This window comes from Camellia sinensis, chromosome 11 (assembly GCF_055761805.1).
Source record: "Camellia sinensis isolate YWXY chromosome 11, ASM5576180v1, whole genome shotgun sequence".
NCBI lineage: Eukaryota > Viridiplantae > Streptophyta > Magnoliopsida > Ericales > Theaceae > Camellia > Camellia sinensis.
In genome coordinates this window covers 104,670,511-104,742,599 of record NC_138971.1, presented here as the reverse complement: position 1 = coordinate 104,742,599, position 72,089 = coordinate 104,670,511, and the positions used below count along the sequence as shown (strand labels likewise).

The following is a 72,089-nucleotide window of genomic DNA, read 5'->3' as shown; positions in this document are numbered from 1 at the left end:
TTATGAAGAAAAGCTGGAACGCTAAGTTTAACAACACAGCAGGTGTCGACCCTTCCCCAGGCTGGTGTCGACACCAAAAAACAGCAAGCAACTTCTGGACAAAGGTCAACCCTTCCTAGATTGGTGTCGACCTTGGTGGCCAACAACAAAAGGAAGGTGTCGATACCTCCAAGACTGGTGTCGACCCCAAAATGCAGTGAACAATTTCATAACAAGGGTCAACCCTTCCCAGATTGGTGTCGACCCTTGTGACCAACTAAAAGAGAAGGTGTCAACACCACCAAGACCGGTGTCGATCTCAAAACATGATTTTCAAGCTTCCAAACAACTTTTCAACCCGAACAAGCGTGAACGAGCAATCCCAACAAGTTTAAATCAATTTGTACACCTCCAAAATCAAGATACAACAATACCAAAGATTTCCAAAACAAAATAAAAGATTCAAATACACTTCCCAAAAATTTTAAAAAGGGTACAAGTGCTACATTGCTTGAGATGACTGCATGCTATAGCATCATTTTGCATGTAATTTTAGTGTGTATAGCTCTGTCACACTCTCACTTCTATCACTCTTTCTTTTCTTTTAAGAGTTATGCTTTGAGCCTTGTTTGTAGCCTAACACATGAGCATGTTTTTCTTGCCTTTTATGCTTCTATCCCAGCATGTTTTAGCCACTGTTTTGGCATGTTGCAGCTCTGTTTTGAGCTGGTTTTGTCAGTTGAGCTTGATATTGCATGCCTCTAGTGTAGTGCTCTTCACTAACTTTGATGTTTTTGGCTTTTAACATGTTGTGCATGTGTTGCTTGCATGATTTAGTGTCTTGAGCATGCCATTTCAGCACTAAAAAGTCTGTAACCTCCCTCATTTCTTCATTTTTTCATTTGTTTTGAGGGTTGGTTAACCTTATGATTGTGTTTAAGCTTGAGATGGAGCTTGTGCTCAATGGCTTTAACTCTCTTTTGAGGGTTCCTCCTAACCAAAGGCATGATTTCTCTCATGTCTTAAACCATCCTTTGGTTGACCCCTCTCTCATTAGAGGACACTCACCTTGGACAAATTGACTAAAGAATGGCTTGGTAATATAAAATGAGTAAACAAAATTGAACAAGTAAAACATGACCAAGATAATCATGTTGTGTTTGCATTACATGTGTTCAATCGGACGTTATATTGAACACAAGGTAGATTGGAGCATTTCATACTTAAAGTGATGAAATGAGCCAATCTCCTTTGTCTCCATTGCCTTTGATCATCTATGATAAGGTAGTGGTCTAGAGTCTTGTTTTGTACATTTATTGAAATTGTGCATCTTTGGCCATCATGCATTGAAAATGCTTGATTGGTGGTTTTGAATCCAAGAGTGCCACTCCTTTGATGTTTTGAGATGATAAGGAGGGGCATAGTACAAATATGTCCTTGGAAAACCCTCCATTTTCCTCTATTTGTGCTCTATTGCAGTATGGTGATTCAATACACTAGTGGCTGACAGTGGCTCACTGATGGCAGCAGTGCCTCCTTTTGGTCGGCAGATGGCCGGCAGAAAGCATCCATGGTCGGCAGGCCACTGGTGCAATCCTCAGCATTGGTTTGGTAAGGTGGAATAAAAAGTTCTTAGAGTAATTTTGCAAATAGAGCCTCTCAAGAGCAAACCAGTGGGCTTTTCGAGCGAAAACCGAGTGCATGCATCCTCTACTTCCCAAAGCAGAGCTGAGGCAGTGTAGTTAGAATTTTACATGTTTAGTTAGCATGAGTTCGTAATTTAATTAACTAGTTGTTAATTAGTTAAGTGTTGTAATAATTAAGTAGCTTAGCTTAGCTTAGCTATTTCTTTATTTTGATGTGTAATAATTAGTCTAATTAGCTTAATTAGATTAGTTAGCTTAGCTTAGATTAGCTTGGCTTATTTATTCGGACCCTCCTTCGAGAGGGCACAATGTTGTAATAAGTGTGTGTGCTTGTGTGCATGTCTTCCAACCCCATGTCTTTCTCTCTTTTATTTACCTACTCTTGATGGTTAGATTAGGGACATTTTGCAATTAGCATACCTTATGCTTGTATGTTTGCATCGTTCATTTGTCTTGCATGCACCGGGCTCGGCGCATCATTCATACTGCATTGTATTTCAATACACTTATTTGAATACGTGTTTCAAAGCATGTTATCAAATTGTTGCATTCATATGCCATCTTAGATAGCCGAGCCTATTAATTGCATATTGCTTGTGTTGCATTAGGCATCTTGTATAGTTAGGATCATGCATATTTCTAACTAGCTTTTATTTTAGCTTGGAGTACACTGTAAGTTTTATGCTTTAGCATACTTCCATGAGGGTGAGTGTTGCCATGATAGCATGCTTGCCATAAGGTTATTTGCTCAAGTGATAAACTGCATGAATGCCTATAGATGAAGGCTTTGTTGCTTGAATTGGAACAATTCGATGATTGTATGTTTTAAGCCCACTTTGCGAAATGGAAAATCATGTTTTAAGCCCACTTGAGGTGGCAAATCTGCATTTCTAAGCCCACTTGAGGGTGGAAACTTCAAACCATTTTCGAAAACAAACATGAGTTGTTTTGTTCCAATTCTTGCGATTTAGTCTATACTTGTGCGCGCGTCACATAGTAAAGTTAGCTAATAACCGGAGTCAGAACACGTGTTTATAAAACAAAATATCATGCTTAGTAGAGGCTGATCCTTTGATCGGGTGAGTGGGGGTGCTCATTTCGGGACCTTCCCCTCTCGTATCCAAGTTCTCGAGCCAAGGCAACTTTGGTGATGATGAACACGTGGCCTTTGGCACGAGTCAGGGTTTCCTAAATTTTCTAAAAATAAAATATTTAGGTGGCGACTCTGTAATCTGGCAAAGCAGCCTAGTTTTGGCATTATTTGATTCAAAATCTGATTTTTCAAAATGACTTGCCGAATTGGACTCTTTGGTGTTTATCAGTCTCACATTGCACTTTGTGAGATTAGATTCAGAACCGTGACAGGAGTCCGAACTGTAGGACTAATTTGAGCTCTCCGAAGAGGCGAAGAAAGTCGAGTCTACAGGCAGTAATGAGTAAATGATTATACACATTGAGATTGTATTTATTTTAATGATAATGGGAAGGTTCATATCTGTACGTAATGGATTAGATCATTTTATAATTGTACAATGTTAACATTCACATTTTTTTTAATCACAATGCACAAGTTGCTTGTGTAGAGAGGGGACTCAAAGTCTAGAAAGGTGTATTTTGATGACATCATATGCATCATTAAGGAAGAATTAATACACAACAACGTATGATACTCGTAAATTTATACATAACATACATACACACATACACACTATATAGACACTAGAAATAATGTACAGCCACCCGTCTATTTGTGCAGGTGATAGATGCATATGGCAAAATATTACTCGAACTACAAGAGCTGGTCAACCCAACTTTAGAGGATTCGACATTCATCTTCACAAGCACATGTTTGGTAACAACTAGACTATTGGTTTGTTTATGCACAACGTTGATGTGAATGTTCACATGAACAGTATTTGAATTGCATGTTAAATACATGTGAATGCTCACCTCAACATTGTGTGATTATATTATTGACTTACATGCTAGACAGATGTGAAGGTTAACATTAATATTATATAAATGATTGAGAAGTTAACAAATGTGAACATTCATAACCATAATACATTATATGACTGATTAACAAATTAAAGATACGAACATTGATATAAATACTTTGTACATAATTGTATGTCCATTGTGTGCACAAAGTCATGCAAGAGTACCCCCTTCACAAGAGAAATAAATTGATTGATGTACATATCAATAACTATCAAGGTCAGAGATATTTCATCTTTCCAATATACCATGCCTTCCACTGGACGATCATTGTCTACGATGTCAAAGACAATCTAAGGAGGCATTATAATTCATTATGACCAAGACTTGTCATACATGACCCATTTATTGACCAAGCACAAATAGTCATAAGTGGATGACACATATAATAACTGTCATGATGTGTAATATTGGAACTTGGATGTATGCATTATGTTGTTTTGTGCCTAATAAGAATTTTCATTCTTTCCCCCATGACAGAGGGACTATATCGAGGTAGTGGTGCGCACTATTGGACCATCATCACCACTGTGGTCTAAGTTATCAGGCCACCCATCACAACCAATCATATCAGTAAACGTCTGTCCTCAGCACGCATATGAATCGTTAGCCTGACATCAATTTGTACATATCTTCCACAACCATTATACACACCTAAATTTCAAATTCTAACAATAATAACTTTGCATTTTCAGAGTGGATTGCGAGCCCGCAATGTGTTACATCATCAGGGCGCATTCATACCATGAGAAAATTATTGATAGCCTTAATCGCTTTGAATAGTGTCAAATAAGAGACTTATTAGTACACCTTTTCCTGAATCACACCAAGACAGTGCAAAATGAAAACCTATAGGTAGGAAGGGGGGGTATCCACTATAACTGTTATCCATATTTAAGACAATTTAGTATTAATTGTTTTGACATATTAGAGCAGACTAACTTAAGCGTAAATCAATTCTATATCATTGCTTGTACTCCAATTTTTCATTCAACATATATATATATATATATATATATATATATATGTGCATTTTGAGGCCTATTTCCTGTTGATCATTCACATAAAGATTGTATTTATTTTTTGTCAAACATGACATGATATGAATTTCCACAACATGAAGGGATCAAACACATTCTTATATTTAAAGCCTCACTCCATGGACGTGAATATTGCTTAAAGGATTATTGTAACACAATGTGACATGTGTGTATATCATATTTCTTAATACATAAATGAATATTCGCAGCTAATAATTTGATAATGTGAATGGTTACAGATGATGTGAATATTCACATCAATTAGCATATTACAAACCTTTAGATCATCACATCGCTTATTCCATGAATAGATATAATCACTCAAAATCCAAACCAAAGAAACCTTCGTCTTTTGGTCAAAATAAGCCTAAATAGGGTTTTGAAAGAAGAAAAATCTTATGAATATTCACATTAATTAGCATATTACAGATGCTGTGAATATTCACATCATATGTTTTCATGTTGTAAATGGAAACATGCATGTCAATATTCACACCGCACCCATGCATGCATCATAATATACCCAACATCCCGGTTTGCTAGCAAAAAACACTCACAAATGACAATTCGTAATACAAATCTATTATTCACATCAAATGATTTGGTAATGTGAATCGTTACAGTGATATAAATATTCGCGTTAACTACTTTGATGCTATCAGTGGTAACAAGAATGTGAATATTCACATCAAATAGCATATTATAGATAATGTGAATATTTACATCATATGTTTTCATGTTGTAAATGGTAATAGGCATGTCAATATTCATACTGCGCCCATGCATGCATCATAATATACATAACAATATCCCGTTTTGCTAGCAAAAAAACTCACAATGACAATTCGTAATACAAATTTGAATATTCACATCAAATGATTTGGTAATGTGAATTGTTACAGTGATATAAATATTCATGTTAACTACTTTGATGCTATCAGTGGTAATAAAAATGTGAATATTCACACCACACACATACATGCATCACAATATACACAACAAAATCTCATGTTGCTAAACAATACCACTCATAATGCTACTATTTTAGGTACAACAAACCAAAAAGATAAACAAATCAATACTACGGAAATTAGAAAAAACACAGTATTATGTTTGGCAAATACACGAACTTGATTCCAGCACACTTTATGCCCGTTGTCACACAAAATGTAATCTTATTCCAAACAAGAATAACCCCCCCCCCCCACCCCCACATACAATGTTGAAATGAACTTTGCACATCCTATATCGGTTCCTTGCATGATTTCCGATTGTGACTTCCTAACTTATCATATCCCCCATACCTTATTTGCTTCAATTTCTTCCCCTTGATAGAATCTTATTCTTCTTCAACTTGCCGAGTGGTCTTTTCATAGTTGGTGGGTATATGGTGAAGTCTGTGGGATCGAATGGCGGCTTCTCTACCAATGGTATAAGGAATATGGCACCCGTATGCTGCACAATACGTCTCGACATGAAAATAATGTTCAACACAATCGTTGAGATTGTGCCGACTCTTCTGAATTGCAATAACAGCATGGTCACATTAGAACCCGTTGATCTGCCATTCAAAACAAAAACAAGTACGCCTCGCAATATCAACCATGGAAGATGGTATTGAATGAACTTCGTATGCATCCTCATTGGCCTTGCTAACCTGCCAAGACCTGCTATCATTGAACGACTCAAGAAGCATGGTTTCAAATGTAGGACAAATAGCCTCATTCCACTTGTTTGCTTGGTCCTACCACGCCGACATTTGTCGCATTAACTAAGTATGAATAGTGTCCACCGTCCGAGTGATAGGAAGATTACGTGCTTTTTTTATCCAATTATTAAACGACTCAGCCGCAATGGATGTCATCTCCCCATAACGCATACCCCTACAAAATATAACAACATTACACAATAATTAAAAATTAATTTTATCGACTTGAATATGAAATTTCACGTCAGATATACATTAAGCTTATAAACCTACCTGAAATATGAATTCACCCAGTGCTCAGGTGCCAACTCTTTGAAGAAATTATGTGCTTGTTGCTTACTCCTCCTTTAATTTCTCAAGTTTTTTTTATGAAAACCCACCATAGTTGGCTTATACACATAATCACTCAAATTGCTAACCAAGTGGTCCCTAAATTGATTATCGATACCCTTCGTCTGGTCCCTTAAATTGTTCTTCAAGTGCTGTAAGCAATAACCGTGGTGAGATGATGGGAATACCTTCGGCATCGCTTCTAGCAGCCCAATATTACGATCAGAAATGAACATAATTTGTCGCTTAGTATCAACAACCTTTCCAAGCTCGTGCAAGAACCATGACCAACTGGTCGTGGTCTTTGAATCAATAATCGCAAATGCTACAGGAAATAAACCTACGACAAATACAACATATTGAACATATGAGCACAATATTCCAATGTGAATATTAACAATAAAGTGTAAAATTAAAAACATGAATCAAACAGGTGCTGTGAAAATTTATATCATGTCAATATTCTACTACTCTGTTTTGCTTACATGTGAATTCTTGCAAGCATGTTGTAAATAATAACATTTTATTATTTCACTTGTTATTGAGTGACATCAGAATGTGAATATTCACATTCTGACATGAATGTCATGTAATGTAAATATTTACATCAGTTGAAAACCAATAAATGCTAACCATTGTTCCTATCTTTCACCGTTATGGTAAGTAGTTGACCTTTATACCTTCCTTCCAAAAACGTCCTATCAATGAATAACAACGGTCGACAAAAATTGAACCTCGAAATACACGTAACAAATGATACAAAAAAAAAGGCTAAACTTTTGAGTGCTCGAGTCGTAGTCAATATTAACATAACTTCCCGGATTGTAACGCATAATGGCATCTGAATACCATCATAACTCGTCAAAAGATAATGAGTGATCCCCATGATTGACTCCCCTTGCTTTCTCCACGCCGAACCACACAACATGGTAACTTACATCCAACCCATAGTCCTACTTCAAAATACCTACCACTTCACACGGGCGAGTTAATGGCTTATCCCTAACTATTTCAGAGATAATAGTTGATACCAAATCAGAACTGACTCTTGGATTTTTCAACGTCTGGACATCCATACCACAACTATGTACGTTACTCAACTTCTTAATATAGAAAAATCTATTTGCTGGTTGTGCTCTACAATGTATAGCCCACAGGCAATCCCTATCCTCACGCATCACACATACCACAGTAATTCTCGCTCTCTCATTCTTGACATACATGAATTAGAATTCACATTGGATTGCATGCTTGCATAAAACATCACGAAATTCTTTAGCACATCCTACAAATCGTTGTCCTACGTATGTAATACCATCGGCCCAAGGGGCTAACAACAATTTTTTCTCCTTATGGTGGCAAAATCTCTAGAGTGCATCCATTTCATCCCCACCCCACACGCAGCGAACCAGAGCTACTAGACTGACCAACTTCACTTTTCAACTCAACGACAACCTCTATATGTTGAACCCCCATTGATTTGGCAAGTAATAACATACTTTGAAACTCATCATCATTGTACAAATTACACCTATTAATCCCAGGTAGCCGATAGAACAATGAAACACAATCGACAGATAATTCACTCCATTTTTTACACAAACACTCCACAAAACGTGTATAAGACAGTGCTCTCACCACATTTATTACAGTAGTATTGCATGCATATGAGCACACCAACAACATAAAGGTATTCGTCTGTTGCAAAGACATAAAAACAAAGAAGTGAACAACCACATTATGAACACACAAACACTACAAAAAGGTTGTATATGAACATTGACATCATGCAAAATTATCGCTAAGTCTATAATTTGCACAGCTAATCCCAAAACCGAACACTTTATGAACATTCACATTGTTCATGTGATGTGAATATTCATCACATTAAAAAAAACAGAGACATAACTCAAACACATGATCAGGCAAAACCCATATCCCTATACAACCAACAAAAATCTAATCTAGATAATGATGTTGAAAGCAAGAAACAGATCATACAATCATTCATATACATTCACATTCTTAATGCGATGTGAATATTCACCATATTCAAAAAACAGAGCCATAACTCAACCACATAACCAGCCAAAACCCATAACCCCATACAACCAAATAAAACTTGCATGTCCATCAATTCTAGAAAATGAAGTTGGAAGAAAAAGACAAAGCATACAACCCTTCATATAACCCAATCACAAATGACATGCATCTGTTACATACTAACCTTAAGACAATGTGATCAAATAGAGCACAATATTTGTCTTCTTCAAACAGAGCACTACCCGTTCTCTCCTCTGATCAATGTTTGACTTCACAACAATGTAAATAAACAGAGCACACTGTTCGTCTTCTTCAAACATAAGAAAAACCCTAACACAACCAAGAATCACACAGCACATCAATTCACAACGACATTGAAACTACATGATAACCAATGTGGGTGTCACGACCCAAACCCGCCCCTATAGGTTTAGCGCCGTAACCGGCCAGTAATCATTGGATTACCAAAGGCCTTTGAACAGAATAACGTTTAATTAGGGGCTGAGGAAGCAAATATATAAAGTATACGTGGTCCACTGAATTGTGCTGACATACATGGAACAAAAATTTAAAACTTAAATATATTTACATATATACAAAAGTTTTACGTCACATTCATTACAATATAAACATGAACAGATATTCAAACAGTCGAACAGATAGAATGCAAATTAACATACATACTCAGTCAATTCAGTCTCAAATTTCAATCAGTCAGTTCAGTATTTTTAATCGGTTCATTTATCAGTTATAATCAGTTCAGTTTAACGGTAATCAGTAGTTTGTCGGTAAACAGTAGCGAGGGTTGTTACAGTCTCCCCTTCTTAAAAAGAGTTTAGTCCTCTAAACTCGAGTTACCTTCATTTTGGAAGAAAACAGGGTTCAGTGGGAACAGTTCAGGATATCTTTTAGCCATGTCATTTTCCCTTTCCCAAGTGGCATACACGTCGCCATGGTTCTGCCAGTCGACTTTCACTAACGGGATCTCTTTGTTCCTCAACTTCTTGATCTGTCTGTTTACAATCTGAATGGGCCGTTCCTCGTAAGTGTAGTCGTCACTCAGCACTACACGAGTCGGCTCTATTACATGGAAAGGATCCCGGAGGTAGTCCTTCAACATAGAAATGTAGAAGACGTTATGCATATGCTCCATTTCAGGAGGAAGCGCAACTTGATACGCCACCGGATTGATTTTCTCGATAATCTCATATGGTCCGACATATCTCGGTGCTAACTTGCCTTTGACTCCAAAACGAGTCTGGCCTTTCATCGGTGTCACTTTCACAAACACGTGATCACCCACTTCGTATTCTCTATCCCGTCTTCTGACATCAGCATAACTTTTCTATCTGCTCTGTGCGGTTTTCAGTCTCTGTTATATCAGTTTTATTTTCTCAGTCGTTTCGCATACAATCTCGGGCCCAAGCAAAGGCCCATCTCCAACTTTTGCCCAGCAAATCGGAGATCTACATTTTCTGCCATACAATGCCTCGAAAGGCGCCATACCAATACTTGAATGATAGCTGTTGTTGTAGGCGAATTCAGCCAATGGCAAATGGCTTTCCCAGTTTCCCTGAAAATTAAGGACACACATTCTTAGTAAATCCTCCAGAGTCTGGATGGTCTTTTCTGACTGGCCATCGGTCTGAGGATGATAAGCACTACTCAGTCTCAATTCGGTACCCAATGTAGTCTGTAAGCTTTGCTAAAATCTCGATGTGAACTTTGAATCCTTGTCAGAAACAATGGACACAAGCACTCCATGCAGTCTAACAATTTCATCAATAGAGTATAGCCAATTTGTCCGCATTATAAATTGTCTTAACAGGTAAGAAGTAAGCAGATTTAGTCAGTCTATCAACAATAACCCAAATTGAGTCCATACCTTTACTAGAGCAAGGCAATCCCACAATAAAATCCATGGTAATATGTTCCCATTTCCACTCCGGTATAGGTAAGGGTTGTAATAAGCCTACGGGTCGTTGATGTTCGGCTTTGACTTGTTGGCAATGAAGACATTTCGATATAAAATCAGCAATTTCTTTCTTCATTCCCGGCCACCAGAAATTCAGTTTCAGGTCTTGGTACATTTTCGTATTCCCTGGATGGATAAAAAATTTTGAGTTGTGGCCCTCTTGCAGAACTCTTCTTTTCAATTCAGAATCATTTGGTACACACAGTCTTTCTTGAAATTTCAGTACATTACTTTCAAATCTAAAACCTGGTCTGGGTTTAGTTTCCCTTTCTTCGATGATCTTCTTTAAGAAGTCATCCAGTTGCTGTTTCTCTGTAATTTCTTCGATCAATGCTGGTTGGGCAGAAATAGCAGCTAAGGTTCCGCCTTGTTCTCGCAAAACAATTTCAATTCCAGATTTTTCAAGGTCACAAAGCAACTCTTTCTATCCGGTAAGCAAACAGGCTAAGTTTCCAATCGATTTCCGGCTCAATGCATCGGCAACGATATTGGCTTTTCCCGGATGGTACAATATCTGTAGGTCATAGTCTTTAATCAGTTCTAGCCATCTCCACTGTCTCATGTTCAGTTCTTTCTGTGTGAAGAAATATTTCAGACTCTTGTGGTCGGTATATGCTTCACATATTGCCCCATAAAGGTAGTGATGCCAGATTTTCAGTGCAAATACTACTGCAGCAAGTTCCAGATCATGGGTCGGGTAGTTCTTTTCATGCGGTCTCAGTTGTCGAGAAGCATAAGCAATTACTCTCCCATTCTGCATTAAAACACATCCCAAACCCTTATGAGAAGCATCACTAAATATCGTATAACCATCCATACCTGAAGGTAGGGTAAGAACCGGTGCAGTCACAAGTCGAGTTTTCAACTCCTGGAAAGCAGATTCCCTTTGGTCAGTCCAGTCAAATGATATCCCCTTCTGTGTCAGTTGGGTCAACGGTAAGGCAATTTTGGAGAAATCTCTGACAAATCTTCTATAATATCCAGCCAAACCCAAAAAGCTTCGGACTTCTGTCACGTTTGTTGGTCTAGGCCAGTTCACTACAGCTTCAATTTTCTGTGGATCAACAGAAATTCCATCTTTGCTAACAACATGCCCCAAAAACATAACATGATCAAGCCAAAATTCACATTTAGACAGTTTAGCATACAGTTTCTGTTCTCTTAGGGTCTGTAGGGCAAGTCTCAGATGATGTTCATGTTCTTCTATACTCTTGGAGTAAATCAATATGTCATCAATGAATACAACAATAAAGTCATCAAGGTACGGTTTAAAGATTCTGTTCATTAGGTCCATAACTGCAGCAGGTGCATTGGTAACTCCGAAAGGCATAACTAAAAATTCATAATGTCCATACCTCGTTCGAAAAGCAGTTTTATCGATGTCTTCTGGTTTAACTTTCAACTGATGGTATCCGGATCTGAGATCGATCTTAGAAAACACTTGAGCACCCTGTAACTGATCAAATAAGTCATCAGTACGTGGCAATGGGTATTTATTTTTCACAGTTACCTTATTCAGTTCACGGTAGTCTATACACAATCTCAATGAGCCGTCTTTTTTCTTTACAAACAAAATAGGAGAGCCCCATGGCGAAGTGCTAGGCCTGATAAACTTCTTATCCAGCAGTTCTTGCAGTTGCACTTTCAATTCTTTCAGTTCAGTTGGAGCCATTCAGTAAGGAGCTTTAGGTACTGGCTGCGTTCCGGGAATCACATCGACGGTGAATTCAATCTCCTTGTCAATCAAATCCCCAGGAATTCGCTAACTATGGGGATACTGTTCACATTAGCAATGCCATCAGTAGCTACAGTCAATACAGAACACAGATATCCTTTACATCATTTTCTAATCAATTTAACAGCTTTCACAGATGAAATTAGATATGGAGGAGGTACTACTCCAATCCCATTAAACACAAATTCAGGCAAACCCGGTGGACGGAAAACTACTTGTTTCGTTAGACAGTCTATGGTGGCATGATATTTCGTTAACCAGTCCATTCCCAATATTACATCAAAATGATCAATGTTCAGTGGCAGTAAGTCAATAAACAAATGTGCATCTCTAACAATAATTTCACAAGCAGGATACATATATGCACAGGTCATGGATTCCCCAATGGGTGATGATACAGCTAACAGATAATTCATGGGTTCTAATGGTCTATTCAGTTTTCGCGAAAAAGCATGCGACACCTATGAATGCGTAGACCCCGAATCAATCAGTACATAAGCATTTTGGGTGCAAATAGAGAGAATACCTGACACAACGGTCCCGGTATTCTGCACGTCTCTCGGTACTAGGGCAAACACTTGGCCCTACCTCATGGGCTCTTTTTCGGTAGCTTTAGGGTTCGGTTTTGGTACAACAGTTGATACTGCTACGCTTGGTGTAGCTTTACTACTAGCTTGTGGAGCAGAGGGACAGTCTTTAACTATGTGGCCCACTTTGCCACACCTATAACAGGCTCCTGATATCTTGTAACAAACTCCCTTGTGATTTTTACCACATTCAGAACAGGGCGGTATTGAACGATTCGCTTGACTGGAAGTAGTCGTTGACCCTGTGTTTTGTTTCTTATTCAATGGGTTATGCTTGCCTTTCTTAACAAACCCTGTCTTTTACCCCGCCATTCAGATGCTGGTGTTTCAGTTTTCAGTGCTTCGATATTCGATTCAGCCATCAAGGCTCGGTCAAGAACATTTATATAGTTCGGTAGCTTCAAAACATTTATTCTATCGAGGATTGCAACATTAAGGCCGCCTTCGAACTTTCTGGCCTTCTTGTAATCAGTGTCCACCGTGCGTGGTGCATATCGGGCAAGTTCAGTAAATTTTGTCTCATATTCAGCAACAGACATCGTGCCTTGTTTCAGTTGTTCAAATTCAGTCACCTTTCTATCCCTAACACACTGAGGGAAATACTTCTCGAAGAAGGCTCCTTTGAATTGAGCCCAATTCATTACAGTATTTTCATTATGGATAAGCATCCACCACCTTCTAGCTTCTTCTTGCAGAGTAAAGGTGGCCAATAGCACTTTATGTGCTTCAGAGCACGGAAAAACCTCAAATAATTTCTCTGTCTCAAGAACTCATGCTTCAGCCTTTAACGGTTCAAGGCCTCCCTGAAAGGATGACGGTTTCATTTTGCTGAACTTCTGGGTCAGAGCAATTATATCCCCATCATTTACATTCACATTCTGTTCTGGTACTACCGGAGGAGGAGGTGGGGGCTGTTGGTTCTGTTGTTGGTCCAGTCTTTCAGTTATCAGTTCCATCATTCGTTCCAGTCTGGCCATTCTGGCCTCAGAGGATGAGGGTTCAGTTTCATTTGCAGTTCTTGCATTATCCATTTCACTATAAGCAGTTATAACAGTTATTAACATAGGCAGTCATTCATTTAAACGGATTAACACATTAGCATATATTCAGTCATATCATAACCACACACACTTATCATGCTCATGTAATGCCCTAATCGCTTTTCTAGGACATCCTATAGCTCATTTGGACACGTGTGTGCGGTATAACTCGTGGTAAGTATCGCTTTGATACCACTCTGTCACGACCCAAACCCGGCCCCATGGGTTTAGCACCGTAACCGGCCAGTAATCCGAGATTACCGAAGGCTTGCTTAACAGTAGAACAGTAAAACAGAGTACAGGGCCTGGCGGAAGCCAATACAGTAATTGAACAATGCCCAATGAGCTATGACAATCTATATGCAAAAGACTTACCAACATATTTACATTCAGTGGAAAAGTATACATAATATATACAATCATTCAGGATAGGGACTCAATCCTTATATAACAGTACAGTAAACATTCGGTCTATACAATCCATTCGGTTATTATAGAAGAGCAAGATAGTACAGAAGGGGGAGTCCTAAGACACCCCTAGCCTTAGCATGATAGGCTCGGAACCTCGCAGTGAGGCACGGTAGTTGGCTTGACAAAACTGGAGTAACTCTGACGCTCCTAGCCGCGGTCTGGTGCCTGTACACCTGCATATATATATGAGCAGTGAGCTAAAGCCCAGTGAATAACAAAATGTGTAAAGAGGTTAAGAATGAATGTCCTTACAGTATGAAAACAGTTCATTAAAACAGTATTTCAGTCGTTCAGTCAGTACAGTCATATGTGGTACACCCATTAGCATAACAGTACAGTAAGCAGTAGGTCTTAAAAGACCGAAGAGCAAAGATGGCCATCAGTCAGTAAACAGTAGTGGTTCCAACGAGGAAACCGACAGAGATTTCTGTCACATTAACAGTAAACAGTAGGTGCTAAGGATGCCACAATTCAGTTCAGAATATAGGACATACATTCATTCAGTTAACAGTAATCAGTTCAGAAAGCAGTACAGTTCAATTGTTCAGAAGATAATCATTTTGAACATATCTTTACACAATCATTACTCACAAAGTTTGGGCTACAGTATGCTAGAGCGTGCCTCCCCAGTCGCCAACCCTACACAGTTAACAGATTGAACACACTAAGCTACACAGCTGGGAAAGATAATAACTTAACCCCTAATTTGCCTCGGTGTGTTCTACATCTATATCCTCATTAAGATGTCTTAAACTAGGTCTAAGAATGCCTAGAATGGGATGAGGATGCAAAGATGTACCGTTAAAATCATTTTCAGACTTTCGGAAAACAGGGGTCACGCTCGAGCGTAGGTTACTCCGCTCGAGCGGACATGCAGACAAAGGTTTCCGCTCGAGCGTAGACTTACCCGCTCGAGCGTTCTGCAAAACAGAACAAAAGTGCTGGATAGGTGAAAATCACGCTCGATTGGGCGCTCGACACCCACTCGAGCATGAGACACAATGTCCCGCTCGAGCGTCAATTAATCCGCTCGAGCGGACTTCAAAACAGAACAAAAATGCTGGGAGCACGATTTCCATGCTCGAGCGCCAGTCACCACGCTCGAGCGTGAGTCTAAAATCTGGAAATTCCAGATTTGAACCTCAAGCTCAAAACCAAGTCTCGGTGCTCCAAATTCGATCCTCTTGGGCCACTTTTCTGGAAAACATTTGTAAACACATAGAATAACATATATCAAACCTCAATTTGTAAAATCAAGGCCTAAGGGTGTTCAATTCAAACCCAATTTCAAACCAATCTTCATGACAACAATTCAAATAAACATGCATGAGCTTAAATCATTTCAAAGCTTTAATGCTGTTTCAAAAGAGCTCAAACCTTCCAAAATCAAGATGAACTCATGGAGCATGATCAAAAGATGGACATGCCTGCGAGGAATTATGAACTTACAACCTCAAAACTCAAGGATGGTAACATGCATGTAACAATCAAGCTACAATTCAACATCTAAACCATGTTTTGGCTCTAGACTCCATCAATATGACACGAACCATGCAAGAATCAACTTTAAGACACAATTAAGAGGTTGAAACCCTTACCTAAGTCTTGAATGCAAGATGCACAAGCTCAATTATGCAAATCCCCTACAAATTCTTCAAGTTTCTAAGCAAATTGTGAAGAACTCAAGCTTTCTCTCCCTCTCTCCCTCTCAAGTCGGCAAGAGCAAGAAAATGGCTGATCAAAATGTTGCCTAAGTCTGTAATGGGGCTCAAATATATTGTATTGAGTGGGCCACTAAGGGTTGGTTTGGTAATTAAGTCCATGATTAGCAATTAATCAATATTTAAACTAATTTAATCTCACTAAATCAATTTTCAGATAAATGTATCGTAAAATCACATTAATTCTAAGGATCATGAAACATCAATCGCTTTCCGGTTCGGCCGCCGATAAGGCCTTTAATATACAGTTTAAACATATAAGCATGAACAGATATTCAAACAGTCGAACAGATAGAATGCAAATTAACATACATACTCAGTCAATTCAGTCTCAAATTTCAGTCAGTCAGTTCAGTATTTTTAATCGGTTCATTTATCAGTCATAATCAGTTCAGTTTAACGATAATCAGTAGTTTGTCGGTAAACAGTAGCGAGGGTTGTTACAGATTTAGCCAAAAGGGGACTTGGCCCATTATACAGATAAACAAAAGCTTGTTCATGTATCAAAAGAAAGCAAAGTCTTAAATGTTCACAAAACATGGCTATAAGGCTTAACTTAATCCGGAACCTCCTCAAGAGGCACAAAATGGTGGCTGACAAACCAGAACTCCATGTCATCAACTCTAAGCCTGGTCACGCGCCTGGTCACCTACATACATAATATAAATAGAGTGAGCGAAGCCCAGTGATAATAACAGAGTAAAGAACTTAATGAATGTGTCCTATAGCAGATTTCAAATTAGAAACAAATTCAGATTCGCATACTTGACTAGAAATTATAGTAGTTATATGTGATACATCCATTTAGCTGTCATATCATATCAAATTTGCAAAATTTGTACTGATGACCACATAGGTCCACATCTTGTGCACAAGTAGCCATGGTATTGTTACCCCCAGGCGAAGGTCACGTGAACATAGGCTTCGAGATGATCAATGATGCTCCAAATGATCAATTACCTGAAGCTCCAAGTCAAAACCTCCAAATTCTCTAGTAAATCTCCTAGAGTGAGTTCAATCTTTTTCTTCTTCTTCTTCTTCTTCTCTCTCTCTCTCTCTCTCTCTCTCTCTCTCTCTCTCTCTCTCTCTCTCTCTCTCTCCACGTTGGTTTTGTTAAGATGAGTGTAGGTGAAAGTGTTGAGAGTCTAGAGTTAATAAGCCTTATATAGGCTTGGTTAATGAGACCTAATTAAGCCTAGCTTAAGTTAATCAAATGGACACTAATTAACTCTAATTAATTCGTTCCGAATCGAATTTCAATTAAACATAGTATAAAATTCTAAAAATTTCAAATAACACATAAATCAAGTCAATTTCGTGATCGGATGCCGATACGGCCTTCAATTTGCAGAACAAAACAGAAACACGAACAAATCTTTCTACAATAGACAAATAGAAATACAAATAATGTAACACACATGCAATTAATTCATAATTTCTTCTTAATTACTTATTAGCATTCTTAATCATGGAACACACATTCAATTAATTCAGAATTTATTCTTAATTACTTATTAACATCCTTAATCATGGTTTAACGGTTAATCATAGGTTGGGATTGTTACAGTGGAGAACTACCAAAACATAATAATAGTGTTTATTTTTTTTCTGTGTAATATATAACAATATTAAATATAAGGGTATAATAGTCTAAAAAAGTAGTATAAAATAAGAAAAATGACTTTATGAAATAAAATTATAAATATATGGGACTAAGTGGAATATAAATTTCCTTCATGAATTTCTTAAATTAAAATACTCTTAAATGGGATTTATCAATAAAAATCCCAATAATCTAATAAGCCATTCTTATTGGAACAAAAATATCAAGTACCACATCATATATGGTAGATTATTTATTAAATGATTTGTAAGTGTGGATCTGCATGACAACGTATGTTAAGGACTCTAACAGAAAATTATGGCTTTAAATAATACTATTGATATACTTCCGCAATTAGATAAATATTTATTAAATGTTTAAAATTTTGATATGTACCATCTAATACGTATCATGTGGACCGGTATTTAAGACCTTATCCAAAAGGGTAATGGTATGGTACATATGTAAATTATGATATTTGTGGGTTATCACAAATATCATAATTTAATTTTATGGGAGTTATAATTAAAAATAAAATAAAATAAAGAGTTATAATCAAATATATCAAAAAAAAATTGGATCATAATCAAAATAATGTCATAACATATATCATAATGTGCCGTAAGTAATATTATAGTAAGTCATAACCAAAAATATAAATGTCGTAGCCAAAGATACATATATACCATTGAATTTTTCTATCCAAAATGAATAATATTATCCAATGTAGAGTTGTGACACAACTATTGTCAATGCAACAAGTGTAGTCAAAAGGTTGCTTTGAAAGTTAGTTAAAAAAAAATTGGTTTATTGATTACAAAAAAGCTATTGCTAAAAGGATAGTTTGGTTGATATAATTCTAACCCTTTTTTTATTTATTTATTTTCCTACTAATTTTTTTTTTTTTTTTTTTTGACACTAGCCTAATCCAAGAGAAAAGGAAAAATGGGTCACCCCAATATCATATATGAGGTTCGAACATGTACCTTCTTTACTATAAAGAGTCGACAATATACCATTATGATACAAGGTCATAGGTTATTTAAAATAATTTAGTGTTTTTTCAAGTAAAATGCACCTATTTAAGCAATAAACTTACTTTTTTTAACACCAACCAAACAAAACCTAAGCAATAGGATTAAACTATCCTTTTGGGGTATTTATGAGATTTAAGGAAGCAAAATGTCAAATGAGAATGGAAGGTAGGCCAAAGTGTTTCCCAAAGGCAGGAATAAAACAAAATATGTCAAGATTAAAAAAATTGGTTGCTTGACCAAATTTCTCAGCATGCGCAACCGCATTCACACTGGACTAGGTTTGGTCTTTCAGGTTAATTATTTTTTAATCATACCCTCCCACGTGTACAAAATTATTAGATGGAAGACCCATTGGAGAAGTTTTTTTTTTTTTTTGGGGGGGGGGGGGGAGAGCCACAGGCAGTTCATTTGGTGGGATTAGATTTCATTTAGAACAAAATAAATAGTTTAATGTTTGGTTAGAAAAGTTGTATGTGATATAACTTTATCTTATAAGGGTATGGGACAAAAATAGATGGATTAAGCTAATTTTTGAATTAGATAGTTAAATGAGAAAATTGACCCCATAATATAAAACATTTATTTCTTTTATGTTTTTAAATATTTTATATTTTTTAAATATATATAAATTAATCTCGTTATATATAATAGTCTCATTTTTTCTTCTTCTTTTATATTAGCAAAATAATAAAAATAAATATATTTTTAGTGTTCAAAAGAAAAATAATATATAATTTTTAAATTTTTTTAAATTTAAACATGTTAGATTTTTTTAAAGGGTATGGCTTCTGTCCAATCCGAGATCGGACTGGACCGTGCTGTTGGGTCTATGGGAGCCCACCACGGATTTCGTTTTGATAATCTGAACCGTCAATGTGTAGAAATCGTCGAGTACTATATGCTTGTAAAAAATCACGTTAATCGGATATCGATAGCTATGTGATCAAAACAGTTTTTTGTCAACCGTTAATTTGTTCACCGTCTAATTTTTTTAATACGAAACTGATTTGATCATATAGCTATCGATATCCGATCAACGTGATTTTTCACAAGCATATAGTACTCGACGAGTTCAACACATAGAACGGTTCAGATTATCAAAACGGGACCCGTGGTGGGCCCTCACAGGCCCAACAACACGGTCCAGTCCGATCTCGGAGAGAAGCCATATCCTTTTTTAAATATGTATAAATTAATCTTATGATATATAATATTCTTCTCTTATTTTTTTTTCTTTTATGTATTAGCAAAATAAAAAAAATAAAAATATAATTCTAATATCATATTTAAATAAAATTAAAAATGATCTTAGTAAAATAAAATAAAATAAAATATACTTCAAATAAAAAAATTAAATATACTTGAAATTTAGCATTGTTATTGTAACAATTCAAAATGACAAAATAGTGGTGCTTAAACCTAACATGACCCAAAAGTTTAAACCCAAGTTACTTAGGTCTCGTTTAGAAACATGTTATTTTAATAATTTTTTAATTTTTTAATTAAAATATGAGGTAAAAAAAAATTAATAAGTTTGGAAATAATTTTTTAACTTTTTATAAAAAAAAATGTGAATTGAAATAATTTATAAAATAAAATAAAAAATAGGTAAATTGATAGTTTTGACTGTGAATTTGTACTCACTTGAAATGATGCTGACGCAATAGCCTGCCATTTGGCTGTGAAAGTTAATGTGTTGCTGAGAAAACATAAAGACACATTGTGGGGCTTTTCATTTTTTATTCTAAAAAAATCATCATCATTACTATTAGACTTTTAAGCTAAAATTATAGGATTATAGACTTTTATAGTCACACATGATTTCAAATTGTAGATATGTTTGTAAGATAAAATAATAGGTATTTTGATTTTTTTTAATGACTTTAACTTTTAAGTTAAAATGGTTGGATGCCAAACAAGGCTTAATATATGTTCAAGATCACCCATAAAAACTTTCAATCTGATATTATTCAAAATACCATGACAACACGAAGGTCCATAATTCATTAGAATATCATGACAAACTAATAGCTAGTCCATATCAAAATACCATGACAAGCTTATGATCAGCCCAAAATAGTGACCCACATTACTTGTTGGATCAAGTAAACATGTGGGTCTACCAACATGACCCAAAAGCTTAAACCCAAATTATCTAATAATAATCTAGTGATACTTTATATATCCAAGATCACCCGTGTAAAATTCTGATTTGAGACAAGATTGTTACAACTACCATACCATACCACACCACAGTCACCACTACCATTACAACCACCTCTCCACTACAATTACAATTACCCTTCACCTCTATAACCATTGCCACAATTGCCATATAACCACGACCATCATTGCACCACCTCCACCATCCTTTTTACCTCCGTTACATTTCCCTTCCACTATCACTACAACCACTATCTTTTTACCTCCACTATTATTGTTATTGGCACCGTCTTACAATATAAAAACTACAAGTCACAAATTAAAAATAATAAATATTAAATTTAATCTTATCTATATCAAACAATTTGTTTTAGTTCAGTACTTAATTTTATCAAACAACTTTTTAATTTAAAAAATTTAGCATTTAATTTTTAATTTTATCAAACACCATCTAAGCTACAGACCATAGTATAATTTAAATGAAGTACAAAAATATATATATATATATATATAGGTGTACAGGCGCAATTATCCTATTGTTTAAAACTACTACAACACAACATAAAGCAGTACGTGCAGCGGTTATTTGCTACAAATTAAATGAGTCGATTATAACTTATTTTATTTTGAAAGTTTGTATCAAATTGTTTAGTATAGTTTCTATTTATAACATTTTAAGAAAAAAAATACCTTCAATAAATTGGAAAAAAAAAATTGATTATATAAAAACGGATAAAGTTATATGTTAAGTTCTACTTTTTAACTATCTGCTTTTAATTTATAATTGTACCAAATAAAGTCATATAAGTCTGATATTCATGCTTTAGGACCCCGTCAGCGCTTGTAAGGTAGGGGTGAGTCACATATATTAACTTACTATAATAATCTCTAAGTCATTGCAATAAATAGCATGCAAGTGTGGTGTTAAATAGGCTACAATGCAATGTTTGATTATGGAATTTAATTATTTTGATTGATCTTAATATTTATTTTATTTATTTTAACAAATGCTAATCAAATCAAATCAAATAAAAATAAATTTAAAATCAGAAACTATCAATGAGACACGTAAAATGATGTAACCAATACATATAAGCCATGTTTGGCAAGTGGATTTTTAATTTTTTTTTATTTAATTTATAAAAAGATAAAATAGAATAAAATAGTTAATAAGATAAAATGTCACATCAAATCTATGACCATTTTATTTTTCTATTATAAATATCACATTGAACTATAAAAAAAAATTAATTATATTTTCAGATGTAAAAATTTTAATCTATTAAAATAGTCAAAAATTAAAATAACCTATTAAAATAATTAACTTTTCAAACGATGACATAATATTTATAACTGAATCATCTCAATAGACATAGAGGTGCCTCCTATAATCATGCCTTCATCTCACTCCGAGACACATGACCATCTTCTCATCCCTCCACCACAGAGGTTGGTTACTCATGGCTGCATAGTTTTGTTGGGGTCAACCGATGCATAATTTGCAGTCTAACCGCCTTCAAGCTTATATGACCAAACCTACAACTCTAACTATAAAACAAAATATGCTTCAAATAAAAAAAAAAATTAAATATACTTGAAATTTAACATTGTCATTGTAAATAATTCAAAATGACAAAATAGTGGCACTTAAACTTAACATGATCTAAAAACTTAAACCCAAGTTACTTACACAGCGTTTGGTTGGAAGATTTGAAGAGGAATTTGGAAAGAGAAATGGAAAGGGAAAAGTTAGATGAAATGTGAATAAAATATACCTATATTTCGGGTGACTTTATTTACACACCTCAACTACTCTTAATTCACACCATTATTCATAATTTTTTAATTACAATTTTATCCTTCACTTAAATATCCAAATTACCCTTATCTTCATTCCATCCCCAGCGATGGCGGCGGCGGGGGGAGGAGGTGCTTCGCGAGGAACAAAAGCAGAATCTTTGGGAATGCAACAACGTGCTGTCTCTTTCGGAGTTGTGGCCATTGTAACGAGTTCTCAAGCTCACCAAACCCACCGCAGTAGCGAGTACAATCTACAAACATACATCAATTCTCTCTGTGTACCACCTCCTCTCTATCCTCCACACCCCACCCCACCCCTCCACACTCGCTCTCTCTCTCTCTCTCTCTCTCTCTCACATATATGCATCAACATATACATATATGATATATATCTATATCAAAAACCATAAAGGATTGAGATAAAATTAAAATTAGTGTTAGGGTTAGATGGAGAAGAAGAGGGTGATTTGGTATTATTTAAAAATTAGCGGGATGTATTAAGATAAAATTAAAAGTTTTAATTTGTGTATGGTGTGAACTGAGCAAGTAGTGTGTATTGAAAGGATTTGTGGTGTGTAAATAGAGACACCCCTACAATTCACCTAGTTTCTCACACTTTTTTCTTTTTCCTTGCCAAATCTCTTTCCAAATCTCCCAACCAAACACAATATTAGTAGCAAGCTAATATATGTCCAAGATTATCCATGTAAACTTTCGATCGGATGTCAATTGAAATATCATGACACACGAAAGTCCATAATCAATCAGAATATTATGACAAACTCATGGCCAGCCCATATCAAAATACCATGACAAGCTCATGGTCAGCCCAGAATAGTGACCCACATTACCTATTGGACCAAGTAAACTTGTGGGTCTACCAATGTGACCCAAAAGCTTAAACCCAAATTATTTAGTAACAAACTAATCACTCTGTTTGGTTTCATTTTTCAGAATTCACTTTTAAAAAAATTCTACTTTTTTGTTTTCTATATTTTTTTTTGTTTTCACTAAATTTTTTAAATATTTTAAACAATTTTTTAATTTTTAGACACACCTAACATAAATACACTTAAAAAGTAAATATTTGTGAAACAAATCTTTAAGAAATTCTTTAAATACCAAAGATTTTAAAGAGAGAGAGAGAGAGAGAAAGAAAATTCAGTACATTTTTCGTATTTTTGTGTATTTATTAATTTTTTAAAATATTTTTTCACAAATATTTTACTATTTAGATACATCTAAGTAAGGTGCATTTAAAAAAGTAAAAAAATTGCTTAAAATTTTAAAAATATTAACTAAAAATAAAAAAAATACGAAAAATAAAAACTTAATTTTCAAAAAATTAAAACCAAGCACAATGAAATGGTACTTTATATGTCCAAGATTATCCATGCAAACTTTGGATTTAAGACAAGGTTGTTACAACTACCATACCACCACCGGACAAGGGTGCCTGTTGTGTAGGAATGGCAACGGGCCGGGCCGGGGCCAAGGATCACTGTAACAACCCTCGTACTGTTTACTGATTTATGACCGATTGATTACCGTTAATCACCGATTACTGTTAAACGAAACTGATAATGACTGATAACTAACTGATAATCGAACTGAATGAAATACTGAACCGACTGACTGAAGTTGAAACTGAATTGACTGAGTATATGTTAGTTAATTGCATTCTATCTGTTTGATTGTCTGATTATCTGTTCATGTTTATATGTTTAAACTGCTAATTGAAGGCCTTATCGGCGGCCGAACTAGAAACCGATTGATGTTCCGTGACCCTCATAATTAATATGATTTTATGGTATAATTATCGGAAAACTGATTAGGTGTGATTAAATTAGATTAAAATAAGCCAATTGAAGAGTTGGACTTAATTACCGTTTTGCCATTGAGTGGGCCACTATCTCACACAGATACTTGAGCCAAGAACAACATTTCCTCAGCCATTTTCCTTCTCATTGCCGACCAAGAGGGAAGAGAGGAGAGAGAGTGAGAGGAATTGAATTCTACCTTGGGTTTTGCTTGGAGAATTGAAGGAATTGAAGTATAGATTGCATATTTGAGCTCCTAGTCTTCTAATTCAAGCTCTAGGTAAGGATCTTATCTTCTTATTGATGCTATTGAACTAGTTCTTGCATGGTTCATGCTTCATTGTAGAACTAAGTCATGATTTGGGTCATTAATGGTGAATTGAAGCTCATTCCTTGCATGCATGGTTGAATTAATGAGTTTTGAGTTGAATTCATGGTAAATGGTTACATGCATGTCCATGTTGTAAGAGTAGACCATGTTTTCATCTTGTTTTGAAAAGAATGAGCTCATTTGAACAAGCTTTGAAGCTTTGATTTGGTTTAAATCCTTGCATGTTTGCATGTTCTTCATATTCTTGAAAATGGGTTTGAATATGGTTCTAATTGACTCACCTTTGGGGCTTGAATTCATAAATTGAGCTTTGAAACTTGTTATACATTGAATTTAATGATGTTTTCCAGAATTTGGGCCCAAGAGGTCGAGTTTGGAGTGGTTGAATGCTTGGTTTGAGCTTGGGAGGCAAATCTGGAAATTCCAGATTTGGCTTCCTCGCTCGAGCGAAGGATTCCCCGCTCGAGCGAGCACCTTTGTCCAGGGCTCCGCTCGAGCGACCATCGAGCGACCATCGCGCGTAAAATTTCAGCATCCAGTACTTTTACTGTTTTGCAGACCGCTCGAGCGAAGGATTCCTCGCTCGAGCGAAGCCTTTGATTTTGGACTTACGCTCGAGCGTAGAAAGTCTCGCTCGAGCGAGGCTCCTATTTTCAGCAAACTTTACGAAATGTTTTCTAAGTGTATTTTTGCATCCTCATCCCATCCTAGGCATTCTTAGGCCTAGTTTAAGGCATCTTGACGAGGATATCATTGTAGAACACACCAAGGCAAATTAGGGATTAAGTTATGAGATTTCCCAACTGTGTAGCTTAGTGTGTTCAACCTGTGAACTGTGTAGGGTTGGCAACTGGGGAGACACGCTCTAGCATACTGTAGCCCAGAACTCTGTGAGTAACAATTGTGTAAAGATATGTTCAACTGATTATCTTCTGAATACTGAACTGAACTGTTTACTGAACTGGTATTATTTACTGAATGAATGTATGTCCTTTATTTCTGAACTGTACTGTGGCATCCTTAGTATCTACGGTTTACTGTTACTGTTACTGTCACAGAGATCTCTGTCGGTTTCCTTGTGGAACCACTACTGTTTACTGACTGATGGCCATCATTACTGTTCGGTCTTTTAAGACCTACTGTTACTGTTATGCTAATGGATGTACCACATATGACTGTTTACTGTACTGAGCAACTGAATTACTGATTGAAATGAACTGTTTTCATTACTGTAAGGACATTCATTCTAAACCCCTTTACGCTTTATGTTATTCACTGGGCTTTAGCTCACTGCTCATATATATATGTAGGTGTACAGGCACCAGACCGCAGCTAGAGGCGTCAGGGTTACTCCAGTTTTGTCAAGCCAGCCTTTGTGCCTCACTGCGAGGTTCCGAGCCTACTGTTAAGGCTTAGGGGTGTTTTAGAATTTCCCCCTTTTTTGTACTGTTTCACTGTTTTGTATAGACTGACTGTTTACTGTACTGTTATACAGGGATTAGGTCCCTGTACTGTGTGACTGTTAATTTTGTATACTGTGTTGTACAGACGGAATGTTTTCTGTACTGTTATGTGGGGTTGAGTCCCTAGTTAAATGGATGTGAATATTGTGTATACCGTTCTGTACTGTTTATGTATAAATGTATGAAAAATCTTTTTGGCATACAGACTGTCACAGCTCAATGGACACTATTTATTTACTGTATTGGCTTCCGCCAGGCCCTGTACTCTGTTTCACTGTACTACTGTTCAGCAGGCCTTCGGTAATCTCGGATTACTGGCCGGTTACGGTGCTAAACCCATAGGGCCGGGTTTGGGTCGTGACAGAGTGGTATCAGAGCGATACTTACCACGAGTTATACCGCACACACGTGTCCAAATGAGCTATAGGGGGGGTCCTAGAAAAAGTAATTAGGACATCTCATGAACTTGAAAAGTGTGTGGTTATGTTATGACTGAATGCATGCTAATGTGGTAAACTGTTAAACGAATGACTGTTTATGTCTGTTAAACAAATGACTGCTTATGTTTAAAACTGTTATAACTGCGTATAGTGAAATGGACAATACAAATGAACCTGAGTCCTCATCTACTGAGGCAAGAATGGAAAGAATGGAAAGAATGATGGAACTGATAACTGCTAGACTTGAACAACAACAGAACCAACAACCTCCTCCTCCTCCTCCTCCGGTACAGCCGGAACCTAATGCGAATGCGGATGATGGGGATATTATTGCTCTCACCCATAAATTCAGTAAGATGAAACCGCCATCCTTCCAGGGAGGCCTTGAACCGTTAAAAGCTGAAGCGTGGGTGCTTGAGACAGAGAAATTATTTGAGGTATTCCCGTGCTCTGAAGCGAATAAAGTACTGTTAGCTACCTTCACCTTACAAGAAGAAGCTAGAAGGTGGTGGATGTTAATCCGTGAAACAAACACTGTTATGACTTGGGCTCAGTTCAAGGAGTCCTTCTTTGAAAAGTACTTCCCTCAGTGTGTCAGGGATAGAAAAGTGACTGAATTTGAACAGCTAAAGCAGGGCACAATGTCCGTTGCAGAATATGAAACCAAATTTACTGAACTTGCCCGTTATGCACCGCACATGGTGGATACTGAATATAAGAAGGCCAGAAAATTTGAAGGTGGCCTTAATGTGGCAATACTTGACCGGATAAATGTTTTGAAATTACCGACTTTTGTGGGTGTTCTCGACCGGGCATTGATGGCCGAGTCGAACATTGCAGCAGTGAAACAATCTGAAACACCAACGACTGAATGGCATGGAAAAAGGCAGAGTTTCAAATTTAAGAAAGGCAAGCACAACCCAGCCAACAAGAAACAGAATACGGGGACGATGATTAGCCCCAGCCAAGGGAGTGGTTTCATACCACCCTGTTCTGAATGTGGCAAGAAGCACAAAGGGGTTTGCTACAGAATATCTGGAGCCTGTTACAGGTGTGGCAAGGTGGGCCACATGGTTAAAGACTGCCCCTCTGCTCCACAAGCCAGTGGTAAAGCTGCACCAAGCGCAGCAGCATCAAATGCTCCACCAAAGCCTAACCCCAGAGTTACGGGGAAAGAGCCTATGAGGCAAGGCCGAGTGTTCGCACTAGTACCGGGAGATGTGCAGAATACCGAGACCGTTGTGTCAGGTATTCTCTCTATCTGTACTCAAAATGCATATGTACTGATTGATTCGGGGTCTACGCATTCTTATGTATCATATGCTTTTTCACGGAAATTGGATAGACCCTTAGAACCCATGAACTATCTGCTAGCCGTATCATCACCCGTAGGGGGATCCATGACATGTGCTTATATGTACCCCGCATGTGAAATTATTGTTGGGGATATGCATCTGTTTATTGATTTACTGCCATTGAACATTGATCATTTTGACGTAATATTGGGGATGGATTGGTTACAAAAATATCATGCCACTATTGACTGTGTGACCAAGCAAGTTGTTTTCCGTCCACCTGGTTTGCCTGAATTTGTGTTTAATGGGAGTGGAGTAGTACCTCCTCCGTATTTGATTTCGTCAGTGAAAGCTGTTAAATTAATTAGAAAGGGGTGTAAAGGATATCTGTGTTCTGTACTGACTGTGTCGACTGATGATAGTATTAAAACTGATGTGAATTGTATTCCTATAGTCAGAGAATTTCCAGATGTTTTTCCAGATAATCTTCCAGGAGATTTGACTGATAGGGAGATTGAATTTACCGTTGATGTGATTCCCGGAACACAACCAGTTTCTAAAGCTCCTTACAGAATGGCTCCAACTGAACTGAAAGAACTGAAAGTGCAACTGCAAGAACTGTTAGATAAAAAGTTCATCAGACCTAGCACTTCGCCATGGGGTGCTCCTGTTTTGTTTGTCAAGAAGAAAGATGGCTCACTGAGACTGTGCATTGACTACCGTGAACTGAATAAGGTAACTGTAAAGAACAAATACCCTTTGCCACGCATTGATGATTTATTTGATCAGTTACAGGGTGCACAAGTGTTTTCTAAGATTGATCTCAGATCGGGGTATCATCAACTGAAGGTTAAACCGGAAGACATCGATAAAACTGCTTTTAGAACGAGGTATGGACATTATGAATTTCTAGTTATGCCTTTTGGAGTCACGAACGCACCAGCTGCTTTTATGGACCTCATGAACAGAGTTTTTAAATCGTACCTTGATGACTTTATTGTTGTATTTATCGATGACATATTGATTTACTCCAAAAGCATAGGACAGCATGAACATCATCTGAGACTTGCCCTACAAACCTTAAGAGAACAGAAACTGTATGCTAAACTGTCTAAATGTGAATTTTGGCTTGATCATGTTATGTTTTTGGGGCATGTTGTTAGCAAAGATGGAATTTCTGTTGATCCGCAGAAAATTGAAGCTGTAGTGAACTGGCCTAGACCAACAAATGTGACTGAAGTTCGAAGCTTTTTGGGATTGGCTGGATATTACAGAAGATTTGTCAAAGATTTCTCCAAAATTGCCCTACCATTGACTCAGTTAACTCAAAAGGGGACATCATTTGACTGGACCGACCAAAGAGAATCTGCTTTCCAGGAGTTGAAAACTCGACTTGTGACTGCACCAGTTTTGACTTTACCCTCAGGTACGGATGGTTATACTGTATTTAGTGATGCTTCTCATAAGGGTTTGGGATGTGTTTTAATGCAGAATGGGAAGGTTATAGCTTATGCTTCCCGACAACTGAGACCACATGAAAAGAATTACCCGACCCATGATCTGGAACTTGCTGCAGTAGTATTTGCACTGAAAATTTGGCGTCACTACCTGTACGGGGTAACATGTGAAGTATATACCGACCACAAGAGCTTGAAGTATTTCTTCACACAGAAAGAACTGAATATGAGACAGCGGAGATGGCTAGAACTGATAAAGGATTATGACCTACAGATCTTGTACCACCCAGGAAAAGCCAATACCGTTGCCGATGCATTGAGCCGGAAATCGATTGGAAACTTAGCATGTTTGCTTACAGGACAGAAAGAGTTGCTTTGTGACCTTGAAAAATCTGAAATTGAAATTGTTTTACGGGAACAAGGTGGAACCTTAGCTGCTATTTCTGCTCAACCGGCACTGATTGAGGAAATTAAAGAGAAACAGCAACTGGATGACTTCTTGAAAAAGATCATCGAAGAAAGAGAATCTAAACCGAGACCGGGATTCAAATTTGAGAATGATGTACTGAAATTTCAAGAAAGACTGTGTGTACCAAATGATACTGAACTGAAAAGAAGAGTTCTGCAAGAAGGCCACAATTCGAAATTGTCTATCCATCCGGGGAATACGAAAATGTACCAAGATCTGAAACAGAATTTCTGGTGGCCGGGAATGAAGAAAGAAATTGCTGATTTTGTATCCAAATGTCTTCATTGCCAACAGGTCAAAGCTGAACATCAACGACCTGCCGGACTATTGCAACCCCTACCCATACCAGAGTGGAAATGGGAGCATATCACGATGGATTTTATCGTTGGATTACCTCGCTCCAGAAAAGGTATGGATTCAATTTGGGTTATTGTTGATAGACTAACCAAATCTGCTCACTTCTTACCTGTCAAGACAATCTATAATGCGGACAAATTGGCTGTTATCTATATTGATGAAATTGTAAGACTGCATGGAGTGCCTGTGTCTATTGTTTCTGACAGGGATTCGAAGTTTACATCGAGGTTTTGGCAAAGCCTACAAACTGCACTGGGTACTGAACTGAGATTGAGTAGTGCCTATCATCCTCAGACAGATGGCCAATCAGAAAGGACCATCCAAACTCTGGAGGATTTACTGAGAATGTGTGTCCTTGATTTTCAGGGAGACTGGGAAAGCCATTTGCCCTTAGCTGAATTTGCGTATAACAACAGCTACCATTCGAGTATTGGCATGGCGCATTTCGAGGCATTGTATGGCAGAAAATGTAGATCTCCAATCTGCTGGGCAGAAGTTGGAGATGGGCCTTTGCTTGGGCCCGAGATTGTGTATGAAACAACTGAAAAAGTGAAACTGATACAGCAAAGACTGAAAACTGCACAGAGTAGACAGAAAAGTTATGCAGATGTCAGAAGACGGGACAGAGAGTATGAAGTGGGTGATCACGTTTTTGTGAAAGTGACACCAATGAAAGGCCAGACTCGTTTTGGAGTCAAAGGCAAGTTAGCACCGAGATACGTCGGACCTTATGAGATTATTGAGAAAATTAATCCGGTGGCGTATCAAGTTGCGCTTCCTCCTGAAATGGAGCACATGCATAACGTCTTCCACATTTCTATGTTGAGAGACTATCTCCGGGATCCCTTCCATGTAATAGAGCCTACCCACGTAGTGTTGAGTGATGACTACACTTACGAGGAACGGCCTATACAGATTGTAAACCGACGGATCAAGAAACTGAGGAACAAAGAGATCCCGTTAGTGAAAGTTGACTGGCAGAACCATGGTGGCGTGTATGCCACTTGGGAAAGGGAAGATGACATGGCTAAACGATATCCTGAACTGTTTCCACTGAATCCTGTTTTCTTCCAGAATGAAGGTAACTCGAGTTTAGAGGACTAAACTCTTTATAAGGAGGGGAGACTGTAACAACCCTCGTACTGTTTACTGATTTATGACCGATTGATTACCGTTAATCACCGATTACTGTTAAACGAAACTGATAATGACTGATAACTAACTGATAATCGAACTGAATGAAATACTGAACCGACTGACTGAAGTTGAAACTGAATTGACTGAGTATATGTTAGTTAATTGCATTCTATCTGTTTGATTGTCTGATTATCTGTTCATGTTTATATGTTTAAACTGCTAATTGAAGGCCTTATCGGCGGCCGAACTAGAAACCGATTGATGTTCCGTGACCCTCATAATTAATATGATTTTATGGTATAATTATCGGAAAACTGATTAGGTGTGATTAAATTAGATTAAAATAAGCCAATTGAAGAGTTGGACTTAATTACCGTTTTGCCATTGAGTGGGCCACTATCTCACACAGATACTTGAGCCAAGAACAACATTTCCTCAGCCATTTTCCTTCTCATTGCCGACCAAGAGGGAAGAGAGGAGAGAGAGTGAGAGGAATTGAATTCTACCTTGGGTTTTGCTTGGAGAATTGAAGGAATTGAAGTATAGATTGCATATTTGAGCTCCTAGTCTTCTAATTCAAGCTCTAGGTAAGGATCTTATCTTCTTATTGATGCTATTGAACTAGTTCTTGCATGGTTCATGCTTCATTGTAGAACTAAGTCATGATTTGGGTCATTAATGGTGAATTGAAGCTCATTCCTTGCATGCATGGTTGAATTAATGAGTTTTGAGTTGAATTCATGGTAAATGGTTACATGCATGTCCATGTTGTAAGAGTAGACCATGTTTTCATCTTGTTTTGAAAAGAATGAGCTCATTTGAACAAGCTTTGAAGCTTTGATTTGGTTTAAATCCTTGCATGTTTGCATGTTCTTCATATTCTTGAAAATGGGTTTGAATATGGTTCTAATTGACTCACCTTTGGGGCTTGAATTCATAAATTGAGCTTTGAAACTTGTTATACATTGAATTTAATGATGTTTTCCAGAATTTGGGCCCAAGAGGTCGAGTTTGGAGTGGTTGAATGCTTGGTTTGAGCTTGGGAGGCAAATCTGGAAATTCCAGATTTGGCTTCCTCGCTCGAGCGAAGGATTCCCCGCTCGAGCGAGCACCTTTGTCCAGGGCTCCGCTCGAGCGACCATCGAGCGACCATCGCGCGTAAAATTTCAGCATCCAGTACTTTTACTGTTTTGCAGACCGCTCGAGCGAAGGATTCCTCGCTCGAGCGAAGCCTTTGATTTTGGACTTACGCTCGAGCGTAGAAAGTCTCGCTCGAGCGAGGCTCCTATTTTCAGCAAACTTTACGAAATGTTTTCTAAGTGTATTTTTGCATCCTCATCCCATCCTAGGCATTCTTAGGCCTAGTTTAAGGCATCTTGACGAGGATATCATTGTAGAACACACCAAGGCAAATTAGGGATTAAGTTATGAGATTTCCCAACTGTGTAGCTTAGTGTGTTCAACCTGTGAACTGTGTAGGGTTGGCAACTGGGGAGACACGCTCTAGCATACTGTAGCCCAGAACTCTGTGAGTAACAATTGTGTAAAGATATGTTCAACTGATTATCTTCTGAATACTGAACTGAACTGTTTACTGAACTGGTATTATTTACTGAATGAATGTATGTCCTTTATTTCTGAACTGTACTGTGGCATCCTTAGTATCTACGGTTTACTGTTACTGTTACTGTCACAGAGATCTCTGTCGGTTTCCTTGTGGAACCACTACTGTTTACTGACTGATGGCCATCATTACTGTTCGGTCTTTTAAGACCTACTGTTACTGTTATGCTAATGGATGTACCACATATGACTGTTTACTGTACTGAGCAACTGAATTACTGATTGAAATGAACTGTTTTCATTACTGTAAGGACATTCATTCTAAACCCCTTTACGCTTTATGTTATTCACTGGGCTTTAGCTCACTGCTCATATATATATGTAGGTGTACAGGCACCAGACCGCAGCTAGAGGCGTCAGGGTTACTCCAGTTTTGTCAAGCCAGCCTTTGTGCCTCACTGCGAGGTTCCGAGCCTACTGTTAAGGCTTAGGGGTGTTTTAGAATTTCCCCATTTTTTGTACTGTTTCACTGTTTTGTATAGACTGACTGTTTACTGTACTGTTATACAGGGATTAGGTCCCTGTACTGTGTGACTGTTAATTTTGTATACTGTGTTGTACAGACGGAATGTTTTCTGTACTGTTATGTGGGGTTGAGTCCCTAGTTAAATGGATGTGAATATTGTGTATACCGTTCTGTACTGTTTATGTATAAATGTATGAAAAATCTTTTTGGCATACAGACTGTCACAGCTCAATGGACACTATTTATTTACTGTATTGGCTTCCGCCAGGCCCTGTACTCTGTTTCACTGTACTACTGTTCAGCAGGCCTTCGGTAATCTCGGATTACTGGCCGGTTACGGTGCTAAACCCATAGGGCCGGGTTTGGGTCGTGACAATCACCCTTCCCGTCCTTGATCCCCGACGGTGAAAATTCCTCCATCCCCGGCCCCGATCCCCGACGGGGAACCTATCACAGCCCCCGTCCCCGCCCCATAACGGGGATCGGGTTTCCTCGACCCCGAAAATTCCCCAGCCAAAAAATAAACTAAACTAAACAACAACAACAACAGATCTGATATTCAACAACAACAATAGATTTGATATTCAATACAACCATAGATTTAATATTCAACAACAACAAAAACTCCAGATCTAATCTGATATGTAAAAAAAGCTTCAGATCTGCCATTTAAAATGGCGAGAAAGAGAAAGAGAGAGAGAGATCTGCAATGGTGAGGTGGTAGTGGAATAGAAGAGACGGTGGTGGAGCAGCGGTGAGGGAGGGAGAGGAGATGAGCTGCGATCGACTCTCGTCGTCGAATGGCAGAGGCGGAGGTGGAATGGCGGAGGCGGTGGTGGACTCCATCTCCCTGGTTTATTCCTTCTTTGCTTAGATCAACGTTGGTTTGTGGTCTGAGAGAGTTCTGAGGAAGATAGAGAGAGAGAGAGAGAGAGAGAGAGAGTAGATACAAATAAATAAAAGATGATAATGAAAGGGGGAGAAAGAGAGAGGAATACTGAATCAAAAAAGTATATATATATATATATATAATAAAAGATAATGATGAAAGAGAGAGAGACAGGAACATTGAATCAAAAAGTCTATATATATAACAAGGGAGGGAGGTTTTTGAATCTTGATAAGACTTTTGTCTATTTGTCAAAATATACACCATTAGATTGATTCAATCCAATGGTTGAAAATGTCTCTCTCCTTTGGACATTTTAATGGTTGAGATCAGTTTGGGTAAATATCAATGCTTGAGATCAGTTTGGGTAAATATCAATGCTTGGGTGAAAATGTCTCTCTCTCTCTCCCTCTCTATCTCTCTCCTTTTTTCTCACTCTCAAACGTCTTCACTATTTCTCTCTCTGATTTTGATTTCAAAATTTGAAACTCTATTCTCTCTCTCTCTACAAGTTTGATCTCCTATGGTGCCAACACATCACATACCCATACCCAACAACACCACAACTCACCACTCTCACTCTCTCTCTCTCTTCACAAAACCCATTTTCTGGGTCTCTTTCAATTCTATTTAAATTCTTTCATTTCTTGATTCTTTTTATTTTTTGGGGAGTTTTGCCATCTTTGTTTTTGAAGTTTATTGTGAAGTTTGTGAAGCAGTGGAGGATCTTCCCATTTTTTTTTTGCAATCGATTTCTGGTTCCAGAACTTTCGGCGATTTTAGGCTTGATCTGGGTTTTCAACGGCTTTGATCGCTATTTTTGTGTGATTGTAGTGAGAGAGAAAGAGATATGTTGGGTTTATCGAGGTTTATCGAGATATGTTGGGTTTATCGATTGCTGAAGGGGGATCTCATTACTGCTCTAAAAAGAAGGACGATATTTGCGGTGATGGTTGCGATAAGGTGTTATATATATATATTGTTATTACTATTAATTGTTGTTATTGTTATTATATATATATTTTTTCCATGACATTGTTGGGATTTGTTACTGTCAATAATTTTTGTTGATTTTTGGGTTTTGGGTTAGTCATGGTTTGTTTGGCTGCTGAGAAAGTGAGGAAAAACGAAGGACTAGATGATTTTGACTTTCCAACTTTTTCCTTATTTGGTTCCCTCAAAAACCCAGAAAGAAAGATGAAAAAGAAAACTAACCCATTTTATTTTATATTTTTTGGAAAGCCTTCCGTGATTGTGTTGGTTGAACCCTAACTTTCAATTGAAATACTATTCACTTACATTCTAAGACACACGTACATTGATATATATCATATATATACATACTTACATACACATCTGTAAACCATGTCTTTCCAATTTATGTTTTCATGTAAAAGCTTAGAATCTGTTATTATATATGGAGAATGAGAACTCTTTTACATCTCAAAGAAATCCATCAAGAAATGCAAGGTAGGGGTGAACAACATATACCCCTTTCAAAATTTCTGCATTGTGTTGTTTGCTTACTCAGATTACAAAATTCCCCCGAGTTTAATTTTCGATGTTGGGAATAGTTGCAACCAATGTTTCAATTTCGGTTGATTTGTGCTTTTGGGTCTGTCATGCGTCGTTTGGTTGCTGAGAAAATGCAAGTCTAGATGATTTTGACTTTTTAACCTTTCCAAAACTATGCATTGTGTTGTTTGCATACCCTGATTACAAAATGCCTTCAAGTTGACTTTTCAACCTTTCCAAAACTATGCATTGTGTTGTTTGCATACCCTGATTACAAAATGCCTTCAAGTTGACTTTTCAACCTTTCCAAAACTATGCATTGTGTTGTTTGCATACCCTGATTACAAAATGCCTTCAAGTTGTATTCATATTTTTAAGTTAGTCCCTAATTTTTATACTACATTGATTATGATGAAAAAGTTCATTGTCAAATTCAAAGCTCTGTACCAATCCAAAAAAAAAAAAAAAAAATTCAAAGCTGTGTGTATTGTATTGACTTGGACAGTGTTTGAAGTATGTCTTAATAAGGGAGGAAGGTTTTTGAATCTTGGAAGGTTTTTGAAGTATGTCTTAAAAAGATTTTTATGTCATTTGTTTCTCATTTGGGTTTGATTGTGTTTCTCATTTATATTATGTGATTTGTTTCTCATTTATATTGCCTCAATTAAAATTTTACACATTTCAACATGATACGTATAAATTACAATTATGTCATTTGTTTTTTTTGTTTGAAGCCATAGAGATCATCAATTGAAGAGTTGGTTGCACATATTTTTCTTTCTTTTTTTTCTTTGATTTTGAATAATTAATAACTGTTGATTTGTTGATTACGGTTTAACTGTTGATTACGGTTTGATTTTTCTTCGATTTTGAATAATTAATAACTGTTGATTACGGTTTGATTTGTGGAAATTTGGGGAAATTTTCAAGAATTGAAAATTGTTTTTATTCACCACCTTAAGAGAAAAACTTCATTCAAGAATTTAAAAATCAGCCACTCTTTATTTATTACCAAATACCTGTAAGTATAATAGTCTGATATGAATCATGATTATTAGTTGCCAACAAAAAAAAAAAAAATCATGATTATTTGTTTTTTTTTTTTAAGCCTTATTTTTTGTCCTCTTACATTTTATTATTATTCATAAGGTTGTCAATATCAGCAAAAGTGCATGAAAAAAGAAAAGATCATATGAATTCATCTAATATTCATCAACTCCTAATTTTTTATTTTTTCAGCCACAGAGATCATATTTTTCTTTGCTTTTTTTTTCTTGAGTATTGTTTTTCTTTAATTTTGGGTGCACTTTTATGGGTTTTGTTAATTTTGGGTGCACTTTACTTTACTTTAATTTGTGCAACTATTGTATTGAGTTACTCTATTGAATGGTTGTTACCAAAATGTTCGAAACCCATTCTTGGTATCTTCTCTCATATTGATTTAGTAGGAATTATTGGAAATAAGAAGAATGTTCTGCATTTTTTTGATAATGCAGAACATTTCTGAGTGTTTATTCTTACTTGGACATGCATGTTGTTTATTCTTAATTTTTGAGATTTTTCTTTTATACTATCTATTTTCTGTTTTTAACCTGATGCATATGGATAGGTAAATGGAACTTACATAATATCAAAAATTTGGTTCACAAAGTATGTACACTAGCTCGGGACTCCACAGAATAACATGAAAAAAGCTGCTTGAGGGCATCAAGTTTGCAGTGCCTTTGATAGTTCGATTTATTTTTCATGGTGCAATTAGTGATCCAATTTTGTAAAAGAATTCTTCTACCAGATTTTGGAAATTTAATAGTTCAATTTATTTTTTGCAAATTAGTGATCCAATTTTGTAAAAGAATTCCTTCGCTATATCCTTCGATTAAAACTGCATTTTCTACTTTATTTGTCTATTGTTTCCTTTATATTTTTAGAAAAATAGACTTTCTAGATGTAATTCTATTTAATGATTAGCTTTTTCCCCTTGCAGGTGTGGTTTATGGCGGGGTTTTCACACATTTTTTTGTTGATTTTTATGAGGTCAACCATTTTTTTCCCTGAATTACTTAAAGCTATCTGTTGGCTTGCTGAACTCTATAGGGTTTCTGAGAATCATTGTGGAGTTTCTGAGAATAGTCAATTAAATTTTTTACAAATTTTACTTCAACAAGGTAAAACTTAATTACAATGGATTATTTTTATTTGGTAAATTACTTTTATAAGTTTTATTGCACAAAAACAACAAAACAAGGCATACCCCATAGCAAACAAAGAAACAACAGTATCAAAGAACCTTAAAAGCAATCAAGACAAGAACACAACTAGAAACCATCTAATCAAAGCAATACAGACAAACAGAACCTTAAAAGAAATTCCCATAAGTTACAATCATGCCTATTCATTCCTCCAAAAAATTCTGGAGTTCCTTTCAATCCAAACATGATATATAGGGGCAACAAAAAATACGTTCCCAAATGGGCCTTCATATTTGTTGTGTGTTATGCAACAAAGATGAGGAGAATCACTATTCATATTTGTTGTGTATTTCATGCATGGCTGATTTCACCTCATCAGGATAATTTACTTTTGTATATTATTTTGGCCTTTTTAAAAATAATAATAACAATAGAGATTGGCCCTAATTATGCTTTGCCAAATCTTTACAATTTACTCATGATTGTCCATACTGTCCTATGCATCTCTCACTCATGCTTATGTATGCCTTTAAATGTTTAGGTGTTCATGTCTTCTGTCATATTTACATGCTCTTCTGCAATGCACTTGCAGACTGAATATATGCATATTTATTTCCAATCATATTGATAAGTAGCTATTATTGCAGGTTATTGGAATTGATCTTTTGTCACAATCTCTATTGCCGGCTATAGTTGAACTTGCTGAGGATAGGCATTGGAGGGTTCGACTTGCAATAATAGGGTACATACCTTTATTGGCAAGTCAGTTGGGTGTGGGAATTTTTGATGATAAGCTTGGTGCTCTCTGTATGCAGTGGTTGCAGGATAAGGTCGGTGCTGTTGCCCACTCTCGACAGTTTTATCTATATATCAAACTCTATACTTTTGCCAACTGTCAATAGCTTAAAGCAGTCAGAACAAACTTACTTTGACATAAAAATTGCCTGTCAGTCGAAAGTGAGCTATTGGCTCAATATAATGTGATAGATTTGCTATTCTGTTTATTTGAAGTGATTACCTTTCAAGGGAGTCCATATTTTCTTTTCTTTGTTTGGTGATTATCATTGTTATGTTGGTAAAATTGAATGAAGAGATGCGATCAATCCGTTCTGCAAGTTGAGCATATGAGGGCTACATTCAATATTTATTCTTTTGGTCATTTATTTATTTTTTATTCTTTCAAATTAGTTTATTACAAAGTTTATCGAATTTTTTTTTTTTGATATGCATGTAGGATAGGAGTATGATAGCTATGTGTTTGTGTCAAAGCCAATTTAATTACTTATTCGAGTAAATTAGAGGATTAGTTTTTTCCATTTTACTTGAAGATGAAATATCATTTCTGATAAGCTACTTTAGTAAACGCATAACCAAACACATAACTCGAAACTCCATACTTACTTTATGCTTGAAGTAGTTTAAACCTGCTTTATACTTTTAATTAGATGATTATGCATAATGGTACCTCATAAGTGAAGATGAAGGTGGTTTCACTTTCAACCCTTAATGTTTGTTTTCAACTATTCACTTTTGTATTTATTTTATTTTATTTTATTTTATTTGTGTTAAAAAAATAAAGTTATCTGAAAATGATCCTGTAGAAAATGATCATATACAAACATTATGGTACTTTGATTAATTGTTTCATTTCTTTTGTTTTGATTGCTATATTTCTATAAATCAATTTCTAATATATGATTTCCCTCTTGTTGCAGTTCATGAATTTTTGACGCAGTTCATCAGTTTCTATAATGAAAGGTATTCAATTTTTTTTTTTATTTCTCTCATAATATTTTTCATTAAAGTTTTGATAAATATGTCATTTCCTTTCTCCCTCTAATCATTAGTTTTTTCCCAAATTTTAGTTTGTTATTTTATGTTATTTTCATATTGTTTTGTGTTTTTTTGCTGGTGGTCATCAATTTCTAGGTTCTCAATATAATCAAAGGTACAACTCTCTCGCACAATTTTTCTTTATTACATCTCTTTCATTACTTATATAATTTTGATAAAAGTTAAATTGTTTGGTTTGTTACTTTTTTAGTTATGTTTTAAACAAAGCTCCCTTTCCATTTGCATAAAAGATAGGCAAAATGGGACTAATGAGCAGTAAACCATGATTAAAAAAATAGTATTACTCAAACTTTTTGCTTTTATTTTCTTTTTCCACTAGATTATTTTTCTTAATCTGTCTTTTTTTCTTATGGAGCTTAGTAAAGGGTGTTGTAGTGGTCTTTGTAGCTTTTCTGTTAGTGGTTTTGGTGAACGTTAAAGTAGTGGAATGAAATTGAATGGATTAGTATGACCTATGCACTGTACGCTAGATTTCTTTTCCCCCCATAAGAAAGTGTTGGCTTGGCCATTACATATTTTGGGGATTGTTGAGAGTGTGTGTTAAAAATTTAAACCAAAAAGAAAATGTGCATAATGAGGATTGAAAAAATTGAAAAAACAAAAGAAAATGGAAGATAAACATAGATAAATCTCTTTTCTTTTTTTTTGAACACACAGACTAATCTTAGGTAACAAAATGCCTTTCTTAAGACAATATACGTTGGTAAATTTTGAGTTACTTTGGAAATAACTTTGTGCTTAGTTTTGGAATCCCCCATTGTCAAAATAAAAATTGATGTCTAATTGTCTTTTAAATTGATTTTTCAGGATTTATAAATTTACATTTTATTTAAGAGAAAACTAAAGTTGTAGGTTCTTTTTTCCTCTCTATTATGTCTTCTCTTTTTTAACCTCTTGGAATATGAGGACAACAAAATCGTGGTGTAGAGTTTTTGTTGTCCCATTGTTCTTCTTGCCTGGTTTAGTTAGTAAAGGAAAACAAGTGTTTTCATTTTTTGTCAAGTACATAATAAATGTAGTAAAACTAGATAAGGAAATATGTGAAGAAAGTGAGTTGGACTGTGTGTGATGGTAAGTGGTGTTTGATAAATGATAGATGCTTTTGAGTAGTTAGAAAGTTTATTACATACTATGTGATGTTGATTTGAAAATACCGAACATTAGACATTTTTACTTTAATCCATCTAATCTAACTTTATTATTATTTTTCAAATTTAATTTTTTTTTTTTTAATTTCAGGTATCGATATTAGAATGGCTATTGAACGACTTTCAAATCCTTTTAACTTTGGCCAATTTTTAGGGCAACAATTTCATTTTTAAAATTGTCTTAGTTAATGTATTTGATGGCTTCTTACGAAAAGTACATGTTAAAATCCACCTACTCTCCACCTACTTCACCCACTTAAACCTACTCCACTAAACCTAACCCACTACACCACTACCACCTCACCTACTCCACTAAACCTAACCCACTACACCACTACCACCTCCACTTCACCTACTCCTTACCTACTACACACTCACCCTCTTCTATATATAGGAATCATGAATCATTGTAATATATATCAATAAACATCAATCAATAATACATAAATTTTTACATGGTATCAGAGCAAGGTTAAGACCTTAGTATTTCTCGCTTCACCGGCGGGCGGCAACCTCGCCTTGGCCGCCCGCCGGACCTCAACCTATTCCGCTTATTTTCTACACATACCTTGACTTCTTCAACATTTTCTTACACCCCTCCTCCGCTATGTCGGCGGCGGCACCCGCATCATCGTCTAGCCTCTATCGCCGTTCACCTCGCCTCTCACATATCCGTGGTTGTACTCTTACTCGTCGTCGTCGTTGGCGTTTCTGGCGCTGCTTTTCTGCTCGTCACTGCTGTTTTTTTCCCGATTTGCTCTCTCTCTCTTAGCCATGGATTTGGGTGTGGGGTGTAGAGCTGTGGCTCTGTTGTTGGTAGCCATGTTTGCTGGCTTGAAGGTTTCAATGGCAGCAGTGTACAAGGTTGGGGACTCCGCTGGTTGAACCATCATTGGGAATATTGATTACAAGGCCTGGGCTGCTTCCAAGACGTTTCATGTTGGAGATGTCATCATTTTCGAATACAATTTTCAATGTCACGTGTTGCAAGTGCCCCACAAAGAATACCAAGCCTGCAGAAGTGTAAGACAGTAACATGCATCTTCACATACAGCTTGGGTAATGTGTAACTGTCAAAAGCACAAGCTTCTTGGACATCCCTCTCTCTCTCTCTCTCCATGGACCCAACATCATCATCATGCACCCACTCTCTCTCCCTCTCTCTCATCTTTTCCCACTTTCAAACCCACTTTAATCATATCTCTCATTTCTCTTAATTTATTTCATCCACGTTCTTTCACCCTTTTCTTTTATTTTAATATATATATATATATATATATTTTATTATAATATATTTTCCCTATCCCTTGTTAGTAAGCATCACCCGTTTTCCATTCTCTTATTATTATTTATTTTATATTCCACCAAAAAAAAAAAAAAAAAAAAAATCACACTGCTGTTTTTTCTTATCACCCATCCACAAATATTTTTCTTTATTTTCTTTATCCATTATTTTCTTTTATTTTATTTTTCTTATTAAACAAAACAACACCACAAAATAACACCAACAACATTCCACAATCTTGTCATTTTATTCATATCAGGGGATCAACCCCGATCACACTTTTACATCAAAAAAAAAAAAAAAAAACCCACACAAACAAAAACAAAAACAAAACTACCACAGCCACAGTGGGATTTTTCTTCTCTACTCAGCCGCCGATCTTTTCTTCTTGCCTCCGTCCTGGGTGGTCCTTGCCGGTGTTGCCTCCGTGCTTCCTAGACCACCAAGCAAGTTGCCTCCTCCCTGCTCCTCCACTACAGCATATGGTGGACCTCCAAATCGGAACATCACGGTGGCCTTCCGCTTCAGCTCCTTGTTTTCCGCCTTTAGCACACTTATCTCTGCTCGCGCATCCTTATACATGCGTTGGAGCAGAGCCAGTTGGGAGTTTAACTGTTGCACCTCATTTGTCCTGCTCTGCAGCCGGTTCGACAAATTTGTAACCGCAGTCATGGTTTCCACACATGACTTCAAGGTATACTGATTGGCCTCCACATCCGACTGCACCGCCATTTTTTGCTCCACCGACCGCATCGGAAAGTTCAACGGAGCAAAACCAGAGGTGTTTGGTTGAGGTTCACTGGCCACCGCACCAGTTATTTCTCTTGTGGACTCGTTCAGTTCTGGAAAGAGCGTGAGCAGACCACGGGACGAGGAGGCCATGTTCTGGGTAGCTGGACGGGAAGAAGAGGCCATGTTGCTGAGTGTTTCAGAGACGGGTTGGTTACAGAGTATTACAGAGTTTCTTTCTCAGCAAAGGAAGAGTTGTTTTCAGAGGATTTTCAGAAGTTTTTTTTGTCTGCCTCAGCCTCAGCATCAACCTTGGTTAAATACCGAGGCAGCCACGCGTATCGCGCGCCACTTGACGCCAGACGACAAACGGGCGCGCCAGTCAAGGCACTCACGTGCCTCGCCATCATGTCCGGCACATCTTTTTATGACTTGGGCTCGCCTTTTGATGGCACGTCTTTTTATGGATTGGGCACGCCTTTTGATGGCACGCCTTTTGAAAGATTGGGCACACCTTTTGAGGGTGCGACTTTTTAGGGGTCCGACAAGACTCTGTAAACTGTCCCGACATTTGATTCCGGTTAGCTTTTCCAAGGGTCCGACAAGACTCTGTAAACTGTCCCGACATTGATTCCGGTTAGTTTCTACATGGGTCCGACAAGACTCTGTAAACTGTCCCGACATTGATTCCGGTTAGCTCCTTCAAGGGTCCGACAAGACTCAGTAAACTGTCCCGACATTGATTCCGGTTAGTTTCTACAAGGGTCCAGCAAGACTCCGTAAACTGTCACAACAACTGTTACAACAGTGTCTGTTACAACGGTCCGACATGACCCCGTAAACTGTCTTCTACATCGGTCCGACATGACCCCATAAACTGTCTTCTACATCGGTCTGACACGACCACACAGTGTCTGCTACAACGGTCCGACATGACCCCATAAACTGTCTTCTACATCGGTCTGACACCACCATACAGTGTCCTCTACATGGTTATGACACCCCCATACAGTGTCCTCTACAACGTTATGACACCACCATCCAGTGTCTTCACCAATGGTCTGACACGACCATACAGTGTCTCTTGTCCTCTAAACTGTCCCGACATTGATTCCGGTTAGTTTCTACAAGGGTCCAGCAAGACTCCGTAAACTGTCACAACAACTGTTACAACAGTGTCTGTTACAACGGTCCGACATGACCCCGTAAACTGTCTTCTACATCGGTCCGACATGACCCCATAAACTGTCTTCTACATCGGTCTGACACGACCACACAGTGTCTGCTACAACGGTCCGGCATGACCCCATAAACTGTCTTCTACATCGGTCTGACACCACCATACAGTGTCCTCTACATGGTTATGACACCCCCATACAGTGTCCTCTACAACGTTATGACACCACCATCCAGTGTCTTCACCAATGGTCTGACACGACCATACAGTGTCTCTTATCCTCTTTTATTTTTATGTATTTTCTTGTTTTGTTACTCTCTCCAAACTCAAGTTGGTTAGTTCCTATCCCCCTTGAGTTTGCGGGGGGCTGTTAAAATCCACCTACTCTCCACCTACTTCACCCACTTAAACCTACTCCACTAAACCTAACCCACTACACCACTACCACCTCACCTACTCCACTAAACCTAACCCACTACACCACTACCACCTCCACTTCACCTACTCCTTACCTACTACACACTCACCCTCTTCTATATATAGGAATCATGAATCATTGTAATATATATCAATAAACATCAATCAATAATACATAAATTTTTACAGTACAAAATAAAGGAGAAATAATCATGGGATTAATCTTCTCCTGTCCAATTTTATTACGGGTATACACCGTCAACCCAACTTTAATCTTGGGATTAATCTTGAGACAAAATGTTTGGAGATATTGGGATTAATCTTGGGATTAATCCCAACATCAATTTTATAGCAATTGTCATCCCAACATTAATCTCAAAATGTTGTCATTGGGGTTTACCATCCCAACATAGATGGACATGAGTGATGACCCATCACTACTGATTGTCCTATATATAATGCAAAGGACTCCCAGATTGGGGACACACTAATAGACCTTTTTGAGACACCTTTAGCTTTGCCATTCTATGTCAATAACTCAATTTTTTTTAATGTTTTTTAATTTCCCAACAGTGGCTTCAAGACCCATCGTTCAACACCAAAATAGAGGTATTTTACATTGTCTATTGAATTTCCCTTTTTCTGCTCTTGATCGCTGTTGTTGGTTAATTATGTTGTTTGGATTTATTGTTTGAATTCTGAATCCTGAAGGATTTGTTGTTTGGATTTGTTGGTTGATAATTTTTGTATTATTTTTAAGATTTCATGTACAGGACACAGTGCTTCCCTTTTGCAATAGTCAGCCTTCTATTTGACATGTAACTTTATAGAGATATGTCCAATTTTGGAGTTAATAATAATGTATTTTGGAGTTGAGCCTATCTCAAACTCAATTAAACAGTGGATGTTTTATTTCTAGGCTTTTAAGTTAGTAGAAAATTTGTCAAAAATTTACTAAATAGGTTTTTGTTTTCAAGCTTCTTTTTTTCTCCTTCCTTGAAAGTTCAAACATTGAGTTTGCATTTGCTTTGATTGTTGGAAAACTTTGTTCTTTACCTGCTCGCAAAACTTTTTGCTTTATTGTTAACTTTAAATGAAATAACATAACAGCAACTTAAAGATCGTATAAACACGTAATTAAACTAAAATAAAACTATTTGGGCGTTAATTGAATTTCATTTGAAAACTCACCTATATTCTTATAAAGTTTAATTTTACATCTCTTCATTTGATTGGAAACTTCCACAGCTTCTGTGAACTTAGATAGATGTCAAGAATTATTTTCAAAACTCATAACCAAACACAAACTTAAAACTCAATTCAAAACTCTTTTCAAAACTCAAAACTAAACTTTTTCAAAAACTCTATTTTAAACGAAAAAAAAATTCAAAAAAAAATTATTTTATTTTTTTAAATTATTTTTAGAATCATGATTTGAGTGTGGAGTCTTATTTTCAATTATGAGTTTTGAAAAGAAAAAAAAAATTGTTTGGTTATAAATTTTGAAAATTTTTGAATTTATTTTTTTAGGGTAAATATTTTATATTTTAAATATTTATTTATTTATTTTAATATGCATTATATTTCATACATCTATGTGTTGCATTTTTTTTAATATTTTAAATATATTTTTAAAAATATTAAAAAAATTTAAATTTTTTATTTTTTATTTTTTATTTTAAATATATAGTTTTTATTTTATTTTATAAATATATTTTAAAATATTTTTGTTATGCGTTTGGTTACGATTTAAGTGTAGAGTTTTGAAAGTATTGTGGAGTGTCGAGTTATGTGTTTGGTTATAAGGTTTGAAAATAATTTTTGAATTGAGTTTTGAGTTATGTGTTTGGCTACAATTTATTAATTTTATTTTGAAAATTGGTTACAATCAAAATAAATTACTTACACCAATTTTAATTTATTAATATATTAATTTTATTTTGATCAATCCCTGTTGGTCTGTACGCTGCCGCGCCTCTCCATCTCAAACACTCAGCTCCTTTGTTTTATGGTGGGTCACCAAAGCTCAACAATGGTGGTTTGCCTATATCATTTTCTTGGTATAGAAACAGGGATTTGCAGATGGAAGGCATAATTTTCTTGCCATTTTATTTTTAAGATAAGAAGGGTTGGGATTACAATTATATTAAATTAATAATTGATAATCTATTAAATAGTATTGAGATTACAATTATATTCTAATCCCAACATTATTTACACCGTGCCTTCAGGCACAGGTATACGCTAGTATATATATAATGAAAGATGATGATGAAAGAGAGAGAGAGAGAGAGAGGAACATTGAATAAAAAAGTATATATATATATAACACTTCGGGGGAACAAACGGGGCGGGGTCGAGACCGGGGCCGGGGTTGAAATATGTATTCCCGTTCCTGGCCCGAATATTATCGGGGATTTATTTTCTAATACCATTCCCGGCCCGTGGGGAATTTTTTTCGGGAAATAACCACTTAATTCGGGGTTAGGGGGTCGGGTCCCCGTCGAGCCAGGTTCAAATTGCCATCCCTACTATTGTGCTCTAACCACGAAGCACAGCAGGGTGTGCTATGCATACAAAACCACACAGTTTTGACTTTTTATTATTTTTTTTTATTTTTAAGACAGAGGGTTGTTGGTTTGAAACAAAACAAAATAAAAACCTTACAAATCTTCAAAGGCATTTATTGTTGTAAGGAGAAATTTGTACTGACATATTTTTTATTTTATTTTTAAAAATTCACATAAATTGAAATTTAATGTACATTTATTGATAATTATATTTTTGATATTTTTAAAAATCGAACTAGTTATATTCTTTTTGACATTGATAATTATTAGAGTATAGTTACTTATATTCTATTATTCACAAATAAATATAAGTCATCTGCTATATATTTAGTATTTTGGGCAACTTGTGCTCACCTGATCGAATAATCTCAAGACTTTGTAGTTAATAGGGGAGACTCAAATTAATTGGTTGATTTTTCAACAAATCAATAAATAATATATGTAATAATACACATTGTTGCAAGTAAATTTAACAGTAATATTTTAAGGGTTTTATAATTTTTTTAATTGATTTGCCTAAATGAGAACAATATTGATGTTATTATTATTATTTGAAAAAATTAAAAACAAATTAAATTTTGATTCTTGTAACAAAATAAATTATGAGTTTTTAATTTTATCAATTTAAACGCTACTGTTTTGATTTATTTTCATTCGCTCATTTTTGTTAGGTAAAATTAACGAAAAAAATATTTTAATTATTAAATTCAATGTAGATATACATAAAATATTCAAAATATTATTTTTTGCATTAATTTACTTAACCAAAATGGGTCAATGATTTAGATTAAAAATAAATCAAAATATTTAAATTTAAATAGATAAAATAAAAAAATCACAATTTATTTTGTTATAAAAGTCAAATTCTGAGATTTTTTAAAAATAATTTTCCCTCATTATTTTTGTTAATTTTGCTTAAAACAATGTAAAGAAACCAACAGTAGCGCACACACCAACATATAATAAAATAAAAAAAGAAAAATAAATAAACGCATCCGTTATGGCGCACAACACTCCTTGTTGTACAACAGGGGCCCTTTTCCCACCACTACCACAGTCACCACTACCATTCCAACCACCTCTCCGCTACAATTACAATTACACTTCACCTCTATAACCATTGCCACAATTACTATATAACCACGACCACCATTACACCACCACAACCATCACCACCATTACACCACCTTCACCATCCAATTTACCTCCATTACATTTCCCTTTCCCTATCACTGCAATATCTTTTTACCTCCATCATCATTGTCATTGGCGCCATCTTACAATATAAAAATTAGAAGTTACAAATTAAAAATAATAAATATTATATATATCAAACAATTAGTTTTAATTTAGTACTTAATTTTATCAAATAATTTTTCAGTTTAAAATTTTAACACTCAATTTTTAGTATTTAATTTTTAACTTTCATTTTCAATTTTATCAAACATCATCTAAATTACTGACCATAGTATGTGGATGTTTGGGAAGTTGCTATTTTAATAGGCTATTTTAGTTTTTGGCTATTTTAATAGGTTAAAATTTTTGTGTTTGGGAAGATGATTGGGTTTTTTTATGTAGTTGGATATGATATTTGTGAGAGAAAAAATGAAATAATTATGGATTTGATGTGATATTGTCTTATTGACTATTTTAACCTATTTTGATATTTTGTGAATTTTAGCCCAAAAAGTCAAAAAAAAAAAAAAAAAAGCCTTTGCCAATCACCCCTATAATTTAAATGAAGTACAAAAATATATATATATATATATATAGGTATATAGGCCCAATTATCCTATGATCTAAAACTACTCCAACAAAACATAAAGCAGTACATATAGAGTGCGTTTGATTGGAGGGATAAGGGGGACTATTTACTGTGTGAATTGTAATTCCACGGAAGCATTTAATCCGACATTTATTCCGCTGGACATGGAGTCCGGCCGGACTACTTATCCCCCATATGGGGGACTATTGTATCTTGGGGGGGTGTGGGACAATTTTCAAGAGACTGTCCACTGTTGGGCTTAGGTGATGAAATGACTATTTTGACCCTCTACTATTTAATTATGAATTATATTTAGTAAAATTTAATAAAATTTAAATGTCTCAATTTAAAAATAAAATAATTTTATTTAAATTTTTATTGATGTTTTATTTATTTAATTTTTTAAATTAATTTTTTATAGATATTTTATTCATGTTTTATTTTAAAATTTTGTTTATAATTTATTTAATTTCATTATTTAAATTTTAATAGATGTTTTATTTAATTATTATTTTTTTAAAAATAAATTTATTTAAAATTTAATTAAAAAAATAACATATATTTTTATTGATATTTTATTTATTTAATTTTTAAAAAATAAATTTATTTAATTGTGTAAAAAATAAAATAAATAATTTTTTTATTTAATCTAGCTAAAAATAATTAAAATATTAAAGATATGTTTAATATTGCTATTATTACTTGGTAAACAATTGAAAAATGGTAAAATAGTCATTTGCACATTTATCCTATCCAGTCCGTCCAACCAAACAATGGATTCACTAAAAATAGTTATTTCCAGACATCTAATCCTATGAAAAAAAACAAACACGGGATATATATCCAATCTAATCAAATAGTCCAGGGGATTCACAGTTCCAAAATTCAAATATGATGGATTCTAATCCCCCTTATCCAGTCTGTCCAATCAAACACACCCATAGTGTGTTTGTTTTGAGGGATTATTTTATGGAATTGGATTATTAGTCCATACGAACTAATAGTTCATTGTTTGGTTTTATTTTTTTGCTCCAGATTAGCGGTCCCTTCGGACTATTAATCCCTTACATGAGGGATTATTGTATCCTAGGGGGGGAGGTGGAATTATTTCCATGGGATTGGTATCTCATGGAACTACTATGTGAAATGTCCATCTTATCCTCATGCTATTATTTAATAAACAATTGAAAAATGATAAAATAGTCTTTTGAACATTTATAAATTATTTTTTTAGTGTTGTTAATTTAAAATTATATATTAAATAAAAATATATAAATTAGAAATTAGAAATTTAATTTAATTAAAAATTATTGCCTTATAAGTTAAATTTTTTTAGTGTTGCTAAAAAATTAAATTTATATATTAAATAAAATTATTTTTTTAGTGTTGTTAATTTAAAATTATATATTAAATAAAAAATATAAATTATAAATTTAAAATTTTTAGTATTGTTAAATTATAAATTATAAATTATAGATTACAAATTTAAAATTATATATTAAATAAAAATTATAAATTACAAGGGTAAAATAGTCTTTTGAACATTTAATCTTATCTAGTTTGTCCAACCAAACACTGGATTCACTAAAAATAGTTCAATTCAAACATCTAATCCCATGACTAAACAAACATAGGATACAAATCCAGTCCAACCAAATAGTCCAGGGACAAGGTATCCCAAGACTAATAGTCCGATGGATTACAATCTTCCCTTATCCAGTCCGTCCAAACAAACACACCCAAGGAGGTTATTTTTTTTATAAATTATTTGTTTGGCAATATCACTTTTTCTTTTAAAATTCAAAAAGTTATTAAAAAAATCAAAAAATTAACAACTTATACCAAAAAATCAAAGATTCTTTTTTCTCTATAATTTTTCCACATCTTTTCATAAAAAATCAAAAAGTCATCTCAAATATACTTAGTTTTCTTTACATCATATTTTAGTCAAAAAGTCAAAAAATTACTCCGTTTGGGAAGTGGGTTGGCTTTTTGGTTTTTTGGCTTTTTTAGCCTAGGCTAAAAAGCTTGGCTTGGGAAGGATTTTTTGACTTTTTGGCTTTTTTGACTTTTTTGTGAGAGAATAGTGTAATGATTATGGGTTGGATGTGATGTTTTATTTTTTGTGGCTAAAATAGCAAAAAAAGCCTGGAATAGCTCTTCCCAAACGGATAAAAGAGCTTATTCCCAAACGAGGCGAGCTGATTATAGTTTATTTTAAATTGAAAGTCTATGTCAGACTGTTTGATCCAGTTTCTACTTATAACTTTAAGGAAAAAGTTAGGTTAAATAAATTGAAAAAAAAAAATTTGATTATCTAAAAACTGATAAAAATATGCTTTTAACTTCTACTTTTTAATTATCTTCTTTCAACTTATAATAAATTATACCAAATAAAATCATATAAATTTGATATTCTTGCTTTGGGACCCCATCAGCCCTCCTAAGGTAGGTAGGGGTAAGTCACATATTAACTTGCTATAATAATCTCTAGTTATTGCAATAAGGAAAATGTTATAGATTTTAAATTTTTTATCAAATGAATAATTAAATGTCTCACATAGGTATAAGGTCCACACATTATCTTGGCAATAAATAGCATGCAAATGTGGGTTTTTTTTTTATTTTTAATTTATTTTATGGAATAGGCTACAATGCAATGTTTGATTATGGAATTTAATTATTTTGATTGATTTTAATATTTATTTTATTTATTTTAACACATGCGAATCAAATCAAATAAAAATAAATTTAAAATCAGGAACTATCGATGTGACATGCAAAATGACGTAACCAATTCATATAGGCCTTAATGTGACATGCAAAATGATGTAACCAATACATACAGTTGGGGTCAACAGATGTACAGTTGCAGCCTAACTCGAGTTGAGATCCCCTCTTTGCAATTTCTCCTTGCAATCCTCCTTGCAACGGCTGAGATCAGCTGTTGCAACATCTAACGACTGATTTCAATTTCTTTAGCAGCTGATCTCAGCCGTTGGATGTCGCAATAGCTGATCTCAGCTGTTGCAAGAAGGATTGCAAGGAGAAGTTGCAAGGAGGGGATCCGGACTCGCCTAACCCCCTTTAAGCTGATATGACCAAACCTACAAGTCTACACCTATAGGGATTTTGTAATGACTGAGTTATGTTAAATTTTTGGATGAATTACAAATATATCTTTTGAGGTTTATTTAAATTATATATTATTTCTTATAGTTTCAAAAGGTTTTTAATTTCATAACAAATAGGTCATTTTATTAATAAATTATCAAATTAATTAACAGTTTCAATAATGTTAAAATTTTATTTCAATTAATAATTCAGATAATTTTATTATTGTATAGGTAAACAGTTAGAAATTTCACTTTTTCAATTAATTCTGTTAAATAAAAATTTCTGATAAGAAGGCATTTGTAATTTTCCAAACCACATAAGGTAATTCGCATTTTAAGCAAATCTCAAAGAGTTGTATTGTAATTTATCCTAAATTTTTTGGCAAAGAGATTAAAAATAATTTTTTAAATTTTTTATTCATTTTATCTCTTTATTTTTTTACATATTTTTTTTTTTAAAAAAAAGTCAAAAATATTTAAAAACATTAACTTTTAACCTACTTATTAAAATAACCATTTGTTTAATAATAGGAAAATGTTATGAATCTCAAATGTTTTATTAATATTTTTTCCAAATATTTCATGTAATTCCCACACTCATATAAAATATTTGATAAAAATATTAGTAAAATATTTAGAACTTCTTGCATTACTCTTAATATTAATAATGTGTCAGTGATTTATTTAAGTTGTGCTATTATATTAACATTAATTTGGAGAGTGATTTAAATCAATCTAGGGTAAACTACTATTAGATCCTAATAGTTAGACTTAATTCTCATCAAATCCCATTGAAAATAAATCTTGGTAAAATTGTCGAAAAAAATAATTTTTTGTAACAATTTTTTACATACGTCGCTAAAAATTGACAATTAGTGATTTTTTTTGTCATGTATTTTATAAATTGTCATTGAAACTTACAATTAGTGACATTTTTTTATGACAAAATTTTTGCATAGGACCTATTAAACAATAAGTCCACTTATTAGGACCTACACGTAAGTACCCCTTTAATCTAGTGTTTTAAATCTCAAAACCCGTGCCTTCCGTTTGAATAGTGAGATGAAGTAAGAAAAGAAATAATTGTGATTTTTCACCTAAGTAAAAAAAAAAAGGAAAAATTATGCAAATAGTCTCTATAGTTTACATGATGTGTCAATTTGGTCATTATAGTTTCAATTTGCTTGATTTTGACTATTAATTTAACGGATTGTGTCATTTTAGTCCAATAAATAACAGTTGTTAAGTTAATTTAATGGAAAGTCAAACAATGTGTCAATTTGGTCCCTGTATTTTTCACAATGTGTCAATTTAGTCCCTGTCAAAATCAAGAAAATTGAAAATACAGAGACCAAATTGACACATTGTTTGACCTTTCGTTAAATTCACTTAACAATCGTTATTTATTGGACTAAAATGATACAATCCGTTAAATTATAGGACATTTACTTGCTTTGTTTAAATTGTTTTAGTTAGTTAGCATAACTAATTATTCAATTCAAGTGTTGTAATATCTTAGCTAGCTTAGAATAGTTAGTTTATTTATTTCAATTGTGTTGTAATAATTAGCTAAAATAGTTAATTAGTTTTGGTTTGTAATAGTTAATTTAATTAGCGTAGCTAGCTTAGTTTATTCGTTCGGACCCTCCTTCGTGAGGGCGTAATGTTGTAATAAGTGTGCGTGCGTGTGTGCATGTCTTCCAACCCTACATCTTTTTCCTTTTTATTTATCCGCTTTTGATAGTTAGATTAGAGATCATGTTTCAATTAACATACCTTATGCTTGCATGTTTGCATCATTCATTTGTCTTGCATGCACCGAGACTCGGCGCATCATTCAAACTGCATTGCAATTTCAATACTTATTTGAATACATGTTCTAAAACATGTTATCAAATTGTTGCATACACCATGATTAGGTAGCCGAGCCTATCTTATTGCATTATTGCATGTGTTGCATTAGACATCTTGTATAGTTAGGATCATGCATCTTTCTAACTAGTATTTGTTTTGGCTTGGAGTACTCGGTGAGTTTTATGCTTTAGCATGCCTGCATGAGTGTGATTGCCATATTTCCATGATAGCATGCTTGCCATGTGACTATTTGCTTAAATGCTAAACTGTATGAATGCCTGTGGATGAAGGCTTGATTGCTTGAATTGGAACAATTCGACGAATGTGAGTTTTAAGCCCACTTTGCGAAGTGGCGAAATCATATTTTAAGCCCATCATGTTTGATGGCAAATCTGCGTTTTAGCCCACTTGAGGGTGGCAAACTCAAACCATTTTAGAAAACAAACATGAGTTGTTTTGCTCCAATTCTTGCGATTTTAGTCTATACTTGCTTGCATGCACGTCACATAGTAATGTTAGCTAATAATCAAAATAAGAACACATGAGGTTTATAAAATAACATATCATGATTAGTAGAGGCTGATCTTTTGATCGGGCGAGCGGGGGTGCTCATTTCAGTACCTTCCCCTCTCATACCCATGTTCCCAAGCCGAGGCAACTTTGGTGATGACGGACACGTGGCCTTTGGCACAAGTCAGGGTTTTCTAAATTTTTCAAAATAAAACATTTAGGTGACGACTCTGTAATCTGGCAAAGCAGTCTAGTTTTGGCATTATTTGATTTAAAATCGATTTTCCAAAATGATTTGCCGAATTGGACTCTTTGGTGTTTATCAGTCTCACATTGCACTTTGTGAGATTAGATTCAGAACCGTGATAGGAGTCTGACCTGTAGGACCAATTCGGGCTCTCTGAAAGAGGGGCGCGAAAAAATCGAGCTACACAGGGATTATTTGTATAATTTATCCAAAAAAGAAGAAGAAATGATTATGGTCTTTCACCATGATGTTTGGATGAATAAAAAAAATGAAATTGTTATTTCTTATCTATCTTGTTTGGATAGAATAAAGAAGAGAAGGGAAAAAAAACAAAGTGTTATATTTCATTTTATCAAAATAACCTTTCATATTAATAAGTTATGTTGTTTTATAAGGGTGATTTTGGTATGTTAGAAAATTTTCATTAAACCCAATTCTTTCACCAAATCTCACCCCTTTCGGTTTTTTTCATCTCTTATTATATTTCACAATTTCTCACTTATTTAACCATGAAGGAATTTCCTATTAAACACAATTTTTCCTTTTTCTTTTTTTACCAAACCTTTCCATCCAAACGAAATGGTAATGAGATACATCCAAACGAAATGGTAATGAGATACAGAAAGTGAAAGACTTTAATTAGATAATTTGAATTGGGGCACTTTGATAATTTCAATTTTTACCAACTACCACGACTCTCACATTTGTTGTAGCGACCTTGATTTTTCGCAAGTCATTAATTATTATTACTTTATTTTATTTTTGACTTTATTAATTACGTGGCTACATGAAAATTTAATATGGTATTTAATTAATTTAATGTGTTATTTAATTATATATAATTAATTCAAATATTTATATATTTATATTTGTTATATAAAAAAAAAGAGGTGTTATATATATATATATATATATATATTTGATCTTATATTTATATTTATATATGTTATATTTATGTTGCATTTATATAATATTATACAATATATCAAGTAGGTTATAGAGGCTTAGAGGAGCAGTAGCACAACAAGAATTTAGAAAAAGAAAAAACAGGAGCAAGCAGAGAGAGAGAGAGAGAGAGAGGGGGGCTCTGTGTGGCGTCAAAGAGTGCAAATGGTGAGAGAGAGAGAGAGAAGAGGAGGAAAGGAGAAAAAAAATAAAAAGATTAGGATTTTGTTTTGGTGACTCGATTAATTCTTTAAATAATTCTTTGATCTTCAAAAAATAATTGTGAGTGTAAAACTCATTTCCCTTGATTTATGTTTAATTCATTATTTTATTTATTTATTTGATATTGAATTGATTTCGTATTTGTATGTAAATGATTGATCGATTTTAATTATTTTGATTAGTTGTATATGTAAGGTTTAGGGTTTTTAGATGATTAATTGATTTTAATTATTTTGATTAGTTGTGTATGCAAGGTCTAGGGTTTTTATATGGATTTAATTTATGGTTGTAATCACACTCATGGATATATGAAATTAAAATAGACTTGGAACCCATAGATAAATTCATTATACTCCACCATGACTCCATGGATTGTTGTTTTATTTGAGTGATGGTGAGAAAGAGTGTATAAAAAAAAAGTAAGGATTATGAGATTTATTTTTAATGCCTTAGGTTTAGCATTGTTATGTTTGTTCTCATAAGTAGATAAGAGACTGAGTATATATATATATTGTTGTCTCGTTCTTATGAGTAGACGAGTGCTTTGATTTACACGCATACGTATATGCTAACCATCCGGGGAGTGTGGGTCAAACTCGAGACAATATCCCCGTGCAAGTTTGGCTTCAGAGCGGTATTAGGTATATGAAAGGCACATGAGATATATGTGTAGGCCGGAAGTAGAGGCTGAAGTGGTGGAGTTAAGGTATGAATAATTTAATTATGAGTTTATTGGAATAGTGTGAATTGTATTGATTTGTACATCTTGAAAAATAGTAAACGACCTTGATAAATTATGAAATTTGGGTAGAGGCATGTGTAGACACCCCATTTTTGACCGTCCTCAAGACTTGGATGTCATCGTTTGAACACTCGATGATCATCCATGTTTGTGTTCGTTTTGAGTTCCCGGAGGTCTCAATTACGCGCCTTGCCTTAGGATCTCTCAACTTGACTGCTTTGTGCTTGGCTGGACCAAGGACTTGTGGTTTTTGCACCTGAGGGTAGGAAGTGGCTTGCTGGCCACCCCCCTTAACCCACCGACCATGGCCTGAGGCCACCGTCCAAGTGTATTAGCCGATTGACACTTTATTTAGTCGGCCGGCCATGGTGTTGGTTGATCGGCCATTTTTTGCTGGCCGAACCCTGTTCATCTGCTATATGCAGATATTTTGTGCCAGCTGGCACAGACCCTATCCTCTATACACGTGTATGGAAGATTTTAAACCTTTGTTTTAGCTTCTTGAGGAAGCTTGAACCTTTTGAACCTTTGTTTTAGCTTCTTGAGGAAGCTTGAACCTTTTTGAACCTTTGTTTTAGCTTCTTGAGGAAGCTTGAACCTTTTGAACCCTTGCTCTAGCTTCTCCAAGAAGCTTGAACCTTTTGCTCTAGCTTCTCCAAGAAGCTTAAACCTTTGCTCTAACTTCTCCAAAAAGCTTGAACCCTCTTGTTTCTCTATAAGAGAGGGCCTCCCTCTTCTTTAGAGAGGTTGAAAAATTTGTCCAAGGCACAAGAGATATCTCTCTCTCTCTCTATATCTCTATATTTTGGGTTAAAAAAAGTGAGATTCTTGGCCCCTTTGCACACCACCTCACAACCACTCACCTCCACCATTCATCTAAGGTTCTTGAAGGGTATTTTCAGAGATTAAAGAGTTGGTTTTTGGTCCAAGAACCTGCTGGTTTTTCTGAGCTACAAGGGTAACTCCTTTTCCCTCTTTATTCCCCATTTTTGCACAAGATTTTAGCCTATCTTGCATGCTGTTTTGAGCTTAGTGTATAACTGATACAAGTTCTGTTTTTTCATGTTTTTAATCTTTGTTTAAGATCACTTTTGTATTTGGGTTTGTTTACCCCCTCTTAGGCCTTGTTTGGCCTCATTTTTGTGCTTTTTTTGTGAGCTTTGGGACCACCTTGTATTGGCCTTCTCACCACTAAAATATAGAGGGATTTCAGTGGTAGGGATGGTGTTTTAAGGTCCTAAGAAGGAGAGGGTCATCCCCTCTCCTTTGTTGTCTTGTTTACTAGCATATTTGGCCTATCAAAGGAGCATATGTTTATATCATTTGGAGGCCTATTTCAGGCACTTCTTGGTGACTTTTGGAACCTACCTAGCCTCTGTCGATGGCTGGTTTGGTCCTCTTTTGTTTGCCTCTTGCATGTGTAGAGTAATCCCTTTCATAGCTTATCAAGGTAGCACATCATTCTTGCATGTATTGACCATGTTTCAGTGGGTTTTTGGTCATATTTTGGCATGCCATGATTCTGTTTTTGGTTGATTTGGTGGCCCCTCACATGCTTTATAAGCTTGTAATGTAAATCATGCTTACTAGCTCACATTGCATGTTGTTTTGGCCCCCTATTCTAGCACCTTTTGGCCACACTCCACACATGTTTTATTCATATTTTGGGTTGCCTTAGCTCTATTTTTAGGCCTCTTGGCCGATTGGTGCTTGCCATGCATGGTTGTAGTGTAATAGCCTTGCTTACCTTTGAGTTTTAGGGTCCCTTGCATGTGTTGCTTGAGGCATTTTAGTGTTTTGGCATCATTGAATATGATATTTTAGAGTTTATAGGTGTGTCATATTCTCATGTTTATCATGCCTTCAATGTGTTTGAGAGTTGTGCTTTTATACCCCATATGTGAGCCATTGCATGAGCTTCATTTTAGTGCATGTCAAGCCATCATTTTAGTCCATTTGGCCACTGATTTTGGCATGCTTGAGAGCTACCCATATTAGTGTAAGCCCATCTCACCATGTTGTTGCATGCTTGTTTCATTTTGCATGTTGTTGCACGCTATACATGTTCACATGTTTAGGTTGTATGCCTATTGCCTATTGCCTATTGCGTGCTTGTGTTGCTTTGTTAAGTTCATCATGCATGTATTACATTGGTCTAAGTATACTTGCCTTTGCATGTTATTAAATGTTAGCCTATTGACATGTTGTTGCATGTTCATCCATCTTGCATACTTGTTAAGTTACATGCTTGTTTGCATGCTTGTCTTTGCATATTGTTATATGCTAGTTGTCTTGTATAGCATTGTTGCTTGCATGCTCATGTTGCATTAGTTTGCTTGCATGCTTAGGTTGCATAGCATTGTGTGCGCATCCTTTGCATCTTGAATCAATCATGATAGAGGTTGGGGCCCTTATGTGTTTTTCTGCATTTCATTTGATATCAAATTGCACACTTGGCGCCTTTGGCCATCATGCATTGAAATGCTTAATTGGTGGCCCGAGGGTCGAGAACCAAACCCCCTTGAGTTCATAGCATGATAGGGATGGTGGTCGTGCATACATTGTCTTGTAAATTCCTTGCCATGCACTGTCTGTCCTCTGCTGTAGCAAAAAACAGAGTTCTGCAGGAACAGATGGCCGGTCGGCAACTTTCAGTGCCGGCCGACTATCAATACCCAGCCGGTGGTCCCATTTTTGGTCGATGACCATATTTCCATGGCCAGTGGTGTTTTCTCTCAGCCGGTGGCATCCCAAAGTGTTCAGGGAATGGTTCAGAAGCAACCTTAGGATTTTCACAATTATCAGAGGTGCAAAATAGTGCAAACAGAGACAACAGAGGCATGGCAACGGGTTTCCGAGCAAGGCAAATCGAGCATGCATCATCCAATCATTCTGAGGCGGAGCTGCGGCGGCCTTTTGAATTTCATACTTAGTTTATTTTGTAGTTAATTCGTTAATTAATTAAGGGACTGCAATAATTAATTAGATAGAGTAGTTAATTATCTATTGGGTTTGTATTATTTTTTCGGACCCTCCGTCGAGAGGGCGAATTTGTAATAAGTGTGCGTGCGTGCGTGTGTGAATGTCTTCCAACCCCACGTCTTTCTCCCTTTTATTTACTAGCTTTTGATGGTTAGTTTAGGGCATGTTTCAATTAGCATACTTATGCTCGCATGTTTGCACCATTCATCTGTATTGCATGCACCGGGCTCGGCGCATCATGCTAACTGCATTGTGTTTCAATTCCAACTTGAATACGTGTATCGAGTTGCCGCATTTCACATACCATTCTTAGAATAGCCGAGCCTATTTTAGTTGCATTTTGCATGTGTTGCATTAGCCATCCTAACATGAATTAGGATCATGCATAATTCCTAACTAGTTACTTATTTTGGCTCGGAGTACTAGGTAAGTTTTTTATGCTTTAGCATCATGAGTGTGAGTTTTGCCCTGATAGCATGCTTACTATGAGGCTATGTGCTTATGTGATATAATTGCTTGAATGCCTATGGGTGAAGGTTAGGTTGCTTGAATTAGAATAATTCGTCGAAAGCTGTGTTTTAGCCTACTTGCGAGTAGCAAACTTCAAACCATTTTAAAAAGCAAACGGATATGCGATGCTTTGTTCCAACTTAGGCAATCTAGTCTATACTTGTATGCTGTGCGTATCACATAGTAATTCTAGGCTAATAACCGGAATAAGAATGCATAATGTTTTCAAAACTCGATATCACACTTAGTACAGGCCGATCTTCAGATCGGGCGAGCGGGGGTGCTCATAGCTGACCTTCCCCAATCGTACCCAAATTCCCGAGCTGAGGCAACTTTGGTGATGACGGACACGTGGCCTTAGGCACGAGTCAGGGTTTCCTAAATTATCCAAAACAAAAATATTTAGGTGGCGACTCTGTATCTGGCAAAGCAGTCCATGTTTGGCACTTCTTTCTAAAAATCTGTTTTCCAAAACGATTTGCCGGACTTGGACTCTTTGGTGATTTATCAATCTTGCATTGCACTTTGCGAGATCAGATTAAGAACCGTGACATTGAGTCCGAACTGTAGTGAGTCCCAATGAACAAAACGGGATTTCTTCCCGGGACGTTCGGGGACGTCTACAGCATATATATGTAATTCTAGAAAACTTTTGTATTTTAACTTTGTACTAAAAAGATCGATTAAAACTTATAATCGAATGATCTTAGTTATAGTAGTTTTTATTTATTTTAGCAATGCAGATTTTAGAGGTTGTTTTAACCCACGAAACAAGCTCATTTTCATTGCTTTCGTGCAAACTGAAGTAAAAAATTATTCTGTACACTTTTTGTGTTTTGAACTTTTTCGAAAAAAATCATCTTAGGGAAGTTTCTGTTCGTTTTCAGCCTCAGATTTTTTGATTGAATTCTGTCTAGGTTCTTCTATCAAGTTTTTCTCTTAACCTGTTCAGTTTCTACTAAATTTGTTTGCATAGTCTTTTAGGAAATTTGATTCTGTACAACTTTTGTTTTTTGAGTTTTGGTCAATTTGAATTATTTAAGTATGAAACGGTGTCTTTTTATACTTTTTTAGCAAGTTACTTATGCTTAAATTATACTAACTTTATTTTTTTGTAGGATGGTGAGTCTTACTAACTTTTTATGCAGGGTTGACCCACCATGTTTTTATTTTTATTTTGTTTATTTTATAGTCAATTTATATTTTGTTGTGTACGGGTAAGAAACTAAATGCCACCGTATCTCAGAAAACTACCCATTCATCTTGGTGTGGATGGAACTACTTGTCTTGTCTCGTAACAAGAATTAAATGTATTTTTGTTTGTGTCTGGTAGACACGTGGGTGTTAAATCTTGTACTTATACCAGTATACATGTATACTGACCCGTTTGTCTCTTGGCAACTCGGGTACGTTCTATTTGAGCGCAATTGAGCTTCTTTTGCAGGATTAGTTGGGGCTACGGTGGTGACATGGAATAACTATAGTTGTTGGACATGTCATTTGGACTTTTTTTTGTTTTCTTGAGCTTAGGGTTGATATTTGTTTATGTATTTATTATTTTTTTAATGACTTTAGTATTTGGATAATTTGACATGGTTTGTAACCTTACATTAGTTAAGTTATTTTGACTATTTATTATTACTTTAATGTTGGATGTATTGGTTAATTATGAAATTATGGTGGATGGTTTGGTTGGCGTTTTGTTAGTTTTTTTTTTTTTTTTTTCCTTGTAATCTTTTGAGGATGGAAATTTACTTAAACTTTATGGAGACGATAGCATTTAGATTTTGTTTCACCCCTAGGATTTGGATGATGGAATATTAATTGAGGTTTAGTCCGAATTTAATATTTAATCGTCTAAATTTTGGGCGTGACATTTGTCATTTTGGTACCATATCATCCTATCTTGCTTAAGACACACATGTCCAAAACTCACTATTATTTCTTTAAATTTCCTTAATATTGTCATGCTTGTATTATCTTCTCATAAGTTGGCATCTTGTAAATTTGGGACGTGTCAAGTGTTGTCACTATTGAGTGAAAATCCATTATCTGAGGGGTTGTTTGGTTTGAGTTGTGCTAAATAATCACAAAAGGACAAAAAAAAAATCACAAAATCACAAAAAGCCAAAAATCACAAAAGGACAAAAAAAATCTACTATTCCAAAGCTAAAAAGTCAAAAAAGCCAATCAAGAATGCCAAACGAAGAAAAAAGTCTTGGACTAAAAAAGTTAAAAAAACCAAAAAGCCAACTAAAAAAATCATTGCCAAACGAACGCTGAAAAGTAATGAGGGAGTGTTACCATAATTTTCTTGGGATCATCTTACCAAATTTACTCACTGAAAAAAGAGAAAGCCTATATAAAGTGAGTTTACTATGATATTTAACTCAATATATTTTTTTCTCATCTATTATAATAATGGGTAATGCTAGAAGTCCCAAATAATCTATCAAATATTTTATCAAATCTCTCACATGGGTGTAGGACTCACACACATGTGGATTTGTGTGGGTCTCACACCCATGTAAGAAGTTTGATAAAATATTTGTAGATTATTTAGGGTCTTTAGCATTTTCCTATAATAATAATAATATTTCCTATTGGTGTGTAACCCTAAGGGTCAATACAACATTTTGAATTTAGGCGATTTTAATGATGGATAATTTATTAGCCAGTCTCCTTTTTTAAACTTATTATCTATTAAGTCCTGCCTTAAATTTCTATATACTATTAAGTCTTTAGTTGCTTATAATACCCTCATTGAACTTATTACTCATTAATTTTCTCAATTTTTATTAACTTCTCTCTCTTGATCATTTTTCCAGAACCCTCTCTCTCTCTCTCTCTCTCTCTCTCATACACACACACGCATACACATTCTAAAAAATACCACCACTGTTGCCATGGCCATCCACTCACCACCACCACCACCGTCATCTATCACTCACCACTACTGCTTTCACTAGCCACTACCACCACCACCACCACCGTTCACCAACCATCCCCACTATCGCCAATCTATACTTCACCAGTTCCGATTCATCGCTACTGTTTACCAACCACCTTCGTTATCGCTGATTTACACGATGCCATTGCCGATCTATACTTCGTCCTAAATCTACATCAATCAAGTTGTTTCTATTGTGAAATCAACTTCAAACGACTGCAAACAACATTGATTCTCCAAATCTCACCTCTCTCTCTCTCTCTCTCCCTTCCTCCCTCACACTCTATTCATTTCTCTCAAACCAAATCTGTTGCAAACAAGGGTTTAATATATCAGTGATAAATTTATCACTGATATATGTCTTTGAATCTTGTGTTCATTTGTTACGATGATGATAAGATTTTATTTTTGTATTTTTTTAACAAACAGTCAGTGAGAAATTTATCGATGAATGTGTCTATCAATGATAAATTTATCACTGAATATGTCTTTGAATCTTTATGTTAATTTGTGACAATGATGACGAGATTTGCTTTTTATAATTTTTTAACAAACAGTCAGTGAAATTTATGTGAATGTGTCTATCAATGAGAAATTTATCACTGAATATGTCTTTGAATCTTTGTGTTAATTTGTGATGATGATAAGGAGATTTTATTTTTATAATTTTTTAACAAACAGTCAGTGAGAAATTAATCAATGAATGTGTCTATCAATGCTAAGTTTAACATTGAATATGTCTTTGAATCTTGTATTGATTTGTGACAATGATGATGAGATTTTCTTATTGTAATTGTTTAACAAACAGTCAGTGATAAATTTATCATTGAATATGCCTTTGAATCTTGTGTTCTTTTGTGACGATAATGATGAGATTTTGTAATTTTTAACAAATAGATAGTGGTTAAATTTATCATTGAATGTGTCAATCATAAATTTTTTTACTAGATTTGTCTTTGATTCTTTGTGTTAATCTACAAATGTGAAGAATTATTTTTTGGAAAGGATTCCTCATCTCTCTTCTTCATTTTCTTCATCCTTATTCTTCTCTTTTTCTCTTGTTGCCACCTTGTTTGAGGAGGTACTGGCAGTATTGACATGGTGGAGATGGAAAATGGCCACACAAAGTTGGAGATAGTTGCTGGAGGTCAATAATGGCTGTTGGCAGTCAAAGATGAAGGCCAAAGGAGTCATCGGAGGTCGATGATGGTCGCCGGCAATTAGAAGTAGTCTTCGGTAGCCAATTAAGAGAAAGAGATTTGAACAGTTGTGACAGAGAGAGAGTAGAACGGTTGAATGATTTCTTTATTTGGATTGAATGTCAAAGGTAAAATGGAAAGATATACTAAATCTTTTTGAATCAGGACCACATAGGAATTAAATCTGGTCCAAACAGCCGGCCCATAACTCCCCCTTTAATAAACTATATCAAATTTTGACTTTGCATGTAGTCAACAAAGTTTTGGCATACCTCTTGAATGATATAGTTAAGACTAGTGCTATTGGCATATCAACTGACTCCGATGTAATTTTTTTAGTACTTGTGTCGTAACTCCATATGTATCATGTAAGTATATGTGCCTTTCGTTTTATTCCTTCTTTTTTTTTAATTTTATTTAATTACCACTAAGAACATGAAAATAGCAGGTGGTTTGTTTGGCAGGACCTAAATTCCCACGGTTTAGTTAGGTATCCAAAAATAAAGGCTAAATTACTTGGACCTCTCTCATATTATACATATATAGCAACTCTCATAATTTTAACATAGTTATATTATGTACATTTTAAAATTAAAAATAAAAATAGTTATATTATATTTTATTCTTTAAGGTTTTAATTCACACAACACTTGACTTTTTTTTCATGAATAATTCATTAATTATAAGGTTGAAAAATGATATTGTCTTATCTTTTCATATTAAAATATACATATATTTCTTTATTTGTCTTTGTGTCTTTACACTATTTATATTAGTTTTAATCTCTTTATTCTTATTAAAAGGGATATCAATATAATCATACAAAAAAATGTACGACTATTTATATTTTTTCCAAACAGTGGGAAATTAATGTAATTTACCCCAAAAAATGAAAGATATCTTTACTGTTATGATATGCAAACACCCCATTTGGTCTCTTGAAGTCCTGGGATAGTGAGTTTCTATTTACACAAAAAAAAAAAAAACTCTTTTCACCTCAAAATATATCCTCATTCCAGTCTTTTCATCTATCTGTTTACACTCCTTATCTTTTAAACCTTAACTCCACAACCACATAGGCCTCTTAACAAACTAGCGACTTCCACCCTTAACCTTTCTCCATTTCGCGGCCAACACCTAACCCTCCATTCTCAACCCAACTACTAACCCCGTAGCACTTCCCTACCTCAATTAAACCACTACGAGAGAAAGAGATGGATAGACCTATGGTTTTCAAATTTGGGGGATAAGAAGGAAAAGATGGATCTACGGTTTTTCGATAAGGGACGAAATGGAGTCGCAGCGAAAGAGGAGTAAGAGTATGGATGCAACATAAGTGGGTTTAACCAGAGCAACACAAGCTCAGCACAATTTGTGTTAGGGCTTGGGCAAAATATTTTTTAATTGGATTCGAGTTTGAACAAAATTTCAAAAGTTTGAATTAAATTTGAGCTTAGGGAAAGACACCAAAAAATCCGAGTAACCCGAAACCCGAATTATATATATAAATATTAAATAGATATACATTAGGGAAAATTTCACTTTATCTCTCTATAATTTGAGCCGAGTGCGGATTACCTTTGTGACGCCCAAAATCTGCACTAAGGGTTATAGTCAAGGCAAAGTCACTAATGAGTCCTTTGGCCAATAACCAAGTAAGATCTCAGATCGCCAGAGGAGTCAAATTAGCTTCCCTTCTAAATCCAGCTTTCTTAGGTAGCACACTATCCTTTTGACAGATCTTAAGAGGCATTGACATAAGATCTCAAAAGCAACATAGGGAATTATATTGGTGTTGGAATATAAATACATAATAGTAGAATAATTACAAATATCGTTAATTATAAAAGCTCGTCCCATCAACATTACATCCAAAAGAAAATTTAAAATTTCATATGGACCATACAAAACAACAAAAGAAAATCCTAACTTTCTAGGATAGCCAAATGTCCTCGAAGGTTTCTGGTTCGTCGTCTTCTACTATGCGCTCTTCTTCGACACCTGGCATGATATGCTGTGAACTTTGAACGCCCAGTAAACGCACACGCACCCCATCCATTTTTCCTAGTTCAATACACAACAGCATTTACAAAAAAATAGAAGAAAGGGTCATGAAATTTAAGTTCATAGCACAGATTATATGGTTAATTGTTAGTAGTCTAGAAATCCCTCAAAAAGATTTCGTCCTCCCAACTCCAAGAATTGGATGCGGATTATTCAGTAAGCCTCCTCTTTTGTTACTTTTTTGCAGACTTTACCTTGGATGCCTACCAACGGTTATATACCGCGTAGCGCCAACGCAGGGCCTCAAAAGAGACGGTAATGATAAGCCTTGCCTAAATCCCTCCTTACACCGAACTACCTAGGGTCCAAATACAACCGCCCCATTCAAGGGTTTTGAAACAACCACTTGCGCAAGATTTAACTTGCCAAAGGGAACGCATCCTACTAACCAATAATTTCTTCAAATAATAATAATAATCGGGTAATCGAAACCCAATTAGCCACCCCATTAAGTTCTCCATTAGATTAATCGTTGTAATTAGTTAATACAAGCGAGAAGGAAGATAAATTTGCATAAGTGTAGGCATTATCAAAAGACAAGAAAATACATAATGATGACATGTATAATATCATACCAAGGCATGATTAAATATAAGTAAGCACATTCATAAAGCCAAGAGCACAAAACATGAATGTAAACAAAATTTCCAGATTCAGAGTCACTTAAAGATCAAGATTGAAAGAACTATTTCAGATTTTTCCCAAATCCGGGTTTCCTATGGTTCGTAGAGAATTTTATCTAGTTTTTAGAACGTTTTTCAAAAATGGAATAGCTTTTCCAGATTTTTAGTTATTTAAGAAATACTCCAGCGCTGTTCGAATTCGTCGACCGTTACGAAAATTAGATTTTCTCACAAACCGCTCACTCTTTTTCAATGAAACTAATGTTCCTTCCCTAAGAAAGATTTTGACATAAAATTGAGGTCTAGAAGAATTTTTGACATTTTTCTAGAATTTCTTAAAGCTCACTGATTTAACCAGTTCTTTGCAACAAGTATTAGAAAAATGAAATGAGCCATAAAAACACATCCATGACCCTAAAAAAAATTCTCACACACTCTCTATATGTCAAGTAATACCCCTTTCAAACAGATCTTGAGTGCATGATGGTTTGCTATGGAAACAAAATCACAAACTTGAGAAAAAAAACATGCTGAAAATTTTAAAGGAGGAGATGAACACCACGTTTTCAAACCATGCATCATCCAACAAGTGTAGTAACTCCAAGTAACATATGAAATATGTTTCTAGCATCGATTATGAAAGGGCAAAACGTGATGGTATTCATGGAGAGAAGAGGTGAATGAGGTTTACCTTAGCTTGTTAGGTTTTTTTCCTACTTGTTTCTCACCTTTTCTGCTCTCTTCAGTCGTGTGTTGTGTGTGTATGGAGTGACAAAAATGAGCTAGCAATGCGTGTATTTATAGGCCAAGGAGAAGAGAGAAAATGGTTGAATGGTTTGGTTGAATCTCAATGGAATTGATCTAGTTTGGTTGGTTTGTAATTGGATCCAATCAGGATTAGTGTTAATTAATCATGATTAAGAAAAAGTAATCCTCTTTATTAGTTAATGGAAAAAGGTTGAGACCCCCTTTTCCTTGACTCCCACCACCCCAATGTATTGGGATTGGTCAACTTTTTTCCTTTTGTTTTTGTTTTTTTTTTCCTATCACTCACTGACATGTGTCTGTGGGGGTTGTGGGGGTCAAGAAAAAATGGGGTCTCTATCATTTTTGTTAGCTAATTGGAGACAAGAGTACATTGCATTTATTGCTCCCCATTTCTTCATGTTTTCAAAGATTTTTTTGAATATTTTATTCAAGATTTGCTATATAAAAAATTAATTTCTTGGTCCTTCTCTCCTATTCACAACCAGCCACCATTTACAACATGTGAGAATTTGATTTTTTTTGAATAAAATATAGTTGATATTATGTATAAATTAACAAAATATTAGTTGTACTCTTATTGAATAAAATATTAAGATTTTTGGGGCCAAAATGCAATAATAAGGAAAGAAGAGGGTACAAATATGAAATTTTGAAATAAGACATATTTTTAAGTCATATATTTAATAAAATAATGATAGGGAAAGTAATTCGGGTCACGTGATGCCGATTCGCAACAAAAAGCGAGATACCGGGCTAAAACGACGATTACCGAAAACTGGGGTTAAAATTGAAATTAATTAAGTGACTGAGGGATTTCAGTGAAATAATTTAAAAGTAAGGGAATTTTAAGAAAATAAAATTTTCAGGGGGCTCACAACCTATCCCTCTTAAAACAATTTCGTCCTCGAAATTTAACTATACATTACTTTCAAATTGTTGGGGGTAGTTTGCCTTCATCCAATCCTTGCGTTCCCAAGTAGACTCTTCGATTCCTTGATGACGCCAAAGCACCTTTACTAGATGAACCATTTTGCCCCTAAGATTCTTCTCTCGGCTATCTTGTATTGCTACAGGCCCTTCTTCAAAGGTAACATCTTTGTCGAGACTGATTTATTCCTAATTGATGACATGTGATGGATCGGCAATGTATTTCCGCAACATTGATACATAAAAGACATTGTGTATCCCTGCTAACTGTGGGGCTAGAGCTAGTTGATATGCCACTTCGCCCACCCTTTCCAATATCTCAAAAGGTCCAATATATCGTGGTGATAGCTTTCCCGTTATTCCAAAACGTACGATCCCATACCTAGGTTGCACCTTTAGGAATACGTGGTCACCTACTTCAAACATCAATGGCTTTCTCCTCCTATCTACGTAATTCCTTTGACGGTCTTGAGCAGTCTTTAACCGCTGTCGGATCAATTTGACCTTCTCAGTGGTCTCTAGGACAAGTTCGGGTCCTATTAGGTTTGCTTCACCTATTTCAGTCCAACAAATTGGTGATCTACAAGGTCGCCCATATAATGCTTCAAAAGGCGCCACACCAATGCTAGCTTAAAAGTTATTATTATAGGCGAATTCAATTAAGGGTAGGTGTCATTCCCAACTTCTTTGAAAATCCATTACACAGGCTTTCAACATATCTTCGAGTGTTTGGATGGTGTGCTCATATTGCCCATCTGTTTGTGGGTGAAAAGTGGTGCTAAAACATAACTCGGTACCTAGAGCTTCTTGCAGATTTCCCCAAAATCGGGAGATGAATCGTGGAGCGCGATATGACACAATAGATACCAAAATTTCGTGTAGTCAAATGATTTCCCCAATGTAGAGCCTGCACATTGACTCTAAAGTGTTGGTTATCTTATAAGGTAAGAAATGTGTTGACTTAGTGAGGCGATCCACTATTACCCATATAGCATCGCACCCTCTGGGTGTCCTGGGCAACCCTGTCACAAAGTCCATTGTTACGTGTTCCTACTTCCATTTGGCTATTAGCAAGGGTTGCAACATTCTTCCTGGTTTCTGATGTTCGGCCTTCACTTGTTGGCATGTTAGACATTTTGCTACAAATTTAGCCACATCCTTCTTCATTCCACTCCACCAATATTGCCCCTTCAAATCTTGGTACATTTTAGTCCCTCCTAGATGTACTGCAAATACAGAGTGATGACATTCCTTAATTACCTTTTCTCTAAGCAACTCGTCACTTGGCACAAACAATTTACCTTGATATCTTAAACTCCCATTGGGGTGAATTGCCTAATCAAGCATTTGTTCTCCTGGTTTTAGACGTCCCTTAATATAGGCTACTTCTTGGTCGTGCTTCTGGGCCTCCATGATTTCACTTGTCAACTTAAGTATCACCTTTTGTGCACCAAGGTATACCTTTGTATCCTGAGATTCTACCTAAAGTCTAAATTCACTGAGAGTCTTAACTATATCCCATTCCCTTACGGCTAATTTACCTATCATCCCTCTGCTCTTGAGACTCAGGGCATTTGCTACTACATTGGCTTTACCGAGATGATATGAAAGAGTGAACAAGAAATCTTCAAGATACTCCATCCACCGTCTTTGTCTCAAATTAAGATCCTTCTGTGTAAATAGATACTTCAAGCTCTTGTGATCTGTGAAAATCTCAAATTGTTCCCCATACAGGTAATGTCGCCATTGTTTTAAAGAAAAAACTACGGCTGCCAATTCCAAGTCATGAGTTGGGTAGTTTCACTCATGTGGTTTCAATTGCCTAGATCCATACCCTTCCATTTTGCATGATTACACATCCTAACCCTTCTTTAGATGCATCGCAATACACAGTGTACCCCACTTCTCATTCCGAAATGATCAAAATTAGCGCACTAGTTAATCTCTTCTTTAGCTCTTGGAAGGAATTTTTGCAAGCTTCATCCCATTCATACTTTACTCATTTCTGCGTCAAACTAGTCATTGGTTTGGCTAGTTTGGAGAAATCTTGGATGAACCTTTGGTAGTAACCAGCCAATCCTAAGAAACTGTGAATTTTTGACACATTTTTCGGTTGTCTCTAATCTAAGACTGTTTCCACCTTGGTTGGATCCACCACAATCTCATTCTTAGACACTACATGCCCTAAGAATTTCACTTCATTTAACCAGAACTCACATTTGTTGCCTTGGCATACAACCAATTGTCCCTAAGAACTTGAAGGACAATCCTTAAATGTTGCTCATGCTCTTCTTCAGACCTTGAATATACCAAGATTTCTTCAATGAACACTACTACAAACTGGTCAAGATACGGTGTGAAGATCTTGTTCATTAGGCTCATAAATACTACCGGCGCATTGGTTAGTCCGAATGGCATTACTACAAACTCATAGTGACCATATCTGGTTCGAAAGACAGTTTTGGGTATGTTCTCCTCCTTGACTCGTAGTTAATGGTAGCCTGACCTAAGATCGATCTTTGAATAATACCTTGAGCCTCTAAGTTGATCAAAAAGATCATCAATCCTTGGGAGTGGGTATCAGTTCTTGATTATTACTCTGTTTAGTTGACGGTAATCAATGCATAGCCTTAATGATCCATCCTTCTTTTTAGCGAATAGGACGGGCGCTCCCCACGGTGAAGTACTTGGCCTAATAAATCCTTTTTCGAGTAACTCTTGCAATTGCATCTTTAATTCTCACAGTTCTGCCGGTGCCATACGATATGGGGCCATGGATATTGGAGTAGTTCCAGGTTGTAGCTCAATACTAAAGTCTACCTCCCAGGTTGAAGGCAATCCTGGTAATTCCTCAAGAAATACATCTGTATATTCACATACTACTCACGGAAGTTCTAATTCTTTTTGGCTCTACTCATTTAAAATCAAACTTGCTACCCTACCCGCAAATGCTCGTGCTATCACGTCCTATGTTTTGTTAAAGTCATGGAGTCTTGCCTATCACCCTTAAACTAGAAACGTGTTCCATCAAGTATGTGAGCTACTATTTTCCTCTGACGGCAGTCGATCACCGCTCGGTAGGCAAACAACTAGTCCATGCCCAAAATGATATCGAAGTCTGACATTTCCATGACATGAAGGTCGCAAGTTAAACGTAG

General features: G+C 35.6%; 1 protein-coding gene across 5 annotated transcripts; it reads left to right on the top strand.

Annotated features, from left to right (window-relative positions):
• The first annotated feature begins 35,025 nt into the window (after positions 1-35,025).
• On the top strand, positions 35,026-45,913 carry LOC114277060 (uncharacterized). Of its 5 annotated transcripts, none has more exons than XR_014344288.1 (5): positions 35,026-35,586; positions 38,975-39,157; positions 40,043-40,085; positions 45,511-45,546; positions 45,711-45,913. XR_014344288.1 is itself a non-coding variant. In XM_082894430.1 (5 exons), exons 1-3 carry the CDS (start codon positions 35,503-35,505, stop codon positions 40,055-40,057), a joined length of 282 nt encoding a protein of 93 aa, XP_082750556.1. In that variant the 5' UTR covers positions 35,026-35,502; the 3' UTR covers positions 40,058-40,085; positions 40,257-40,275; positions 45,511-45,913. The 5 variants fall into 5 exon arrangements, 2 of the variants coding, with proteins under 2 accessions (XP_082750556.1, XP_082750555.1); XR_014344289.1 differs by adding an exon at positions 38,123-38,172 and having other exon boundaries at positions 45,511-45,913; XM_082894430.1 differs by adding an exon at positions 40,257-40,275 and having other exon boundaries at positions 45,511-45,913.
• The last annotated feature ends 26,176 nt before the right edge of the window (positions 45,914-72,089 follow it).

What these genes read in the sequence shown, in the direction of transcription:
- LOC114277060 (XM_082894429.1), top strand. Translation starts at nt 35,503, where the DNA reads ATGTTGGGTTTATCGATTGCTGAAGGGGGATCTCATTACTGCTCTAAA. An exon ending in GCGGTGATGGTTGCGATAAG is followed by an intron (nt 35,587 to 38,974) that starts GTGTTATATATA and finishes CTATTATTGCAG; the next exon opens with GTTATTGGAATTGATCTTTT.